At 42.1% G+C, this 51561-nt stretch overlaps 1 protein-coding gene across 2 annotated transcripts; it reads left to right on the top strand.

Annotated features, from left to right (window-relative positions):
- The first annotated feature begins 7899 nt into the window (after positions 1 to 7899).
- Stxbp3 (syntaxin binding protein 3) lies at positions 7900 to 51286 on the top strand. 2 transcript variants are annotated; one of them, XR_004945178.1, is made up of 19 exons: positions 7900 to 8077; positions 16808 to 16857; positions 17312 to 17393; positions 18973 to 19049; positions 23551 to 23629; positions 24212 to 24312; positions 27374 to 27528; positions 30371 to 30461; positions 33517 to 33641; positions 37761 to 37856; positions 37978 to 38035; positions 41804 to 41869; positions 42973 to 43053; positions 44381 to 44519; positions 45055 to 45161; positions 46198 to 46290; positions 48188 to 48273; positions 48673 to 48817; positions 49633 to 49695. XR_004945178.1 is itself a non-coding variant. In XM_036189698.1 (19 exons), exons 1-19 carry the CDS (start codon positions 8029 to 8031, stop codon positions 50686 to 50688), a joined length of 1782 nt encoding a protein of 593 aa, XP_036045591.1. In that variant the 5' UTR covers positions 7900 to 8028; the 3' UTR covers positions 50689 to 51286. The 2 variants fall into 2 exon arrangements, 1 of the variants encoding a protein (XP_036045591.1); XM_036189698.1 differs by lacking the exon at positions 48673 to 48817 and adding an exon at positions 50594 to 51286 and having other exon boundaries at positions 49633 to 49784.
- Positions 51287 to 51561: the final 275 nt, after the last annotated feature.

Genomic DNA, 51561 nt, shown 5'->3' with positions numbered 1-51561 from the left:
GTTTTGTAGACCATCAGAGTGAACTACCATGCTGAGAAATGCAGCAAGCATCAATGGAGGCCTCCCTTGGTAAGTCATCATAATTTTCTGTGGCATTTGGTCCTGTTAGAATCCAGATCTGGAAGGGTCTGATACCCTGCCCACCTGAGGTTCTAGGTCTGGTTTTGTGTCCTGTTTGTCATGTCTTTATTCGTCTCGACTTTGGCCACATTTTACTGTCTCTCTTTTGTACTTTCTGTGTTCTGTGTTAATTGGGTTATCTGAGAGTTGGAGTGACTGAACAGATGGGCAGTATGGGTAATAACTAGCAAGCCCAACAGCCCTCTAGTCTGTGTTCTAAAGAACGACAAATGTCTCACACACACACATACACACACACACACACACACACACACACACACACACACACACACACGTAGTCAAGGAGGATTATGATTATCCGGTCACTGTGAATTGCCTCCAAACATTCTGTGAAACTGAATGGCCCACATTTGGGGTTAACTGGCCCCTCAGGGGTACTTTTGATTCTCAGACAGCCTGGGAGGTGGTGAATGTTACCCTCAGTAAGCCTGGCCACCCAGATCAGATTGGATACGTGTTGCCCAGGCCCTCAGTGGAAATTTGGGCCCCACATTGGGCATCATTTGTAGTTGGAACTTTCTTTGGGCCACCAACCAGCTCCCAAATAAAGACACAGAGTCTTGTTATTGATTACGAATGCTTAGCTTTAATTTACACTTGTCCCGCTAGCTCTTTTAACTGAATTTAACCTGTTTCTATTCATCTACATTCTGCCTCGGGCTTTTTGCCTTTCTTTCATTCTGTATGTCCTACTTTCCTGCGTCCTCTGTGTCTGGCAGGCTGGTCCCTGGCACCTCTTTTTCTTTCCTCTTTCTTCAAGAAGAAGAAGAAGCAGAAGCGGCAGAAGAAAGAGGAGGAGGAAGAGGAGGATCAGGAGGAGGAGGAGGATCAGGAGGAGAAGGAGGAGGAGGATCAGGAGGAGAAGGAGGAGGAGGATGAAACCAGCAGCCTGGAAACCCACTAATCTATCAAGGCAGCAAATGTGAAACAGGGCCCAGATAAATAGCCTTCAGCTTTCCTGGAACGCCTCCTGGACACCTATTGCTTATACACCTCTATAAACTCAGAGGATCTGACAAATTTCAAGGTGGTTAACCTGGTCCTTGTTATTCAGTTGGCTCTGATATAGCAAGACACAAAAGATGAACATACATAGAAGATATAAAAGATTTTTCAGGAAAGAACAGGTCAGTGTAGCATGAATTTATAAAACACACACACACACACACACACACACACACACACACCAAAACAGTACCAGATACTGGGGTAAATGCTGAAGATCAGAGAGACAAAGGAACAAGCCACTGCCACGTCTCACCTCACCAACTGCATGAATCCTCTGACTGAAATCCTCTGAGTCCTCACCTGAAAGGCTCCAGCTGAAAAAGCCTCTAGCTGAAAGGGATGCTTCTGCTGAAAAGCCTTTAGTTCCTGTCTCCTCATACCTTATATAAAACTTTCTCTGCCCAGCCATCACTTCCTGGGTTAAAGGCGTGTGTGCTTCCCAGTACTGGGATTAAAGGTGTGTGCCACCACTGCCTGGCTCTGTTTTCTCTCCTAGACTGAGTCAATCTTATGTAGTCCAGGGTGGTTTTGAACACACAGAGATCCATATGGATCTCTGTCTCCCAAGTGCTAGGATTAAAGGTGTGTGTCACCACTACCTGGCATCTATGTTTAATCTAGTGGCTTGTTCTGTTCCCTGATCTTCAGGCAAAGTTTATTAGCATACACAACATATCACCACAGGTGAGAACTATCAGAAGTAGCCTAGAAGGTGTTTGACAGCAGAGACAGCAGAGAAGATCTTGGAAAAGATTTTGGCAAAGAAGATGGGGTGGGCCACCGTGGCTACACTATAAGTTCCAGTTACTTTCAACACTGCCCATGACCTCCGTGATAAAAAAGAAAAAGGAAACGTTTACAAAAGGAGCACTGTGCCTACAGGTCATTGGAAGAACGACTGTCCATGATGAAGACAGGTAGGCCCCCAAACCCAAGCCAATCCTGTCTGTGGAGGATCAGCAAGGCCAAGGTTCTTTTGAGCTAGGCTTCCAGGAGCCGATAGTAATCCTAATCATCAGGGGCCAACCTGTAAATTTTCTGGTGGACATGGGGGCTAACCATTTGGTATTATGGTAACCCCAGGACCCCTTAACAACCAAATAATGAAAATGCAGGGGGGCAACAGGGGATATTAAAGAATATAAATGAACCAATGACCAGACTGTTACCCATGTGACTCATTCTTTTTTTTGTTTTGTTTTGTTTTTTTTTTGTTGTTGTTGTTTTTGTTTTTCGAGACAGGGTCTCTCTGTAGCTTTGGAGCCTGTCCTGGACTAGCTCTGTAGACCAGGCTGGCCTCGAACTCACAGAGATCCACCTGCCTCTGCCTCCCGAGTGCTGGGATTACAGGCGTGCGCCACCGCCGCCCGGCCATGACTCATTCTTTTATCTTCATTTCTGAATGTCCCTACCCTTTACTAGGACCTCTTGAACAAGCTCCAGGCAACATTATTATTCTCAGGAGACACTCCTAAGTTGCAATTGGGAGGCCCTGCTAAGGCCTGTCCAATCAGTGAGGAATATCTACTCCTTCACAATCCAACCCTTTTTCTGGATGGGGAGGGGATGGAAAAATTTGTCAATCCAGGAAATTCCTACAGTTTGGGCAGAGGATGGTCCTCCTGGCTTGACCAAATAGGTGCCATCCATCACAGTGCAACTAACACCTGGGGCAGTCCCCATTTGAGTCAAGCAATACCCCATCAGCTCAGAAGCCAGTGAAGGCATTAAGGTCTGCACCATGTTCCTTCTTGAAATAGGCATACTTACAGTTGTCAATCAGTCTGGAATATCCCCCTGTTTCCTGTCCAAAAGCTTGGAACTCAAGACTGTAGACCACCACAAGACTTGAGGGACGTGAAGAAATAAGTAGAAATCATTCACACGACTGCTACAGATCCCTACAGCTTGCTCAGAGAGTAAAGTTTGCACTGTATTGGCCTTAAAAGATGCATTCTCCTGCACCCTCCTGTCATTAAGTCAGCCCATCTTCACATCTGAAGAGGCCGACCCTGAACTAGGGATATTGGGACAGATAACCTGGACCACACTGCCTCAAGGGTTCAAAAGCTCTCCCACCACCTGCGATGAAGAACTTGACCATGATAAGTCTCTCCCATAGTAAGTATCCTGAGTTAACCTTGCTTCACTATGTGGACGATTTGTTATTGGCTGATGAAGATGAGGAGGGCTGTTCAAGAGCTACCTGAGACCTTTTGGAAACTCTAGCCCAACCAGGCTGTAGAGTTTCTAAAAAGAAAGTCCAGGTTTGCTCGCTTCAGGTTACCCACCTGATATGAACTGAGAGAAGGGAAAGACTGCACTCCCAGGCCCCTCTAGCAGCCATACTGCAAATCCAGCTCCAACTACCCAGAAACATGGTAGAGAGTTTCTGGGAGCTATTGCTGTCTTTGGGTACCTGGGTTTGCTGAAATTGCCAGACCCTTGGACTCTGCTACAGCCAGGGGCAACACCCCTTTGGCATAGACAGAGAAACACGAACAGGCCTTTAAGAAGTTAAAAGAAGACCTTGTACTCTTTAACTCTCCGGATGTCTCCAAGTCCGTGCATCTTTATGTCCATGAAAGAAAGGTCATTGCCAAAGGAGTACTGACCAAGACCCTGGGTCTAAAAGGCCAGTAGCTTGCATCTCAAAGAGACCAGATCACGTAGCCTCTGGATGCCCCCCAAACCCCCATATAAGAGCCATCGCAGCCACCATAATTTTTATAAAAGAAGCTGACAAGCTCACAGTGGGACAGATTCTAACTGTAACAGCTCCACACACTGTGGAAACCCTGCTGAGGGATGCCGCCAATCTGTAGATGTCAAATGCCTGTCTGACTCAGTACCAATCCCTTCTTTTAGATAAGGACAGACTGATCTTTGATAAATCCTTGTCCATCAATCTTACCACCCTGCTGCCGGACCACAGACAACCCTGAGGAGCCCACCCACAACTCACTGGAAATGCTAGACATCATCCAAGGTATGCCACCTGACCTGACAGACATTCTTCTAATCACCAGAGATGTGATCTCTACACAGATGGCTGCAACTTCGTTCAAGAAGGAACCAGGTATTTGGGGGCAGCAGTGATCATAGGCCAGAAGGAGGTCATTTGGGCACAAACTTTGCCCAGGGGCACATCATCCCAGAAAGCAGAAATAATTTCTCTGACACAGGCTTTAAAATAGGCTGAAGGGGTTTGGAGAGATGGCTCAGAGGTTAAGAGCACTGGCTACTCTTCCAGAGGTCCTGAGTTCAATTCCTAGTAACTACATGGTGGCTCACAACCATCTGTAATGAGATCTGGCGCCCTCTTCTGGCCTGCAGTCAGAACACTGCATACATAATAAATAAATAAATCTTAAAGAAAAAAAAAAAAGATGGTCTGAAGGAAAAAAGGCGAACAGCTACACAGACAGCCAGTTTACCCCAGCTCATGTTCATGGACAGATGCATAAACAGAGGGGCTTACTCACCTCAAAGGGAACGACTATTCAAAGTCAACATATAATTGTTCAGTTGCATCTGGCTGCTAACTGAACTGTTGACCATGAATACACTGTCCAGGACATCTAAAAGGCAACGCCACCCCCCCTCCCCAATTCAAGGTAACAACCATGCAAATCAAGTCACCAAAAAGGCTGCTCTTGGAGAACCCAAACCCCAGACCACCCTAGAACTATCTGCTGTTCCTGAGCCCCCACTCTGCCTCGATGAAGATGTTTCTGAGCATGATCTAGAAGAGATCAAGTCATATTCTGACTTGGGGGCTCCAGAGAGCCACCTGACAGAAAAATCTGCACGTCAAAAGTACTGGGCCCAAACTGGCTAGCTGTCTTGCATCACACCAGGATGCAAGGGTCAGGACTCATCTTCCCTCATGTCTGGCTGCCTGGACACTGGGAAAAACTTCAGAGCATTTCAGATTGATGCCTGACCTGTGCACAGGTACATGCAGAGAAATACCTGTTTTCCCCAGGACAACAGAGTCAAGGCACTGTACCCAGTGAATTTTGGGAATTGGACTTTACTGAAACCAAGCCAGAACTATAAAGCTACAAATATCTGCTAGTCTTTGCTGACACCATTGTGGGCTAGATAGAGACCTTTCCATTCCTAATGGAAAGAGCCAAGGTGATAGCTAAGAAATTTTTGTTTTCTTTATTTGGTTTTTTGAGACAAGGTTTCTCTGTGTAGCCCTGGTCGTCCTGGAACTTGCTCTGTAGACCAGGCTAGTCCCAAACTCACAGAGATCTGCCTGCCCCTGTCTCCCAAGTGCTGGGATTAAAGACATGTACCACCACCACCTGGTTAAGAAGTTAATAATGGAATTGTTCCCCCAGATTTGGCCTCTCCATATCTCTGGAGTCCAACAATGGCCTGGCCTTCACAGCCAAGATGTGTTATCTCAGTTGCTCTCTAAGGCTCTTAACATAAATTGGGAACTTCATTGTATATATTGTCCTCAGAGCTCAGGAAAGGTAGAAAGGATGAAAAGAGCTTTAAAGGGAATTTTAACTAAACACACTCTTCAGATTGGTGGTAACTGGGTTGACCTCCTATGCCCTTCTCAGAGTCCTCTGTATCCTGTATCGAGAAAAGTTCATGCCCATAGTCTATGGGTTAGACTTGGGATAGGAGCCCAACCCCCAGAGGTGGAAAGTGATTGAAAAGGGACCATTAAAAATCAAACTTTCTAAGTTTGACCATCTAATATAACTTTAAACATTGTGTTCTTGCTGTTGGAATCTACACCATGATTGTCCTATGACTAACAGTTTCACTGTCTTATTTTCAAGCTATGCAAACAGAATCTAAATGCATCTTGACAGGGGAAATAAAAGTCACCCCACCATAGGAACCACCTCGATACTGTCTTGCCATGCAAAAGATTGTTTTTATCCATCATGGATGGAGGGTACTTGGGATGGACAGATCTAAAGGACCAATCCCAGTGTAATGATACAGACTTCGGCATAATCAAATATTCTTTAAAAGGTTCTGATAGTGGGAGTTACAGATGTGCTAAAATAAGAAGGGGTAGATTCATTAATCACTTCAACTGAACTTAGCATACCCAGAGTAACCCTGTCTGTAACAGTGTAGGTCATAACCTCTGGCTCCATCTAGCACCAGGAAGCCAACAGGAAAACTGTGTCAGAGGAGATCCCTCTAATGACTACTTGCTACCTATACATAATTTTGGATGTCAGCAATTTACTGGAATCTGCTCTGTTAATACTATTGATAGAGATGGTCTTACATCAAGAAATAAGACAAAATCTCTCAAACAAATTTTGACTGGCCCACCTAGCTAAGATAGTTCTCCTCCTTCATTGACCCTCTAATATTATTTCTACTGGCTATCATAATTGGGCCCTGTGCCCTCAATGTGTCAACAATTTCATCACCCATCAAATAAACAATGCCACCTGATAACATTATAAGACAGTCCCCTCTCAAGGATTTGACAAGGACACAAAAGTCAAGGGAAGAATGAGGAACCTGCCTGACTCCATTTTGAAGGCAGGAGCCATTTTGTGTTCTTAAAAATAAATTTCCATGTACTATACGAGCTGAGTTTCTGTTTTTAAGCTGCTGTTTCCTGAACTTGACTTGCTCTAACCCATGACCTTGACTTGTTTTTAGGAACACCCTGACCCTCCCTAACCAATGACCATATATATATGATGATGGGGGGGGGGGGTTGTTTGTTTTTTCTTTTTGAGATTTTTCTGTATTTTCCAATTGCTCCATTGTCTCGCTTCTGTAAACTTGCTTTTATTCCTGAGAAGGACCCTGAGAGCCAGCCAGTAGTGGTGCACGCTTTTAATCCCAGCACCTGGGAGCCAGAGCCAGGCAGATCTCTGTGAGTTCAAGGCCAGCCTGGTCTACAGAGTAAGTTCCAGGAAAGACACAAAGTTACACAGAGAAACCCTGTCTTGAAAAACCAAAACCAAAACAAAGAAAGAAAGAAAGAAAGAAAGAAAGAAAGAAAGAAAGAAAAGACCCTGAGAAACAGACTCAGCACTTCCCTCTCTAACCCAACTTAGGAAGCAGGTGCACCTGTATACAATAAAGCTTGTTAAAAATTGTGATTAGTGGCCTTTTTCTTGCCTGGTGGGATTAGCAATGCTAGGAACCGTGCTCTATAATTTAAATTGTGTAATTCTTCAGAAGAAGAGGGTCTCTTGTTTCTTTGATTTTTCTGAAAGTCCAGCACAGTTCTGGGCATACTGCTGGTTACTTACAGGTTAACATAACCAGTGATCTTGAAAAATGAGTAAAATGAAGTTGGCATGGGTACAGAGCAGACTTTCCATTTGGTAGTTGAGCTGGCTTCTGAATAGTCTATTATGAATCGCTTGGTTAAATGAACATTTATTTTGTAAAGCAAAAAGTCTCCATATTTGGGCCGACAAGAGGGATCTTGAGCCTGACAACTTAAGTTTGATCCCAAGACCCACACCCTGAAAGAAGAGATCTTCTGACGTGCAAACACGTGTGCATACGTACATACACACAAATAAATATAATTTTAAAATACAAAAAGAAAAGACCCTGGATATATAAATTCATAAATGCATGAAGAGTGTTAGTTTGCTGATGCCTAACTGGACACTGAATTTTGGTTTCCGCCAGGGGGCGCCAGACGGCTCATAGAATTCCGCCCACTCTACGCAGCCTCAGTCCAGGCGCAGGCTGGACGCGCCCTTGTTGACGCGTGTGACGTCACCAGAGGGCGCGGTCCGCGGAGAGGGCGGAGCCTCCCTCGCCTGGAGGGGAAGGGCCCTCCCCCGAGCGCAGGTTTCAGGGCTGAAGTAGGTTGCGAGTGGCAGGCGGTGGCTGCGGCTCCACGGCTTGGGGAAGATGGCGCCACCAGTGACGGAGCGGGGGCTGAAGAGCGTCGTGTGGCGGAGTGAGTGCGGAGGGGTCAGGGCTGAGACGGGAAAGGCCGCGGGTCTGACGCACCGGGTCTTGTCTTTCCGCTGCACCGGCAACTTGTTGCTTTGGGACCGAGTCCCTGGTAGGACTCTTTCCGGCTTGCCCAGCGAGTCGGATTTCGTGCCAGCGCCAGGGATGGGCGGGGTGACCAGACGCGGCCTTCTCCCCGGCCTCGGCTACGGCTCGCCCGCCGGGGTGAGGCTCAGCGGCGAAGCCCCACCCTCGGCGATCTCGGCCGGCTTTCCTTCCCGGGTCCCTGCGCTGTCCCGGGACAGTGCTTCCCACTCCCCACTCGCCCCACCAGGCAGCGACGTCTCTGCACCCGACACAATCTGAGCTCTGTGTTTCTCAATGCCACCCTCGTCCTTGTGTTTTCAGAGGCCCCTTAGTGTCCGCATTCATGGGTATTACTACCACGCATTTCAGTGTCTTGTCCTTTAAAAAGTGCAGGCTTTGTTGCTCAAGAGATCCTTCTGCCACTGTTCCTAGAGAAGACGACTTCCTAAACAAACAAACAAACAAACAAACAAACCATCGGACTGCTCAAGTCTATCTAGCGTCAGCACCCTGCATAGTCTGCTCATACACTGTTATAACTGGTCTACTTGTTGGTTACTGGTGTTCTGCCGTATCAACCACATTTACTAAAATGACACCAAACCTAGGCCTGCCAGGTTAGAGGAGCAATGAAAGCCTCAAGCCGGAAGGGCCTTTCTTGTTTGGCATCTCTGGGTTCAAAGTAATTATAGTCCAGTAGTGGGAAGGAGTAACGTCTTATTAGTGTTTCTTACTCCAGCTTGGTGAACAAGGAACAGAATAGAAATTAGTTAACAGAATTCTGTCTTATAGACTCTCAAGCAAAAATGGGTGGCAAATTGTGTTGTATAAATTATTTCTGAGTTATAATGATACATTATAATAGGGTTTATGAGAGAAAGATACTATATAATAGCTAGTAATGTGTCAGTATCAGTAGTGTGAGACTAGGCAGAGGGAAGAGCATAAAGACAGTAGAATTTCCCTCTTAGTGTTAACTTAGGGTAACACCAGACTACCAGATGGACAGTAAAATACAGACAGGCTGAATGGGGGAGGTGTAAGGCTGTAAAGTATTCTTTTAAACTTGTGTAACTAGAAATACTACCCAAAGGTTGTAACAACCCAGTGTCTATTGCACAAAGCATGTATATATATTGAGGGACTGGAAAAATGGCTTAGCTAGAAAATGAAGATAGCTCACATTCCCACAGGCTGATGCATGGATGAGTAATGCATGCATAAATGGATACATATCTTTTTTTTAATGTAAGTAAAGTGCTGATATATTTTATGCTATTGCATCTTGGAAACATGCTAAGTAAAAAAGCCAGTCACAAAGGACCACATGGTATGACACCATTCATGTGAAAAATGTCCAGGACAAGCAAATCTAGAGAGACAGGAAGGAGACTAATGTCACAGTCTGGAGAGATGACATTAAAGGGATGGGGTTCTGTTTAGGCTTTTGTTATAGTTACTGTTGTTTGAAACAGGTTTTCACTGTGTGTCCCTGGCTGTCCTGGAGTTCACTGTGTGGTCTGGGCTGGCCTTGAACTCATAGAGCTCCACCTGCCTCTGCATTCTGAGCACAAAGGCATGTGCCATTACACAGGACTTGGGTTTTGTTTTTGAAACAGAGTCTCGTGTGCCCTAGAATGGCCTCATACTCAGCTCTGTAGCTAAGGATGACCTTGAACTTGTGATTTTCCTGCCCTCACCTTCTGAGTGCTAGGATTATGGGTGAATTCCACCATTCCTGGTTTTAGTCGGTACTGGAGATTGAACTCAAGGCCCTTTGCATACTAGGTCAGTAGTCTACCAACTGAGCCACATCCATCCCCACCCCAAGGAATGAGGTTTCTTTTTAGTGGTGTAAATGTCCTCCAGACAGTTGTAGTAAAGTAGTAGTGGGTGCATGACTGCTGAAAGCCATTAGAACGCACAGCTTTTGAGTGAGTGAATGCTGTACTTTGCAGTTTTTGTCTTGATAATGCTGCTAAAACGAGCCCTGACAAGAGCTATTAAATCTAGGCCTAAGAGTACTGGCACATGCCTATAACCCCGACACTTAGAGGTGGAGGTAGACACATCAGTTCAGCTGTATATATAGCGAGTTTGAAGCCAGTCTGAACTTTGAGACCTTGTCTCAAATAAATAAGTAAAATCTACACCTAAGATTCACACCCAGGTCTTTTGTGTTAATGTCTGGCACACGTGTGGCTTCTGTAAGACCCTTAGTCTTACAGGGTCTTATTTAAGCACAGTCTATTACATGAGCCTCCTAAGTAAACTCCAGAGTTCTTGTCTTTCTTTCTTTCCAGTCCATCCAGCAAATAGCTGCCAGAATAATTTCATTTAATACTGCTGGCTTGAAGACCTGCAGAGGCACCCTATTGCCTGGTGTTCGTTCCAGCCTACAATTGACTGTTTGCCTAGCTCCAATCTCCCTAGTTTTGTAAGACTGATTTTCCCCACGCCCATCCTGTTTATTCTCATTGCATTATTTATCTTCCTGTCTTATCTTGGTGGTCCATTCCTCTGCCTTTTGACCCCTTTCCCTAATTCTTTACCTACTCACATTTTAGCCTTCAAGTCTTAGTTCAGATGGCTTTTTAGTTTCCCCCACCTTCCTTTGTGTTAGCATTTAGTCTCCCCTTCTCACTGCTGCCTCAGGAGAGCCCCTTAAGCTGTGCTTTGCTTTTTTGTCTGTTTCCTTTTGTTTTATTTCCTGACAGGTCTCTCTCTCTGTAGCCCAGGCTGGCCTGGAATTTGCAATAGCCCTTCTGCCTTCTGAATGCTGAGGTTTCACGCATGAGCCACCATTTACAGTCAGGAGTCTCTTGAAAAGCTTCAGAGGGTTCACTTTTCTGTCTTACAGTCCTTTAAGTTTGTGTGTGTGTGTGTGCACATGTGCAAATTCCATTGCCCATGTACATGCTTGCAGAGGCCAGAGGTCAATGTCAGATGTCTCGTCTAATGCTCTCTGCCTCAGGAGACAAAGTCTCACTGAATCTGGAGCTCCCTTGGCTAGGCTGGCTGGTTAGCTCTGAGAATCCCATTTCTGCCTCTCCAGAACTGAGGTTACACCTGTGCTCCACCATGCCTGACTTCTGTGTGTGTTTGGTGGGTCCAAACTCAGGTCCTCACGCTTTGGGTCGGCACTTGACCAGCTGAGCCCTCTCACCAGCCTCCTAGGGCTGTAAGGTTTTAACAGTCCCCAGCAGAATGGGATAGGTAGTGTGTATTTTTGTTACTGTGTTTAATAAATGACTCAGTGTCTTAAATTTTCCCATTCCTACCTCAAAGAGCCCATTAATACATCATTGAATTCCTATGGGAAAGCTACCAGTGCTCTTAAAGCTTTTGTTCAAGTAGGGACTGATAGGACATAAAGAAGAAAACCCAGGGTAAACATGATTGACATCAGTTTATGATACACAGGGAGCGAGGCTACACAAATAGCTACATCAGGAAAAGTTTATCTGACTAGGTGACATTTCTCAGTCCTAAAATACAAGAAGGAATCAGCCGTAAACTACCATGAAACTCCTTTTAAAAAATGAGAGGATGAGGTGATGGTCCAGCTGATAGGAGCCTGCCTTGCAAGCATGAGGCACTAAATCCAGCACTCACATAAAAGTCAGGCATGGCAGTGTAGTCAGCTAGTCTAGTCATATTAATGAGCGCGTTCAGTGAGAGATCCTGTGTCAGACAATGAGGCTGAGAGTGATGGATGAAGATGCAGTGACCTCTAGTCTCCTTGCATATGTGCACACACCCACACGAATTCCTTTTTTTTTTTTTTTTTTTTTTAAGATTTATTTATTATGTATACAGTATTCTGCCTGCATGTGTCCCTGCAGGCCAGAAGATCTCATTACAGATGGTTGTGAGCCACCATGTGGTTGCTGGGAATTGAACTCAGGACCTCTGGAAGAGCAGTCAGTGCTCTTAACTGCTGAGCTATCTCTCCGGCCCCCACATGAGTTCTCAGATACACCACACATAATGCAAGGTATTTGTTACAAAGGATGGGGGCGTGTAGCCCAAAAGGTAGATTGGAGCCAGTTGTTAAATGGTTTAGGCATTCTCTGGGAAATGGAGACTCATTAAAGATGACTTTTCCCTTTCTTTTCAAATAGCAGACACCGGCATTTTTGCAGTCTGTTAATGCCAAAAGGAAGTCATTTCTTGTTCCTATTTTGAAGGGAAATGACCTTTAAAATTCAATTAAGTGTAATAAGTTATACTAATGTTAAGTGAACAACTAGGTGATATTTTTGCTTATGTAACTACCACCCAAATCAGTCTGTAGAAGGTTTCTAAGCATTTCCGCTTTCCCAGTGTAACCCCCTTATCCCCAGAGAGAACCCCATTCTGACTTGTGTTATCATCCCGTAATTTACAATAGTGTTCTTTCATCTTCACACTCAGGTTTGAGGAGAATCCTTCAAATTCTTCATTAGATTTTCACATGCATGCATGAACAACTCTTTCGCTTTTCTATCTGCCGTGTGCGTGTGTGTGTGTGTGTGTGTGTGTGTGTGTGTGTGTGTGCGTGTGCAAGGGCTCTGCCCCGGGCTGCGTCCTGGCCCTGCCTTTCTATCTACTCTTGCAGTAGTCCTTAGTTCCCACAGGTTCTAGTTTCATATACTTCTTGAACTAAATATATAAGACTGAAGAAAATATGAGCCAGGCTTAGTGTATAGAGAATGCCTACAAACTGATTAATAAAATAATGGCCCAATAGAAAAATGAGCAGAGGAAATAAAGACGCAGCCTACAGATGGTGTAGTCTGGTTTTGATCTGGAGAAATGCAAAGACCAGATACCCCCCTTAACCTATCACGTTGACAGAGTCAGGTGATGTCATGTAGCAGTTGGAAAGCTTGCTGTGGAGCTGATTAGTTATAGCCTGTTGAAAACTGCTAGTCCATTTAATGAGACAGGGGACAGCACTGGGTGATTCTAGCAGTCCCACCGTGGGCCACTCCATAAGTAAAAGTGACAAAAATACACACGCATACTTAAAATTTCTTTTCTCAAAGGGCTTTCAAATTAGATTGTTAAAATGTATTTCCTGTGCACGCACATCTGCCTGTGCATACACTGTGGCAGTGTAGAGGTCAGAAGACAGCCTACAGTACTTGCTGGTCCCCGGGATTATACTCAGGTCAGCAGGTATGACAGCAGGCACCTTTACCCACCTGAACTTAAAGTTGTTTTTTTTCCAACATTTAGTTTTAAGTATGTGTATTTTGCCTGCATACATGTAAGTGCACTGCATGTTTGCCCGGTGCCTGTGTAGGTGAGAAGAGAGTGCCGGGTTCCCTGGAACAGGAGTTAGAGATGGGTGTAAACCTCCATGTGGGCTCTGGGAACTGAACATGGGTCCTCTCGGGGAGCAGTAAGCGTTCTTAGTGCCGAGCCATTTCACTAGCCCTGTTTAAAGATCCCAGTGCAATAGCATAGTAGCAAAAATTGGAAACAAAATAGCAGCCTGGTGCATGAGAATATAGTCTGTTGAATAAACACAGTCTGTCAGTATTCTTTTAGTTACTTAAAAAGTTACTAACATTACTAAAAGAATAAGTTATCTCTGTTCATACTTTATATGGCAGCTATCCATGGTGCATCTTTAACAGAGAGTGTAGTGACAATAATATGTATATGCTGAACCTTTTTATGATAATTCGATTATTAAATCCAGGACAAAGTCACAAAAGACACATGCTGTCTTCTGCCATTGAGTCCCACCCCAGCCCTCTCTTTTGTGTTAGTTCCTATCTTACTGAGCTTTGTTCAAGTGATTTTTTTTTAAGCCAGATTTACTCTGTGGCCTAGGAAGACCTGGAACTCACAGCAGCCCTCCTGCTCAGCCTCCTATGTGCCAGAATTTTACAAGTTTGAACCCCCGTGCCTGGCTACCACCAGCTCTGTTTCAAGGGCTGCATGGTCAGCCGTGGCTTGTTCCCGTCATCTAGGGCGGTCAAGTATGAGGTAGACCAGTGGCATGACTGCTCCAGCAGCATTCATTTCTCCGAGAAGAACAGAGTAACTGTGGGAACATGCAGTGTCTTCAGCTTTCAGCTCGCAGTACGTGCAGTGAAGCTGGCCCCGAAAGGAAGTAGTCTCTCAGTGTCTGAGCTCTGCCTTCACGTGGCCTTCATGTTTGCCTGTCATGCGGGAGAAGAAGCCTTTGCTTTCTGGTTATTTCACCTATAAAATATTCTATCTAGTAAGCAATATATAATTCCTTTACTGACTTCTTGCTTTCTAACAATTTTTATTTTTTTGGGGGGGGTGCACCTGTGTGGTGAAAGAGCCCCGAGGTTGACATTGGGTGTCCTCCTCCGTAGCTCTCCCCCTTAGTTTTTGAGACAGGTTCTCTCACTGAACCAACCTGGAGCTTATCGTGCATCTAGGCTGGCTGGCCAGTGAGCTCCAGGCTCCTCCTCTGTCCATTCCCCACCCCATTGCCAGCACTTGGGTGCAGACATTCCCCCACAGCTGACTTTGTACATGAATGCTCGGAATCTGAATCAGTTCCTTGTGCTTGCTCAACATGCACCCTCCTCAGCCTCCATTGTTTTGTTTTGCTTTGTTTAGGTTGGTTCGAGATAGGATTTCGTGTAGCCCAGGCGGCCTCCAACTCTGTAGCTGATGATAATCTTGGATTCTTCTGCCATCGTCATCCTATCCGGGGATTTGGGTACCATGCTTCCACACTCAACTTCTAACTGATGTTTCTTAACACTTCAAAAATCTTCCTGATTACAAAATCAGTTCCCAAGTTTTAAAATTCCATCCAGGGTGTGTATGTGTGTGTGTGTAAGACAGTGCAGGCATGCACAGCCACAGTGTGCCAGTGGAGGTCAGAGGACAATTTAAGGGAGTTGGTTCTCTCCTGTCGTGGAACCTGGGGATCAAGCTCACAAGGTCAGGCTTGGTGGACAAGCACTCTGACCCACTAAGCCATCTCGCCAGCCCCAGAGCACAACTTTTTAATACTCCTTTTTCTTGGAACACTTCTAACAGCACATATTATTTTTCCTTCTTCCTAACCCGCTCTCCAACTCTTCACGTGCTGGTGGGCTGTCCTGCAGTTCAGTTCAGTTCTGATACTACTTAGGGCCAGCGTTGGCAGGGTTAAGGATTCAGACCTTTAAGACTGCCCCCAGTTCCGATGATGGTAGTGAGGTGCTTCCCACACTTCCCTGGTCCCATCAGGACTTCCCATACTCTGCCTTCCCTTTCAGACTCTGTAATCTGTGCTTACAAACAAACTCTAGTAAACTACATCCTGTCACCAGGGTTTTTGTTGTTTGATTGTTGTTGTTGTTATTTCTCTAAAGCATGCCAATCATCAGCCAGTTGAAGTCGTAGGTGAGCTCCAGAAGGGGCGTCCCTCCCGATGGAGCTGGCTGTGTTACCATTGCTACACATGGCTGCATTCAGTGACTCAGGAAGTGGGTGGGTTGTGAAGTTTCATTGTGTAGGCCTTACTGATGAAGTCATTGGCCACTGGTAATTGAGCACACTCTCTAGTCCCTGTTGCCTCCTTAAAAGTCATAGCTTGGTCCTTCTGGTGACCAGTTGCGTGCTGAAGCCAAAAGGGTCATGTCACCAGCATACCGTAGAGTCTCTGTCACATAAGAGAGTTCAAGGATTTTTAGATTTATTCCAGGAACTAGAAACAAAGATCAGATTTTTTTTTGAAGGATGTGTTTTTACTTTTGATTATGTATATGCTTGTATGGGTATGTAGACAAAAGCATAGCTGTCTGTGGAGGCCAGAGGAGGGTTCAAGTTACAGTGGATGTGAGCCACCCAGTGTGATGCTGAGGGCTAAGCTCTAGTCCTCCACAAGAGCAGCACTTGCTCTTAACTGCTAAGCCATTCCCCCCCCCCAGATATTTTTTTTTATTATGCCACAGTAACATTAATTAGTTCATTAGAATTGCCTTTTTTTTAAAACACAGTGTCAAAAACTTGGTGGTAAACTTCCTAAAAGTGTTTACTGAAGACATACTAATTTAAAAATAAAAAACGTTTAAACACTTAGAGTCAGGCATGATGGTGCATGACATTTGGGAGGTAGAGGCAGGAGGGGAACTGGTTCAAGGTCATCCTTGAAAGATGTCAGAAGCCTGAAACTGAAGTTACAGGTGACTGTGAGCTGCCTGATATGGGTGCTCACAACCCAACCCAGGTCCTTTGCAAGAGCACCAAGTGTTCTTAGCCACCGAGCCATCTTCCAGGCCCAGCTACATGCATTCTTTAACAGGAGAGTAAATAAATGAGCATGAAAGTGTTTATGCCAACTTGCTTGTCAGATGTAATTTAGCCATGAGCCAGGCAAGGATCTTCCTATCGGTTATTTTTTCTTAAGATTTAAGAAAGAAGAAAAACCTAAGTCAGATAATAGTTTCAGAAATATTTTCTGGACATGTTCATACACTTACATTTGAGAATATATTACAGTTTAAACATATAGGTTATGTATTGTATAGGTTTGTATATTTACTTAGAGCTTAATATATAGCATTTATAGAGTTCCTCTATACATTCCAAGTTGCAGTTTTTCTCAGCCATTTTGAACCTTTTACATAGTCTTACATTTCTAACTGTTGCTTTAGATTGCTAAACTTTTTTTTCTTAACAGAGATAAAAACAACGGTGTTTGATGACTGCCGGAAAGAAGGCGAATGGAAGGTAGAAGCTGAGTAATTTGTTCTGCTGGGGGGCTTCCGGATATTGTACTTAGGGTGTTTCCATGAGGCCATAGGCCTAGGATATCGTTTTCAGACCTTACTTTCCTCTAAGCTGTGGTACCTTGAGCAAGTCACCTACCATTTCCCTGTTCCCTTGTCTAGTGGATGGGGATGGTGGTACATCATATGATTCTTGCAATACCAAATGTTTGAACAGTGCTTTATGGCAATAACATTTTTTGGAAAATTTGTCATTAAATATTAGATATATTTAAAATGTACAAACTCTGCTTCAGAATAGAAATAGATCTATTTCTTTACTTGTGTGTATATTTACATGTCTGTATTGAGAAAGTAAGCCACCACATCATGCAGTCGAGGAGGAATTAGAAATCCTGCTTCTCAGTGTTTGTAGTTCTGACAGGCGGCTCTGATGCTCTCTTCTGTGTTTGAAGATAATGCTGTTGGACGAGTTCACCACGAAGCTTCTGTCCTCATGCTGCAAAATGACAGACCTCCTAGAAGAGGGCATAACTGGTAAGTGTCCCACTGCTCGCTGGCGAGAGCCTTGCCGCCTGACTGGCAGTGCTGAGTATGATGGCTGTTTAGCTAGTAATTATGCTTCCAAGGGTGCTATGTGTTCTTTTTTAGAGCTCCAGCCATAACAGATTGGTCACGTCACTCCTCAGTTGTGAGAAGTGGGAGTAAATCCAGAATTCTCCAGAAAGCCTGACCATATAATGCTTATGTTTTGATATTTGTGAATAAAGTGATTTGTCACCTATTGCATATTCAATTTGCATTTGCTATTATAATAGCATGTTTTTAAAAATATAAATTTTTATTTTAAAATTTTATCACATTTTTATTGAGTGTGCATGCGTGCGTGCATGCGTTCTTCAGGAGTCCGTTCCTTCTGTCTGCTGTGAAGTCCTAGGGACTGAACTTAGGACATGGACTTGGCAGTGGGGCCTTTGCTTGCTGAGTCACCTCACTGGCCCCAGGAATTACTAATTAAGCCGTGTAACTTGTATAAATTTCTAGAGGCTGTTCTGATGGAAACTAGAGTGAGGACCATTTGATACACATGGGAGAGTACTATGGAACTGCAGAGTATTACGTACTGTGGGAGGCTTTGATCTTTAATAGACCATTGTTTCTTACTCTGGATCCAATGTTAATAGGGGTGTGTGTGTGGTGGGGGGGTGACAAGACAACCTGCTGGTGTTAGTTCTTCCTTTCTACTGTGGGGGATCCCAAACTTAGGACATCAGGCTTAGCAGTAGGTTCTTTACTCCTGAGCCATCTCACGGAGCCCAAGAATTATTTTACTTTTTGACGCATGTCTTGTTTCTTCTGGCACAGTGACTGCTTGTGCTGTACTCTGGTGCCCACCTGTAAAAGGTCTGCTCGTCTCTCCATGCCGACACAATCCCATGTAGAGTCTCAAAGAAGATACTTCTTAAAAAATTTTCTTTCCTTTTTTTTTCTAGGATTTATTCATTTAGTAAATGAAAAAAGATATATATATATATATATATATGTTTTTTAACTATTATTATAAAAATGGAAAATACAATGAAGTTTATTTAAAAACTTTTTTAAATTTTTCTTTCCTTTTTAATTATTGACTATATATTTGTATATAGTTACTGTACTTATTGTATATAGTTTTTCCATGTTTGTTAAAACCCTCGCTTTTTACTTAGATTTAAAAAAAGGGGAAATGATGCATGATATTTTGTGTTCTGACAAACAAAGCTTGCTTGGAGTCAGAAGGCAGAGCTAGCCACGAGTTAACCATAGAGTTCTAGAGGTCTGTACAGAGAGGAGACAGGAAGTGATAAGGTGGGGTGGTCAGAGACAGGATCTCTGCCTTTTTGGTCTGAGGAACCATAGAGATAGGAAGCGGCTGTGGCTGCTCCTCTGCTTCTGTGATCTTTCAGGTTTCTACCCCGATATCTGACTCCTGACTTTTATTGAGAAGATTAATTAGATTTACATGTCAGTTTATAAATGTGTTTCTTTATTATTATTATAAATGGAAAATACAATGGAGTTTATTTAAAAATATTTTAAACTTTGGTTCCATCAAATGACTTTTTGTTGTTGTCAGTTGTAGAGAATATTTATAAGAATCGTGAACCTGTCAGACAGATGAAAGCTCTTTATTTTATCTCTCCAACATCAAAAGTAAGTATTTCCCATCTTGAGAGTGAGTTTTGGGGCCGGGGTATAGCTCGGTGGTAGAGTGTGTATTTTCACGTGTGCAAGACTCATCAAACCTTGATCTTATGGTCTTCTTAATTGCTTTCTATTTTTGTTTGTGCACACACGTGTGCAGGTACCCACAGAGGCCAGAAGAGGGTATGGACCCCTGTAACTGGAGTTACAGGCCAGTGTGAGCTGCCCAGTGTAGGCACCTGGACAGTGAACCCAGGTCCTCTGCAAGAGCAGCAGTGCTTCTAACTGCTGAGCCATCTCTCCAGCCCCTCAGCCTTGATATTGAACACACAAACAATAGCCAGTGTCTTCACTAAGTATAAATAGGCCTTATTAGAAGATTATTTCTACTGACTGCTGTATTTATGAAAGTTTTTATGTATTAGGTTTTATTTGTACTCTTCCATAAGAATGTGAAGGAAAAATTTCCTTTCTCCTGTCATAATGAAAGCAGGGAACATGATATAAAATGATAGTTGCTTTACACCACTTGAGATTCACATAGCTCCTGTTGACCCTTAATTTTGGAAGAGATGGAAATGTAGAAAAATAAGATTTAAAAAATCTTTTTAAAAAGATATATTTATTTATATTTTATGTGTATGAGTGTTTTGCCTACATGGTGCCCATGAAAGCCAGAAAAGGGCATCAGGTCCCTGGAACTGGAGTTACAGGCCATTCATTGTAAGCCCCTCCCCTCCCCAAAGGGTGCTGGGTCCTCAGGAAGAACTGTAAGCACTCTTAAACTCTGAGCCGCCTCTCCAGCCCTGAGCAATAAGTATTTATCTTAGTCACTTTCCTGTAGTATACATGTTTATGTATAGATTATGTGTGTATGTATGTAGTTTTATGTCAAAGAAATTGCTTTTTTTTCTGACAAGTTTGATTTGACTTGCTTTTTGAGCCAAACTTTTAGTATTGGATTCATTTTTTTCTGTGTAATATCTTCTTGCTTGTTTGTTTGTTTGTTTTGTTTTGGTTTGGTTTTGGGGTTTTTTTTGTTTTTTTGAGACAAGTTCTCACTATGTGTCCTAGGCTGGTCTTGAAGCCACTATTTATAGTGACTTCAGTCAGGCTGGTTTTGAATGCATAGACTGCTGGTTTAGCCTCCTGAATGCTGGGATTACAGACATAAACCAGCTCTTTGTGATGTCTGAGAAGGCATTTCCAACACTTTTTTTCACTCCCACTTCTAACTCTGTTAGATATCAGGGAAACAAGCAAACAGAAAAACACTGCACAAAAAATACCTCTGCATGTTGACTGCTAGGAACATAGTGTTTGTTTTTTTAAAGATTTATTTATTATGTATACACACACCAGAAGAGGATGCCAGATCCCATTAGAGATGGTTGGGAGCCACCATGTGGTTGCTGGGAATTGAACTCAGGATATCTGGAAGAGCAGTCAGTGCTCTTAACCTCTGAGCCATCTCCCCAGCCCAACATAGTAGTTTTTTAATGATATTTTATAATTTATCCATGATACAAGACTATAAGAAAAAAATTCATGACTTGGAAAAATGCAACCTAAAAACACCATGTTTAGCTGAATGTGTGGCTCATGCCTTTAACTCCAGCTCTTAGAAGGCAGGAGGAGGTGGATCTCTGAGTTTGAGGCCTACCTGGTCTACATAGCAAGTTCTAGGCCAGCCAGGGTTACACAGTGTGACCCTGTCTTAGAAAAGAAAAGAAAAAGAAAAACATACTATTTTTCACCTAGTATTCAAATTGTCAAAAGGGTTTTGTGTGTGTGTGTGTGTGTGTGTGTGCGTGTGTGTGTGTATGTGTGCATGTGAGTGTGTGTGTGCATGTGTGTGTGCGTGTGTGTGCACGTGTGTGTGAGTGTGTGTGTATGTGTGCGTGTGAGTGTGTGTGTGCGCGCGTGTGTGTGCATGTGTGCATGTGAGTGTGTGTGTGCATGTGTGTGTGCGCGTGTGAGAGTGTGTGTACATGCACACACACGCACTCTTAGTTATTCTAGCCATCCATGGTTAATGAGGCAAAGCTTGGCATATACTCTTACACTGATAGTAAGAAATGGATGCACCATTTTCAAGAAGCTTTTTAAAATATTCTATTTGGAGTTAAGGAATAAATGGTTAAATTAAGATGATAGGAATAAATTGATTAAATTCTGAGAATTGATAAAAGATAGTATAAAAGACACGTGGCCATTAAAAATAAGGTTTGTACCAGCCTGGTCTACAGAGTGAGATCCAGAACAGGCACCAAAACTACACGGAGAAACCCTGTCTCAAAAAACCAATAAATAAATAATAAATAAATAAGGTTTATATAGATTGGATGACTTATGAATTCATTTTTAATGTTCATGACAAAAGAATGCACAATTACATGTTCAGTAAAGTAGCAGACAGTTTAGAGAAGGCAGTACGTGATGTGTCCCTCATACCTACTCACAACCAGCTCAGCATCTCTTCTCACCTTGAATCAGTTGTCTGTAGGCCCCAGAGGCCTCTGTGCAGGTGAGTGAGGCCTGGAGGTCTCTGGGAACACTGTGAAGACTGTGAAGATTGTGAGATTTGCTTCCCCATAGGCTGGCAGAGCCCGACACCAGCACCAGGGTTCCCAGATGAGAATCATGGACAGACTTCAGGAGGTTGGCTGGAGGAGATCTGAAGAGCCCAAGGGGAGGTCAGCAGCTTCCAGAAGGGAGGGCCTTAGTGATCTGTGTACTTCACTTTGGTGTTGCCCTTGGGAGGAAAACGTTGCCTTCCTGCTCCTGTGGAAGTGGCTGTATTTAGGGTGATCCCACAGTTGACTGATTCCCATGTGTGGTAAAGAAAAGCATCCAGCTGCACACCTAAGGAGGTCCAGCTGCTAGAGAGAGTAAAACATCTAGCTAGGGAAAAGGCCACTTGAAGACTTTGCTGTCCTCAACAGAAAAGTAGCACAGCATGGAGAGTCCCATATAGCTTCTGAAATGCTTCCTGCAGCCCAGGGTTCGACTGCTAGTTGAAACAGCTGTGGAAGGGAAAGGAACTCTCCAGAAATGTGAATCAGTAGTCTGTGAGATCAAAACGGTGTATCTCTAAGGCAAAAAGACAAACGAATGGTCAGAGACTTACCGATAGATCTCTGTAGTAGTATTGCAAGAGAAGCCGCATCGGAGGGAAGAGAGAGCGTTAACTTCCTGTTTTCATTTTCCCATCCACATCAGTATCTTTTTTTAAAGAATTTAATGATATAAACAAAGCTCCTGTTTATTATTTTCAAGGAGCAGATAGACAAGTCTAACAGTGGGAGCAGGGCCATCTTTGACTCTTCTGCTGACTTCATACTGGGTCACCATGCCCAGCCTTAATACAAGGGGAGGTGCTTAGTCTTACTGCAACTTGATATGCCGTGTTTTGTTGATATCTGTGGGAGGCCTGCCCTTTCCTTAACAGAAACAAAGGAGAAGTGGATTAGGGTGGGGCAGAAGGAAGGTGGCAGGGAGGGATGGGAAATTACGTTTGGGATATAAAATAAATAAAATTTTTTTTAAAGATTTATTTTTATTTTACACGCATGTGCGTTTTGCCTGCATGTTGGTCTATGTACCACATGTGTTCATGGTACCTGCAGATCCAGAAAAGGTATCAAATCCCCTGACACTGGGGATAAGGACAGTGATGAGCACCATGTATGTGCTGGGAGCTGAACCCAGGTGCTCCGTAGGAGTGGTCTCTCCAGCCTGGTACTCTCTTTTTAGTGGAGCACATGAAGGCACATACATACTGCACATGAAGGCACATACATACTGCACATGAAGGCACATACATACTGCACATGAAGGCACATACATACTGCACATGAAGGCACATACATACTGCACATGAAGGCACACACTGCCAGCCGTGTTCCTGGTGTCCTCCTCCCGAGGAGCTACTAGACCTCCTTTTTAGTGGAGCACATGAAGGCACATACATCCTGCACATGAAGGCACATACATCCTGCACATGAAGGCACATACATACTGCACATGAAGGCACATACATACTGCACATGAAGGCACACACTGCCAGCTGTGTTCCTGGTGTCCTCCCCCCGAGGAGCTACTAGACCTCCTTTTATTGTAATGTTAGCAGTTGTCGCTCCTTCCTTACTGACACTTCTCCGTGATCAGTCTTGGTGATTTCTTTTTCATGGGATACCGCCAGCACCTTGGCCTCCCAGTTCCTGATCCGTTGTCATCCAGTAATCTTGTCATCTGTTGTTTGTGTCCTGGACCTCCTCATTGCCAGGAGTACCATCTGTGCACTCCTAGTGCCTTCTTGCTGGTTCCCTGAGTCCGTTGCCTTAATAGCTGACACTGGCTGGAGAAATGGTATCCTTAAAAATCAGCCGGGCAAGTTCAACTTTTAGCCAGCCAGAGCTTATTTTATTGAAATAAAATAAACTTCAAAGCCAGCATATTTAAATGAATATTTAATAAAATATGTGTTAACATCTCACTTCTTTTTAAGTCTGTAGATTGTTTCTTGCGAGATTTTGGAAGTAAATCTGAGAACAAATACAAAGCTGCATATATATACTTCACGGACTGTAAGTGCCTTTGTAAAGGTTATTACCTCACTGTTTAACATGCTGGTACTTTTAGTGTCTGCTTTTTAGTTTATGTCCATGAGCATTTTAGAATCTTAATCAAAATTCCAATTACCAGAAAGAAGCCTATGGGAAAGTACCAAAGAAAATAGCCTTTTTGTTTGGCATATTTTATGGGAGAAAAAAAATCTATCATATTTTCCCCATTGTATCATTTACATGGAAAGCAGAGGAGAGGAAAGAAGTCCTGAGACATTTATGTTTATGCTTTGTTACATAACTATATTTCAATAAGAAGTCTGAAACCAGACGGTGGTGGCACACACCTTTAATCCCAGCACTCGGGAGGCAGAGGCAGGCGATCTCTGTGAGTTTGAGCACAGCCTGGGCTCGAGAGACCTTGTCTGGGAAAACAGCAGCAACAGAAGCCTGTTATCCTGTGTTTCATGCTTTGTACTGACCGTCTGTCTGCGGGATGGTCTGCTTTATAAAATGCAGCTGCTGTGCATAAAAACAGTACTGCACGTTAGGGAATGTATTCAGAAGGAGTAAAGACTTACGGACGTGTGCTTTCCTCCTCAGTTTGCCCGGACAGCCTCTTTAACAAGATTAAGGCATCTTGCTCCAAGTCAATAAGAAGATGTAAAGAAATAAACATTTCCTTTATTCCACATGAGTCTCAGGTACTGGTCATTTTCATTTTTTAATTTTTGCTTATAATGGATTTTCACAATTAGTTTTATAAGCTTGTTCCTAAAGCATGGTCTTAGGATGTTTTATGTATTTATTGGTAAATGTTGTGCCTAATCTCCAAGGAAATATTCCCATAATAAATAGAGAAACATGAACAAAGATTGGAATACAACATGAATGATGAAAAGAGGAGCTTACATTGCATATCTGGCCCCAAATCCCATGTCTGTGAAGTCTCGTCACCATTCATTAGATTACGAAATTCAAAGATTCTTTTTTAGCTTTTGTAACTCTTTGTGATATTTAAACAAAAGTTTTAAATAAGTATTTGATACCATATACCTGGGCACTGACTGTCCATTTGACACAGTTGATGAGTCTTTGAGTAGTGATAGTGGTGATGGGAATAACCACCAGTAGAGTGCTGCTCTGGCAGATAGTTCTCTTGGTCGCTTTACATAAATTTAGAGATTTCAGCTTTCCACTAGTCCGTGGATACTTCTATTCCCATGGTTTTGTTGTTGTTGTTAGTTTTTTTGTTTTTAAGACAAGGTCTCACTGTGTAGCCCTGACTGTCCTAGAACTCACTCTGTAGACCAGGCTGACCTGGAACTATAGAGTCACCTCAGCCTCCTGAGTGTTGGGATTAAAGGCGTGCACCGCCGTGCCTGGCTTGTGCACCCATTTTAAAGGCTGGAAATTTAAGAGGTTAAACAACAAATCCCAAGTTACATACCAGTGAATAGATAGGCTTATTATACTCAGTTCTCTGTTTAGATTTTAGATTATACAAAGGAATAGTTGGAGGTTTTTTTGAACTACCAGGTCAATATTTGGGAATAGAAAGATCCTAGATACAGCATTCCTCTTTTAAGCTTTGCTATCTGTGACAAAGACTATAATTCAAATTGGAAGATTTTAAGATTCAAAATACTTAAGTTTTCTTAAAATTCATCCTTTAATACAATATATAAGTTTAGTGTAGGATGAAAATAGGCTATCTAAAAGCATGTGTAAACAGTGAATTTAAGCAGTAGTGTAGTAAATGCTGTGGACATTTCACTTCACAACAGATACTAGTTTCAGCCCCAGAATTCATTCAGAGCCTATATTTGCTGTGTTTTCAGGCAGGAATTCCATAGCACTGTGACTTAAGTTGATGCTTTATGGCAGAAAATATCTATGTATATAAAGAAGTCCCTTGAGAAAGGTTACTGCCAGTCTGTGAAATATGATTATTTAAGGTCCTCTTGCTGTGTTTTTTCCTACATTTTTCTCTCCTAATTTACTTCCTTGATATACATCTTATGAAAATTTTCTTACAAAAATTATTTTGAGGTAGTGTCTGATTATACTAATAAGTACTAGGATTACAACTGTCTAATACCATGCCTGACTTTACCTAATAAGTTTAATTGATGTGGAAAAATTATGATGATAATAAAAACATATTAGAAATACATGTGACATACTACTAAATTTAAACTTTGAGCTAGGAGCAGAGGCTGATCTGACATGCTATCATAATATTATTTCAGGGCAGGGTGTGATAGAGCATGCCTAAAATAGCAGCCCTGGGGAGGCAAAGGCGATAGGTTGGCAGGAACAAGGCGGCCTGGTCCACAGAGACTGGAGACCGCTGGATTTAGGGTCCACATAGACTAGAGACCGCTGGATTTAGGGTCCACAGAGACTAAAGACCACTGGATTTAGGGTGTCCCCTGTGAGATGATGAGCAGAAGAGCCATCTGTTCTCGTTCGATGAAAGAGATACAGATACAAAGTATTCCAAAGTCGATCAGTTAGGATTAGGTTCAACTGAGCAGAGCAGGAAAATCTAAACTTCAGTGGCTTAAACAGTGTGAAAATGTACTTCTTCCTGCATAAAAAGTCAGGAAATGGGCTTTATAAACCTTACATAGTATAGTAGCTCTACAAATGTCAGGAGCCTGTTCTCTTAGGCATTCCCTTCATGAGCCAGATGATTATAGAATTATTATACTCCTAATTGAGGCAGCAGGATAAGAAGATAAATAGCAAGTAGAGAGACAGAGTGAAATAAGAACCTTCATTTGTACTGTATTCGCTAAAATGTAGTCCCACAACAACCCTAAGCACATGGGAGATTGAAAATGTCTTCTTAGATGGGCGTGTGTAGCTGTGCTTCCTGGTGACCTGGAGTTGTCACTGTAAAGTAAGGTGTGTTTGTTGAGGACACCTGGCACAGTCAGCCACAAAAGGAATATTTACTAGGAGATTGGGGATTCATTTGTAAAATGAATAGAATTTTTCATGGTAGCAATTAAGAGGTCCAGTCTAAGGGGTAAGAATAACCTGAATGCAAAAACAGAAGCAGAAAGATATGGGGACAGTGGGAATATGGGTCACAAGGAGTGTTGGTAGAATAGATAGGTCTTACCATAAGCTGGCTGAGACTGTAACTACAGGAGGCTCCAGCTTCCTCAAGATAATAGCGACAGGTGAGCTGGTACAGCAAACTTTGGACTGATCCTCAAGTCTTAGAAGTCACTATGCCCTTGTAATGCCCCGTTCTTTGTTAGCTGAGCGAGTGAGTGTATCTGAGATTTCTTTGTATTCATGTTAAGTCTTTGGTCTTTCACAGTGACTTCTGATTGGGGAAGAAAATCTTTAAGGATGTGATTCTAAGCTAGACAATTAAAGAGGTGTATATCCAGCCTTGGGAAGTACTAGGTTGTGATTTTTACAGTTTTCTTTCTGCCAGGCATTGGATGTTTTCAGTTTGGGACTTCCGACTTCGGACTCCTTTCTCTGTTGCACAGGTTGTAAAGCAGTCAGTACACTCTGTATTTGAGCAAGACTTGAAGGAGGGAGGCAGACTACACAGGAGAAGACTGAGTCAGATGAAGGGTAAAGCTGAGCAATGAGAGCTGAGTAAGATACAGACAACTGTGTCAGGAGACAGGCCGCAAGCACGGGTCCTCTGATGCTCAAACACAGCTGATTTTTCCTACTAGATGTTTACAATGGAGTCTCCAGATTGACAGTGTAACTTTCCTTGACCTAACTTAGGTTTATACTCTGGACGTCCCGGACGCATTCTATTACTGTTACAGTCCAGACCCTAGTAACGGCAGCAGGAAAGAAGCAGTCATGGAGGCAATGGCTGAGCAGATTGTGACGGTGTGTGCCACTCTGGATGAGAACCCTGGAGTGAGGTATAAGAGGTAAGGCACCGCGGTGTGCTCATTGTGATAAGGTATGGCTTTGCAGAGTAGAGTTCCCCTGCACGGTTGCCAGGCTCTGCAGGAAGAAGATGGAGAGTGTAGGCTTCAGAGTAACCACGGCCTCTGTTACTAAGTTCCAGAACTAAATTCGGTTTTGTTTATTGATAGAGAGTTTTGTTTGTTTTATCGGCTTATGCTTCGAGAGCTCTTTTATTGGCTATAATCTTGGCATTTAATAATTTATCATTGCATTTCCACCAAATTTAAATGGCTTTATTATCTGGACACTTGTTACAATGTCTAAACATTTCTAGTATTTGATCCCAGTGGGCATTTTAAATACATTTTAGAATCTTACATACCTTTATTTACTTTTTCTTTACAAAAACAAAGTTCACTGTAAAGTACATTCATTTTATGTATAAGGTTTGTTAGGTTAGTTCATTCCAATATGAACAGTAGCCACTTGACCCTCCTGTGAAAAACAGCATCCAAAGTACCACACCACCCACCTGATTCCTCCTGGCCACCTTCCCTTTTCCTCCCCAGAGCAAACTGCTGCTCACCTTTGACATGTGGCTCAGTTTTGTCTGATTTTGAACTGCTCTAGATGAGGTCATAGGATTTTGTTTCACAGTTTTTGTTCAGTGTTACTTTGTAAGGACTATGTGTTGTCAGTCACTTCGGGCTTTAATCCTGGCTCTGCTGCCGGCTGTGTTTACTCTACTCTTAGAATTTATAATTAGAAAACCAGCGGTGATGATAGCTCTCTCCCGGGGTGGTTAGAATGAAGGGCGTTCACCTGTACATCACTAAGAGATGGCAACACACACACTGCTGCTACATGCAGTGAGTGCACATTGCCTGTTCCTTGAGCACGTTCGTTAGCTAGATATTGGCATTTGTGCAGTTGATTGTGAACCATTTCATTGCAAGTTTATGTACTACTGTACACTCCATCACTCTTAATGTGGGCATTTTAAAGTCCGCTATTGGGAGCTGGCAGGATGGCTCAGCAGGTGAAGGAGCCTGCTCCCCAGGGTCTGGTACCCTGAGCTTGAGCCACAGGACCAACATGGTGGAAGAAGAGAATCACTTATCATAAGCTGTCCTCTGACCTCTGTACCTGCACTACTCCATGCTAGTATCCACAAATAAATAAATAAATGTAGAAAATAGTAACATCTGCTGTTAATTATTAAAGCAATATCATCTCTAGCTCAGACATCACCAAACACGCTTTTTACCTTGGGAATTAGAACTTGTAAAAAATATGCTAGTTATGATCTGGCTTAGTGGAGCTGAGCTAAGTGGTTTGCCTCTTACTAGATAGAGTTTAGTTGCCTTTAAGCTTCTACTATTGATAGTTGGTTATGCTCAGAAAAGTGAGTAAGCATAAACCATTTTATAATCTAATAGTTTGCATACAGACATTTATTTATTAAAAAATGAAACAGCAGCCATAGCTTTGGCTCCATTGGTAAAATACTTGCCTTGCAAGCATAAGGAACTGAGTTCAGATCCCCAGCAGTCACAAAAGCCCATGTACATGTGTCTGCCACACCAGCACTCAGGAAGTAGCCAGCCAGTCTAGCTGGAAGGGTAAGCTCAGTTTCAGTGGAGACCCTGCCCCAAACAAACAAGGTGAAGGGTGACAAGAAAACCCCAATGTTAACCTCCAGCCTCCACAGACACACAGATGGGCTCACCCATACACACACACATATCACTACATCGTAAATACACAAATTCTACCTGTTCTCTAACAGAATTTTCCTTTATGGTGTATAAACTGTTAAGGTAAATTCTAAAATAAAATTACCTCTTTTTCACTTTTTGATAATTTTTTTTTTAAATTACTCTTTGTAGGTATGCCTTTATTTTTAAAATATAAAACCAAAAGATTCTTAAACACTTTAAAAGCCTCATATGAGGACCCCCCTTCCCCATTTTTGAGGTTAGTGTGCTAGTGGAAGAGCATTTTCCCCCATTTTTCTTGTAGGCTTAGAAAATAATACTGATACCCCTGATCATGAAGTTACAACTTAAAGTATGATGCTCCCACTCTTACTGTTCATTATTAAATACTTACTTACTTTATTTATGTTTGTGTGTTTGTGCCTGAATGAACTTATGTGCACCACATGTTGCCCCAGAGGCCGGAAGAAGGACTGGAGTTACAGGCAGTTAGCTGCCTCATGTGGGTTCTAGGAACCAAACCCAGGTCCCCCACAAGAACAGTGAGCACTTGAAACCACTGAGCCTCTCTGCCAGTGCTGCCATTTTATAAGACAGAGCATATAAGGTTTCAGTCAGTAGCTATACTGCAAAACTGAGCAAAGGAGAGAGTGTGAGGAAATACCACACTGCTTCTAAGGGCATAATTGTCACTTCATTGGGAAAGCAAAGTTGAGCGTGCAAATACCCTCTGACCCAGGGTTCATCCCTCCATATTCAGTGTACCTAGAGAAATGCATACATGCAGAAATGTGCCAAGCATATTTTTCCATGTTGTTTTTAATAGTATGAAATTGAGAATGGTTTCAGTGTCCATCTACTTTCAGGGGTGAATATATATAATCTGGTGTAGTGATGGAGGGAGGGGGTATGGGAATGGCAACTTAATATGTAATATTTTATTCCTTCATATTAAAATATCTGAAGCACATGCTGAAGCTATGGCAGTTATGTGATATGTTTAATATCTGAAGTTTTCCATATTTGTAAATTTTTGCATTTTATAAACATAAAGTTGCAAAGTCTTATTTTAGAATTTAACTTTTACAGTATTGTAAAGTGTGTCCTGAAAGATAATTGTTAAAACATTTTTTTCTATTTCTAGTAAACCTCTAGATAATGCCAGTAAGCTTGCACAACTGGTTGAAAAAAAACTTGAAGACTACTACAAAATGGATGAAAATGGCCTAATAAAGGTAATTTATAAGTGGCAAGTAATGACTACACGAAGTCTGTACTTCTTTTGTAAATCCGAGCAGCCTGTGTTCATTCATTTTCTAGTATGGATTTGGAGATCATAAGGTGGTCTACAGTTCTGATCTGAGAGTCCTTAAGCAGAAACCGTAGTAGATTGTGTGGTTTGACGGTGTACTCTAGGAGGAGGCTGGAGGCTTTGAAGTCATTTAGTGAATAATCATGTTAATTAAGGCATCTTCTTTGAACTACATTTTTGTCTCTAGAAAGTGGAAATGATAATGCCTACTTTTAAGCTAATGAAAGGATTAAATGAGTTAATATGTATGGAGTCTTCAGAATAATGGCTTCCACTAAGTTAATATTTAATAAATGCTGGGATTCCCACTATTAATAGCTCTGCAACCTTGAGTTGTTTCTCATCTCTGAAATGAATGAGATAATGTGTACCTTGCTTGATCGATATGAGAATTAGATGAGGTAACATCTAAGTATCTTGTACATGTAAGAGTAATAAATAGCAACCTTTGTTATTGTCTTCTAAAAATTATGTAATGTAATCAAAGAGTAAGGTTAGGACCTGGGGAATGCCAGCATATAAGTGTGGCTGGAGAAGGAAGAGCTGAGGGAGGAGATGGACAAGTGGTGTTGGAAGCTGAGAGGCTGTGTCACAATAGCTGGAGCATAAAGGCAGGAACTGCCTTAGTTCAGAAGCGGAGATGGCCAAGGAAACCACTGATTAGCAGTGCTGTGCCGTTAGCGGCTTGAGAGGAATACACAGAACACAATGGCAACACAGGCTGGGACTTATCTTACTCCAAACCAGTCTTAGAAGGCATCCTGCAGGAAGAGGCCTTGAGCTTCAAGAATGACTATAGCATGAGAAAGATGATAATAATATAATTATCTCATATTGCAAGAGTAACAGTTCTTTGGGTAGAGACAAAAAAACGGTAAAATTCAGTGTTAAACAACGTGAATGGAAGATGTCAGTTTAGAAGTTCTGCTGGTTACTTGAAAAGTTAGTGACTTTTGGCTTGGAGGTCTAGTGAAAGCTGTTGTTCTGTTACAAAGATAGAGTGGCTTAATAACCATAGTGGGCAGTGAATAAAAATATTTATTAAACCAAAGACTTTTAGTAAATATCTCTTTAGTACTGTATGGTTTCAGTGGAAAAAGGGCAAAATGCCCACTCGCTCTCTCCCTCTCCTTTTCTTCTTTCTCCTGGGAAATGACATGTCAGTACATCAATTGATTGATACCTTTCTTATTCAAGCACCCTTTTTTCGAAGCCTTTCCTGACTCTTCAAGCCAAGTGCTACTACCATGGTCTTTCATATCCCAAGCTTTTCTGTGAATGCCCAGGACTGCCTTTTACTTTGTGTTTCTGCAGACTCAGCTCATGGATGTTGTGTTTCATGGTAATGCATTTAACCTTCACAACAGTCTCACAAGGGAGAGGGTCTGTCATTTTATATCATTTTTGCCAAGCAAATACTAATGTAAGAAAGGTTGAAAAACTTAGCTGAGATCATGCAACAAGAAACCGACCATGACTGAACTTAAACCTAGATTTGATTCCAAAGTCTTTATCACTGTACCTTCCTGCTTCACCTTTATTAGGAGAGGAGGTAATTCAGATGTGTTTTAAAAGTCTAGCTTATGTGATTTACCTCTGTCTGCTAAGTGTAAAGTTATTGGAAATGCTGTCTGAATTATAGTTAGTTACTTCTTATTTCTTCGACTAATAAGCTAAAGAGTTAGCTATGTTTAAGAGTGAATTGTGAACCAGGATTGGCACCACAGGCCTGTAATCCTAGTTTACTTTGAGGGCTGAGGAAGGAAAATCACAAGTTCAGGGCCTGCCTGGGGTACAAAGTGAGCTCAAGACTAGCCTATCAAAATCAAAAGTGAATAATAGCTTACTGGTAGAGCATCTGCCGGGTGTGATTCCCACTGCCACCACCCTCTTCACCCCTCAGAAGAACTAATTCAAACATTAGCAGTAGAATTTTCCAAACACTGCTACTCAGCCACTGTTTAGTGGTTGGTGTTGGGTTTGAGTTAATGTTAACAGGGTTTTTATTATGATTTATAGTCTTAGTTGTCATTAATATAATCTGTTTTTTGTTTGTTTGTTTGTTTGTTTGTTTGGTTGGTTGGTTGGTTGGTTGGTTTTTTTGAGACAGGGTTTCTCTGTGTAATAGCCCTGGCTGTCCTTAAACTTACTCTGTAGACCATACTGGCTTTGAACTTAGAGAGATCCACCTGCCTCTGCCTACTGAGTGCTGGGATTAAAAGCGTGCACTACCACTGCTTGGCTAATATAATCTCTACTCTTAAAATAGCATAGTAGTCAAAGTACAAGCATTGGATAGAGCTGACGTAATGCTAAGCTGTGATGGCCTCATTGTCATTGGGTATGATAATGTCTGTCTCAAGGGTTGCTGTAAGAACTGGGAGGTAGTACCGCTGTGAAACAAGTATGTCTTTGTTGTCTAGCAAATGTCTAACACAGAACTCAAGCAGTAGCTACTAGTCATCATTTATGTCAGCCCTACTTTTGTGGAACTGAATGGACAAGAAGACAGCTTTGGCCAGGAGGAGGAAGAGTGTGTGTCTGTAGGCCCAGCACGTGAGAAACTGAGGAAGGATGGCGAGGAGACCAAAGCCAGCCTGGGTTAGCTACATAGTGAGATCCCGTCCTGGAGCAAGAAGAAAAGAAAAAAAGACTATTTAGGGAAAGCTAGATGTTACTTCTTCAAAGAAAATTAGGGAATATTATATTGATGTATATAGCCTCTTAATCTAATTATGAAAATGTTAGTTGTGTAGTCTTGTTTTTCCCGACTGTGACACTCATGTTCTGTTTGTTTTAATATAATTTCACATCTTAAAGCAGTTAACCATTTGTTTTATTGTGTGTTTTTGTTGAGGGAAAGGATTAAACTTACTTTTATTAAATATTAAAATTATTATTAAAAATTTAAAATATTAAAAATGTGTTCACATAAAGATACTGAAATTTCTTAAGATAATTTTATCTTGTTATTCTAGGGTAAAACTCATTCCCAGCTCTTAATAATTGATCGTGGCTTTGATCCTGTGTCCACTGTCCTGCATGAACTGACCTTTCAGGCAATGGCATATGATCTACTACCAATTGAGAATGATACATACAAGCAAGTATAAATTGAAGGGCTGTAGAGGGCTTGTAGACAGACTCTCTAATGACTCACGATGACAGCAGAAATCTGAAAGACCTGTGACCTGCTTGTTCAGAGAGCGCTCGCTCTTGCCCTCTCCCTCTCCCTCTCCCTATCCCTCTCCCTCCCCCCTCCCTCTCCCTCTCCCTCTCCCTCTCCCTCCCCCCTCTCTCCTGTAACTGTAACCCTGACAAAATCTTCACTCTGTAAGCTAATGGGCAGCTTCTTTAGAGCTTTTAAGTACATTTACCTCGTTAACTACTCCACAAGAGAGATGCATTTAAACAAGTGGAATTAGGACTTTTCACTTACATTCAGAGCTAATGTCAGGCCCAGTATTATATTTCTTTTTTATTTGTTTATTTTTGTTTTATGTGCATTGATGTTTTGCCTTCATGTATGTCTGTGTGAGGGTGTCGGATCCCCTGGATCTGGAGTTACAGACAGTTGTGAGCTGCCATGTGAGTGCTGGGAATTGAATGCAGGTCCTCTGGGAGAGCAACCAGTGCTTTTAATCACTGAGCCATCTTTCCAGTTCCCCATTATTATATTTCATATATATTATAGTCGAAATGATTTGGCTGTGCTTATTCTAAATCATATACCCCAAAGTGTCTTGTCAATGTAATTTACAGTAGCTACTGAGAATAGGCACAGTTTTACTGTTTTCATAGTTATTGATGTAATATTTAAGTAAGGATATTACTTTTCAAGTAAGGGCAAGTAAGTGAAGTGAGATAGCTTGTCTTGAGAAGCCATTTTACTTACCATCATTTAATTTACACACATACACACATACTCATTGTGCTTTTTGACATCATGATCTCTAAATTCCAGATAGTCATTTTTCAGCCAAATTTGAAGCCAGGCACACAGCACACCTCCGTGACTCCAGCATTTGGGAACATTTAGCAGAAGAATCATGACTTTGATGCCAGCCTGGACTACATGGCAGGATTCAAGCCAGATTTACCACTTGAACACAGTAGTAAAAATGAGCATTTGTTTTAGGAAATTTTGTGTATATTGATTTAGTAGAGTTGGGTCAAGTGATTCAGACCTATAATTCCAGATGCTTGGGAGGCTTAGGGAGGCTTAGGCAGGAGCATCACAAGTTCAAGGCCAGTCTGGGCAATATAGTAAGACCCTAACTCAAAAAAAATTTTTAACATTTAAATAAATGAATAAAAAAAGGACTTAGTTGTAGCACACTTGCCTAATATGTATGAAGCCCTACGTTAAATCCATTTTACCACAAAAATAACCTAGTTAAGTAACAGTAGTTTATTAAATAAATGCAACTTTTGACAATTATGATACTTTGCAATTTTTCTTAAATTGTGTATTTTCCATTGTGTTTTTTAAACCTTGATTTTTTTTTTTTTTTTTTTTTTTTTTTAGTTCTTCTGTATTGTTTGTATCAATATTAGCCAGGAAATCAATAGAGCCATTTTTCTATTGTAAAAATTGTTTTCAGTTTGGAATTTTCAGAAGTATTATCTACACCCCTGTTACCCTCTAGGTCTCCAATCTGCATTGTTCAGTAGGTTTTGAAAAGAATCTGGTGTCAGACAATAAAGAATTTGGTTTTAGACTTGCCAGAAGTTTTAGACAGCACTTACCTAGTATTAAAATGTGTTCTCTCCAGGTTTAATTGCTCAAGAATAAGGAAGGTGGTTAATTTTTTAAAAGACAGCAATACCCTCTTTGACCAAGTCACAGAAGTTCAGAGAGAAGACCGATACAGGAGTCTAAACTCCCTGTGTTCATGAGTTCTGTTTTCACATAGGACATGACTCCCATTAACAGTAGTGTTGTGGTATTTTTGCCGTGTGTGTGTGTGTGTGTGTGTGTGTGTGTGTGTGTGTGCCTTGCCATGCATTGGAGTTCTGAGGACCGTTATGCAGAGTGGGTTCCCTCCTTCCTCCGTGAGTCCCAGTGGTCGAACCCAAAACTCCAGCCTGTCAGCCTTCTATTGTGTGTGCTTTCATCCACCAAGCCAGCCAGAAAGTCTACCTCTGTCACTAAATCCAAAGTCTGGTCTTACTGGTTCCGAGGGTTGGAATGTTGTTCTAGTGTTCAGTCTGGGGACTCTGTTTATAGACTTTCAGAAGCACGCTTAGTGTCCAGGCTTGTCTGCCCTTGGCTCACTGAGCCTTAACTTCAGATTCCTATCAGCCCCCAGTGACCATCTTTATTTGAAGTGTCTGGTGAGCATCTTCTCCACGTGTGTCCACCGGAGTTGCTGGGGCCCCTCAAAGCATACCATGCTCCCCTAGTAAATGCAGCTCCTATCTCGTCGTTATTTACTCAGTTATGGCCTCAAGTTCAGAACCACTCAAGTTCAGTAGTACATCTTTAGGACTACATTTTAAAGGCCTAATTTTCTAGCTGGTTTGTGTCAGCAGACGAAGCCTCAAGCTCATGAAGTTGCCCACACTCACTGTCTTCTGTCTGTGGGTCCCGCCCACTTCAGTTTTTCCCCAACTCAGGAGAAAGAAAATCTTAGTCAGATCCAGGTCAATGCATATCACTTCACTCAGAACCTTTAAATGACTTCCCATTTTCCTCAGAGAAAAAGGAAAGTCGGTACAATCGTCCCCAAGCCTCACATCACCTGTGTCCCCCCAATGGAGTCTGATTTGATGTCCTGCTATTCACCCCTGTGTTCCACACACTGTAGTGGGGCTCGCCTCCCTGCTAATCTCTATCACATATATCCTCCCAGGGCCTCACTATGGAGCCTGGCTGGTCTGGATTTCACTGTGTAGAGCAGGCTGGCCTTGAACTCACAGAGGTCCCCCTGCCTTTGCCTCCCCAGTGCTGGAATTAAAGGCGTGCCACCCTGCCTGGCCTCCATCACAAGTTTTGCTGGAAAGAGGAGTTTCTGCTTATTCAGACTGTACTTCTATCGTGGGGACCTCTAGATTTACTCTAATGGGCTGTTGTTATCTTGGAGGAGTGTTGCCCTCATGCTCCTGGTTTGCTTATAATCCACTCAGCTGGCAAAGGTATTACGTAAGCACACACTGGTATTCTGCATGACAGAGGGCTTCCATGCTTAGGTCAGCCTTGTCATTAAACACAGCCATTTTATCTTTACGTATCTTAGACCATGCAGGAAGATTGTTTTGTCAATGAAGCCTATAATTTGGGGTTATAGAAATTACTGCATTCATAGAACAGAAATGGACATGTATTGTCCATAGTTCAGAACTAAGAAAATGCTGTGTAGTCCCTAATCTGCCTCAGGAAATTGACATTCCCAAGGACAGTGGAGTCTTTTCTACCTGCACAAATAGAAGAAGGGTATTTGCACTAAAAAAAGAAATGGCATTGTAGAGACCAGTTAAAAGCCCATTTCATGGGTTCCGTGAACCTCGAATTGCTGCTTACTCTGGGAGAGCTTGGTAAAGCTGTCCAGTGTTTCCACAGCCATATTACCTTTTCTCATTTCTTCTGTTCTTTAAAGGAGGTGTGATTATAGGGTTGGTTAGGGTAAAGCCTCAGATGATGGGCTGTGAACTTGTACCAAACACTCCCAGCAGGCTAACAGGGGCCATAGCTCCTAGCAGATGTAAGCAGTTAAAGACACAGCTGCTTGTATATTCAGCCTTGTTGTCGCTTGACTAATCTTTGTATTTGAGACAGGGTCTCCTGGAACCCTGAACACTGTTATCAGGGTGACCTTGACTCCGGTCCTTCTAACCTCTGCCTTCCAGGTGACGCTGCACCTAGCTACTTTTACTCTTTTTTTTTTTTTGAGCCGAAGATTGAACCCAGGGCCTTGCGCTTGCTAAGCAAACGCTCTACCACTGAGCTAAATCCCCACCCCCACTGTTTTATTCTTAAAGCTCACTGTGGGCTGTTGAATTTTTGCTTTGTAAGATGACATTCTGCCAAGACTAAACCTAGCATCTGAGAGGGAGAAGATGTTTTCCTAAATTAAGGGTTCTGACCTGCTTTGGGTTTTGACCCACTCACATAGCAGACTGAGTCTGTACTCTTCAGTTTGTTTTTCAAAATTGTTGTTTAGAATGTTTCTTCTGCTTTCTGAGGAAGAGAATCCCAAACTATTCTCCTTGATCTGTTTAGATACAGAACAGATGGAAAGGACAAGGAAGCCATTCTCGAAGAAGACGATGACCTGTGGGTCCGGGTGCGGCACCGGCACATCGCGGTTGTCTTGGAGTATGTGAGCCTGTTCTAATTTACTCTGTAGTTTAGGTGCTAAGTTATTAAAGGATATTGGATAACTTTAACATAGTTTTGTAGAGAATTAACTTAGAAATTTTTCTCACATATCTGACAGGGAAATTCCAAAACTTATGAAAGAAATTTCATCAACAAAGAAAGCTACAGAGGGGAAGGTAAGAGTCTTTCAGAGTGATAGCAGAGGTACATTTTTACTGTTAGAGACAAAGTCTCGTGAGGATGACCCTGAACACGAGTTCCTGCCTCCGTCACTCAGGTTCTAGGATTGCAGCTGTGTTCTGCACAGGTCATTTAGTAATCATAGGGTGTGTGTCTGTATGTGTGTGTGCATGACTCTGTGTGTATGACTCTGTGTGTGTGCATGACTGTGTGTGTCTCGGTGTGATGTGTGTGTAATGCCTGTGTGTGTGTGCGTGCACGCGCGCATGACTCTGTGTGTGTATGACTCTGTGTGTGTGCATGACTGTGTGTATGTATGACTGTGAGTGCATGACTGTGTGTGTCTCAGTGTGATGTGTGTATGTGGTGTGTGTAATGCCTCTGTGTGTGTGTGTGTCGTGTGCGCGCGCACGCACATGATTCTGTGTGTGTGTATGACTCTGTGTGTGTGCGTGACTGTGTGTATGTATGACTGTGAGTGCATGACTGTGTGTGTGTGCATGACTGTGTGTGTCTCAGTGTGATGTGTGTGGTGTGTGTAATGCCTGTGTGTGTGTGTCGTGTGTGCGCGCACGCGCATGACTCTATGTGTGTGTGTATGACTGTGTGTGTGCGTGACTGTGTGTATGTATGACTGTGAGTGCATGACTGTGTGTGTGTGCATGACTGTGTGTGTCTCAGTGTGATGTGTGTGGTGTGTGTAATGCCTGTGTGTGTGTGTCGTGTGTGCGCGCACGCGCATGACTCTTATGTGTGTGTGTATGACTCTGTGTGTGTGCATGACTGTGTGTGTATGACTGTGTGTGTCTCAGTGTGATGTGTGTGTGTGTGTGTGGTGTGTGTGATGCGTGTGTGCGTGTGTATGGTGTGTGTGCGCACTCATCACTCTGTGTCTGTGTGTGTGTGTGTGTATGACTATGTGTGCATGACTCTGCATGACTCTGTGTGTCTCAGTGTGATGTGTGTATGGAGCATGTGATGCGTGTGTGGTGTGTATGTGCATGACTGTGTATCTCTATGTGCATGGCTGTGTGTATGCATGACTGTGTGTGTGTGTCTGATGTGTGTGTGGTTTGTGTGATACGTGTGGTGTGTGTGTGTGATGTGGCGGTCAGAGGACAACTTTTGGCGGTTGGTTTCTCTCTTACCTTACATGGGTTCCAGGGCTAAGCTCAGGCTATCAGGCTTGCACAACAAGTGCCTTTACCCACTCTGCCACCTTGTTGGCCCTGCAGAGGCAAATTGTAAACAGTTGAAAATGAAAACAATGAAAATTACTGTTAGCTTTCCATTTGGGGACCATTCTAGCACAGAGAGAAACAGAGAGACTCCTGTGTACCCATTATGTCATCTTTGAAAATTAGCAGCGTTTTTCCCTGTGTTACTACCATTACAGTGTAGGTTTTACAGGCCATTAGTCAGTTTCATCAGTGCAGAGATGAGGGTTGGTGGGGTTTTGTAAGAATCTCACTGTGTCACCTTTGCTGGCTTATAAACAGGGCTGGCCATGAACTCAGCTCAGTCTGCTACCAAGTGCTGAGATTAAAGTCCTGTGCCACCTTGCCAGCCCAGATAGGTGAGGCTTTTAGTATTGAAGTACAATCCGTAAGCTTAGTGCACAAACCTTACTGTGTACCAGTAGTTTTCCTTACATGTACACATTTCCATGTTGTTTTCAGTCTAATGCTAGTGCACATTTTCTTTTTGCTGTTATTATAAATAGCATTAGTTTCAAAATTCTACTTTGTTAGCATATAAAATTTAGCTGATTTTGTAAATTTTTACTATGGATCTCATGATCCTAATCAACTTATTTTTTTAATACTAATACTTACTTTAAAGGTTTATTTATTTATTTATTTTTATTTTTATTTTTTTTTGAGATAGGGTTTCTCAGAATAGCCCTGGCTATCCTGTCGTTCAATCTGTACACCAGGCTGGCCTTGAACTCACAGAGATCCACCTGCCTCTGCCTCCCAAGTGCTGGGACTAAAAGCGTGCGCCACTGTGGCCGGCTTCTTTCTCCATTAATCAGTTCATGTGATGAATCACAGTCACTGTTTGTCTAGCGCTAACCAGCTGTCTCTCTGAAATGAACCTTGGTCATGATGCTGGATCCTGAGTACTCATGGGTTCCAGTACTGCGCACGTGTTTCCTGTCTATGGGAATACTTCCTGTAACATGATTCTTTGTGACGTTCTTATCTAATTGTCATATAAAAATTAAGTTAATCTTATAAAATGAGTTATGATTCTCTCATTTTATCCTGAAAGTATTTGTGTAACTTATTGTTCTATTGTGATTTGAATTCACCATTGAGATAGAGTATCCTTCCCAAAGGTCTTTAGTTATAATTCATGTAAGTTCTTTAGCATAAATATATATATATTCATACCATATGAATATATATATATATATATATATATATATATATATATACATATAGCATATACATGCTGCATGTGTGTGCCTTTACCAAATTTTTATTTCTTGTGTCAGTTTTGAGAAACTATATTTTTCAAGAATTTGTCTCCTATGCTTAACTTTTGAACTATTTTCTTGGCCTTTCAGTGTGAATAGAATGTATCCTAATGTCCTCTTTATGAATCTTGATATTGTTAATTTGTTTTTCTCATGATTTTTAATGCTCCTACATTGAATATTTTGACTATTTCAAAGAGCCATGGCTATAGCTTAGTGGTTGAATGCCTGTCTAACATGATGATTGCCTGGATTCAAGCCCCAGTACTGCTTTTGGCTTGGTTGATTTTTCTCTACTGTAAGTTCGTTTTGTCTATCAATTATTGTGTGTATGGTGCATGTGTGGTGCCTGAGTGCCGTGGTGCACATGGAGAGGGCAGAAGACAGCTTAGTAAAGTCACTTCTCTCCTGTCTTTGTGTGGGTTCTGGGACAGTTCAGATCATCAAGCCTCCATGGCCAGCAGTTTACCTGCTGAGCCATCTTGCTGGCTCTGTTATAGGCTAGTTTTAGATTTAGTTTATTTGTACAGTCTTAATGTCCTTCAGTTTTGTTTGATTGAATTTTTTGTAGGTCCTTGAATTGAACATTTAGAGTCTTAATTTTTAACTTCTCTCTTATTGTGTCTATTTAGAGTTATTTCCTTCTCAACATTAGCTAAATCACAGGGGATTTGGAATGGCTTTTTTCCTCTTTCTTTTGGTTTGAGTTTTGGTTATTTAAGATGTGATCTGGATGTTTGGAGTGTTTGCTTAAATCTTTTTGTTTTGTCTGAATCAGAGAATGCTACCATGTCCTTAGCACTGAGACTCTTCTGAAATCTCTATCCACTGAACTACATAGTTAGTGTTTTCCTCCAAGCCTGTGAGCACAGGGTCAGGACAGCCACTGCGCTCGTGTTTAATCGTGTTTATCTTGTGTTCTGGCTGGTTCCTCTCTCTGTGACTCTCAGCTCCTGAACCCTACCTCGGCAACCCTGGCATAAACGTCCCAGGGGACAGGCAGGCTGAGCTCAGTGACCACCTGCCCTGCTTCCCCCATCTCCCTCCATTGCCCAGAAGGTACTTTTCATCTGTCCCCAGAGAAGAGTAGCCCAATATCAGCTGCTTTACTGTGATCGAGTCAGAAGCCCCCTAAAGTGCTTTTCAAACTTAGCTCAGTTACTAAATTAGCCGAGTCTATTAAGATTTAAGAGTTCTGGATTGGAAGCTGTAATGTGAAATAACTGAATCCTGGGTTTGCTTAAGTTTTTTGTTGTGTGTGTGTGTGTGTGTTTGTTTCTAGACGTCACTTAGTGCTCTTACCCAGCTGATGAAGAAAATGCCCCACTTCCGAAAACAGATGACGAAGGTAAGCAATGGCCTGCGTGAGATGCTCTGCCTTTGACGTGGTCAGGCACAGCAGTGTCCCTGGAATACTTAGTTGCTGGTTGTTGTCCTCCCAACCTTTACTGTAGAAATGTCCAAACTAACCAAACTACCACTGGCTTTTCTGACAATGTCATTTGCATTGTTTAAACCTTTTTTTAAAAATTTTGTCTTAAACAGCTGAACAGAATAATTTTAGTATTTCTCAGCCTCATAGAAAGATTCAGTGAAAGATTATCTAGTGGCTGTTCTGTTTGTTTCCAGTGCTGGACACCAACCCATCCACTTAAAATAATAATTACAGATTAGATTCAAAATCATTTACATCTTTCTATTCTTTTCCCTCCATCCCTCCCTCTCTCCTTCCGTCCATCTGTCCATTTATCCATCAGTCCATCCATCTTTGGTAGGCTGAGATGAGTCTCATTTTAGCTGCACCGGAACTCACTCTAACCCAGGCTTGTATCAGAGTTGTGGCAGTCCTCTGACCTCATCCCTGAGATTGCTGTACTGTAGGTGTGAGCCACCATGCCTAGCCCAGCCTGTGCTAGCGCCCGCTGACTCTTCCCATTTCATAATGCCGTAGCCCGTTAGGAAGCAGTAATAGAACAGAAAGCTTTTGTTGTTGGCTTTAGGAGTTGACTCTTCTTTTCCCTCTCCAGTTTTCAGTGCTCTTCAGACCCCACACAGACTCAGCACTGAGTTCTGTTCTCGGTGTCTGCTGACGGTGGCTCTCACTTCCTTCCTTGAGCTGTCTGTCTTTCTGCATTTAAACCCAGACCATCTTAAAACTTTAATTTGGGGCTGGAGAGAAGGCTCAGCAGTTAAGAGCTCTGGCTGCTCTGCCAGAGGGCCCAGGTTCAGATCCATCCCAGTGCCCACCTGGTAGCTCACAGTCATTTGTCACTCCAGTTCCACAGGATCTGATGCCCTCTTCTGGCCTCTGGGCACCAGCTCACACACAGCTGGCGCATAGACATGCAGGCAAAACACCCATAGACATAATTTTTTTTAAAAGTTTAATATCATCGGTTACACAAAAAGTAATTAAAATGTTATAAATAATCACTTTCCTCTGTTTTTCAGCAAGTTGTCCATCTTAACTTAGCTGAAGATTGCATGAATAAGTTTAAGCTGAATATTGAGAAACTCTGCAAAACTGAGCAGGTGTGTACAGAGCCAGAAACACCCACTTGTGCAGTGCATTTCCAGAGCGACTCTGTAAGCTGGCATGTAACTGTTGGCTCAGTACAGTGGTTCGGCTCCACAGACTCTTTGAAGGGGACTAACCCGGGTGGGATTGGCTGCCTGGTCCCTGCTTCCTTCTCACACACACCTGACCCAGAGACTTCTAGTGAGAAAAGGCTTGTTTGGGCTCACGGTTGTGTTGGGTTGTGTTTGGTTTTGGTGCTGGGGCACACTTGGTTGAGAATACTTGAGATTTACAGTTTCCTGATCAGTTAGCTTCACTGCTTTTAGGCATGTGGCACATCACAGCAGGGGTATCCCTAGAGGGCAGCCAAGAGACAAGCAGGAAAGGACAGCAGCCCACTGTCCCGACAGAGGCACAACCCCAAGACCTGAAGACTTCCTTTAGCTCTACTGGGACAAAACCTTATCACATGGCCTTTTGGGGTCATTCCAGATCCAAACTATAGACCCACCAACATCAACAACTCGGCCCTCCTGCTCTGTGGTCTTGCAGTTTGGGTTGTGGAGTGCTTTGAATTATTGAAGCACCTTTTCAAGGCTTTCTCAGGGGGTACAGTGTAAGAGCACTAGCCTGCAGGACTATGCACAGCATGTTTTTGTTTGGAGATTTATATATATGATTCCTAAGCTGTTTAGAGTATCACATTAGCAGACGTTGAATGAAAGTTGCATGTACTATTAACTATTCTGGTAGCCACATTACAAAGATGAGAGGTGCAACTAATTATTGTTTCAACCTTTAATTAATATAAAAGAGTTAGGCTGGAGAGATGGCTCAGAGGTTAAGAGCACTGGCTCTTCTTCCAGACGTCCCGAGTTCAATTCCCAGCAACCACATGGTGGCTCACAACCATCTCTCATGAGATCTGGCACCCTCTTCTGGCCTGCAGGCATACATGCAGGCAGAACACTGTATACATAATAAATTAATAAATATATCTTTTTAAAAAAAACTGTTAATGGGATATTTTCTGTTTTTCACAAGTATTCAGAAATCCATTGTTTTGCACCCAGAGCACACCCTGACTCAGATCGAGCACATCAGAAGTGCACGTACCCTCATCTGTAGTGGCTATCACAGTGGCTAGCCAGGTTTTGTGATTTTCCTTCCCCTCAGACTTGCTTTATGACCTTGTATTTGTGCAATGAATAGTTCCAGCTACCGTTCACGTTTCCTGTGAAATACCATCAGTGTTCCACCAGGGTTTGACAATTTACTAGTGGGCACTTTTTAAGAGAAAGTGGGGTTGTAGAGCACTGTCTGCATCTCCCTGTCGCTAAGGACCTGGCCCTGGGGACGGATGCAGAAGGGCAGCGGGTGAAGGACTCCATGCTGGTGCTCCTCCCAGTGCTGCTCAACAAGAACCACGACAACTGTGACAAAATCCGAGCCGTCCTGCTCTACATCTTCGGGATTAATGGTACGGGAGCCTCCCCGTGTCTGTGAGTGTAGTGAGTGGGAACCCTAAAATCACCAGGGTCCTTGTACAGTGAGTTGTTATATGTTGTTTATGTGTGTGGTGGGGACCCTACATGTCACGGCCTGTGACTGGAGGTCATTTGATAGCGAGGCTTTGGCTCTCGCCAACATTGACCAGTACCCACACAGTAGCTACTCTGTGGTCTTGCACCTTGGGTGCATTGTGAGGTTCTTTGCCCTTCCACCGTGTGGGTTCCAGGGACCCAGGTTGTCATCTTAGCAGCAAGCACCTCTACCCACTGAGCCGTCTCCCTGCCCCCAAGTCACATTTTAATAAACAGCTTGGCACTCACCACGGGAGTCTTAGACAAGCCAAAAGTAGATGCAGGGTAAGGTGAGTGGAGGAAAATAGGAAGCAGAGAGATGACAGGGGAGATAAGTTTGCTTTTTTAACCTTAGTCCTTGTATTGTTACTTCAAACCTAGAATCAGAGTAGCAGTCATGTGACCGTGCACTCCTGCTTTTACTTCCTTAAGGAACGACTGAAGAAAATTTGGACAGACTGATCCACAATGTAAAGATAGAAGATGATAGTGATATGATTCGTAACTGGAGTCACCTTGGAGTTCCCATTGTTCCCCCAGTAAGGAGTGTGTGTCTGTGTGTGTGTGTGTGTGTCTGTGTGTGTGTGTCTGTGTCTGTGTGTGTCTGTGTCTGTGTGTCTCTGTGTCTGTGTGTCTCTGTGTCTGTGTGTGTCCGTCCGTCTGTGGTATATGCATGCTTTAACTACTTCTGGAGTCAGACACACTGCCATTGCACGCTGAGGTTCTTGAATTAATTACTTTTGTTTATGGGAATCTTATAGACATTCTTGACTTCATCTTACAGAATTTGATTATTAAGTAAGCAATTGGGGTTTTTGTTTTCATTTTCTGAAACAAGGTCTCATGGAGTCCAGGATAGCCTCAAACTTACTCTGTAGCCAAGGCTAGCCTTAAACTCCTGTCTCTACCTTTCAAGTGATGGGTTAAGTTCTGCGCTCCACACCCAGTGTGTGTGCTGCTGGGAATTACTAGGCAAGCTCTCTTACCACCTCAGCTACATACCCACCCTGATGTTCTGTTTTCATAGGTAATCTGAATTAATATTTTCTAGTGAATTGGTATTTTCAGCTTCTATTATAATTTGCTACTTATACTTTTCTCTTTATTGATTCATTTGTACCAGTGGTCGAATTTTACATCCAGCCATTTATACAGCACAGAAAGAAATTACATTCTCTGAAAATAATTTAGACTCAGATTGGGCATAAAACTTGATGTTATAGCACTCCCTAGTATGTTTGAGGTCCTTGGTTCAATCCCTAGTATATATAAATAAATAATAATCAAATAAAAGTAAGGCTCAGAGTTAAATTCGAAAGAACTCTATTTAGAACCCTATTCTTTCCCAAGTTATATAATACTTTTATGTAAATTTACACCTTATGACACTCTTACAAATTTACTGCCAAAGTACAAACATTCAGTAACCCAGCATGTGCCAACCTGCTCTGATTTCTTTTGCTTTTTCTTTTTTTCTGTTGAAGTTAAATGCAATGCAGATTTGCTGGTAATGAAATCTTTGTTAGGAAATGTAAGTTATATTAATAAAATGATTTGTCCCTTTCATTCTGTTAGTCCCAACAAGCCAAGCCGGTGAGAAAAGACCGCTCTGCAGAAGAGACCTTCCAGCTCTCCCGGTGGACACCCTTTATCAAAGACATCATGGAGGTAAAACGCCAGCCTTCCACTGACCCTGAGCTCCGTCTAGGGCTACTCCTTCCTCTTTGTCGCCTGTCATTGTAAGCAGAACTCACATGCAGGAGTTTCTGGAGTGCTTGGAGGGGTCACAAAAAGAAAGCTTTATCTAGGGAGATGTTATAGGCAAAGAAGCTTTCGAAGTCTTAAGGACCTCAGAAAAATTCACCAAATAAATAAATAAAAATGAGCACATACACGCTTCATGGAAAACATTTCTATTCTTTTAAACAACTATGTAGCATAAATTAATTTAAATGACAGTTGAACACAATGACATAAATGTCTTAGTAAAAAGCCAGGCAGTAGAGGCACACGCCTTTAATCCCAGCACTCAGGAGGCAGAGGCAGAAGGATCTCTGAGTTCGAGGTCAGCCTGGTCTACAGAGTGAGTTCCAGGACAGCCAGGGCTGCACAGAGAAACCCTGTCTCAAAAAAAACAAAAACAAAAACAAAAAACTGAAAGTATGTGATTAAACTGTACACCCCACTATAGTTTATTGTTAAAGTAATCAGGTGAGTATGCTTTAAGTACTGTTTGCTCTTAGAAAATAATATTAATTATAGGAGTTATAAACTTATTTTAAAATTGCCTGAGGAGCTCAATAAAAACACTTTTCCAGCTTTCCTTTGACTAATTGTAGCTCTGATTTCTACTTCCCTTTCAGTGCTAATCTTTTACTATCACTCTGCTTTTCAAAACTAATTTCCATCATTTGTAAATGCATGAACACAGCCGAGAAATATAAAGAGCTTAGACTTTGTCTCCTACAACGTAAGTTGCCTCCCACCCCAACAATGATTATGCAGAAGTAGTTTTTCTTAACTGGTTATTTTTTAAATGACAACAAACTAGTTCAACTCTTTAAGAAGGTTTTGCATGCTAAATCCAGAAACTGCACACTGGATCTGTGGCTGCCTTAAGTTAAGATTCCTCCTAACGTAAAACATCATTTCTTCCTCTTGAATTGCTTTGCCCTCCTGTGTCCACTTTTCAGTATCTTTGTGCATCATCTATAAAGCAAATTGCATTGACTAATAAAAATGTAACCATAATAAATTTTAAAATATGAGCATGAACTTATTGGTTGACCAAATATACATTATTGTATTGATAAACATTCATAATCTGTTTATATAATATAAGCATATACATGAGTATGTCATAAAATGTAGCACTGAGAAAGGGGGAGTTTTTTTGTTTTGTTTTGTTTTTTTTTAGCTGAGGACCAAACCCAGGGCCTTGTGCTTGCTAGGCAAGTGCTCTACCACTAAGCTAAATCCCCAACTCTAAGGGGGAGTTTTTTAAAACTCCAGTGAACAGGAAGACACTGCACAGTCATTGGACTGTCTTCAGTATCTCAAGGTTAGATGTGCCTTCTCTTTCAGAGGCACTGCTGTGGAGGACAGTGGCCTGGGTGCCATTTACAAACCTTGAGCATCCTGAGAGCTGAAAGAGTCTCATACCATTGCAGAACCCTCCAGGAAGGCAGTTCTGAAATACATGTGTTTAGTATGTGAATACATTAGCATATTAATGTTTTATTTTAATTATGTGTGTACATGTGTGGATATGTGCACACGAGTGCAGGTGTCCATGGAAGGCAGAGGCATTGGACCCCCTGGAGCTAGAGTTACAGGCAGTATAAGCTGTCTGGTGTGGGTGCTGGGAACTGGATCTCGGTCCTCCAGGAGAGCAGTAAGTGCCCTTGAGCACCGAGCCATCGCTCCAGCCCTCGTATGTTGGTTTTTACTGCAAGTAAGATGTATGGGGTAAAGAAAGGCTCTGCATCTTTAATGTTCATAGAGCTGTACAAAGCAATTTCTGATACTACATCTTGTTGATGGTGTTAATGGTTCTCTTCCCTAGGATGCCATCGATAATAGATTAGATTCCAAAGAATGGCCATATTGTTCTCGGTGCCCAGCAGTGTGGAACGGCTCTGGAGCTGTGAGGTAAACCATAAACAAAAGTCACAAAAACATTTGTGCTAGGATACTACAGACCAGTAATTGAAAATGCTGCACAGTGTTCTCTTTGAAGCATATAGTAACATAAAAGGTAGTTTTTCTTCAGCTATAACCTAATTAAATGAAGTCAGGAAAGCCTAGCTTATAATACAGAATCCTTTCATAAATCTGTCACCTCCCCACACATCTGTGTCCTTATATAGCATAGTTCCCTTCCTGCCTTCCTTCCGTTTGTGCTCTGGTTTATTCTGTTTTTCTGATCTGAGTTTAATCGTCTACCCATATGTCTGTACTTTTTCCTAACTATATTTCTGCTCTATGTCGTGTACTGAACTGTGCTTTGTAGGGTTGCGTTTGTTTTTAATTCTGTGTGTGGATGTACAGATGACACAGCACATGCACAGAGATCAGAAGACAGCTCCACCCTTTGATCACACTGAGGACCAAGGAATACCCTCTAACACGCCAGCTCTCAGGCTCACTCTTTTCCTCCCCATCTTTTCCCAGATGGTCTGGAGTCTCCCTGCATGTAAGTAGTTGACAGTTAGCCTACAGAGCCTACAGAGCATACCCCTGGGTTGGGTTGGGTTTTAGTCCTTACTTCCTGGCCGTTCGTGTTCAGATTCTGACAGATGTGATGGACATTGCAGGTGTCCTTCCTCAGGCCCAGACAGTTTTGGCTGTCATCCTGCTGTGGAGACCCAGCAGTGGTTGACCCAGTCAGCCCCTCTTCTCTTCCCTTCTTGTCTTTAGATCTCACTCTTGCAAGACTACATCCCTGATTTCCTAACAATTTCAGAGATAATAGGTCTTCATATAAAATAGAAGAGGGGCTGGGAGAATGGCTCAGAGGTTAAGAGCACTGGCTGATCTTCCAGAGGATCCAGGTTCAATTCCCAGCACCCACATGGCAGCTCACAACTGTCTGTAACTCCAGTTCCATAGGCACTGCATACACATGGTACACAGACTTACATGTACACAAAACACTGTACACACAAAATGAAAATTAAAAATATTTTAAACATTTTTAAATGAGTGGTTTTTATTTTAGTTCTTAGAAATAAGGTTTTTTTTTTAATATATATCCATGCATTCATCTCCGAGGCTAGCCTTGAATTCTTGTCCTCTGTCTCATCCTTCCAAATAAAACTGTAAGTGACTTATTCAAAGTGAAATCTGAAGTGGGCTGTGCTGCCTTTCTCTAACTGGTAAAATTGTACCGTGATTACATCCTTCATTAAGACCAAAACAGTTGGTTCCAAAGGGGAGTTTGATTGAGTCTACATACAGTGTGACTTTAGGAATATTTACAACATATTTGCTTTATTTTTTACTTTCTAGTGCTCGCCAGAAACCCAGAACTAACTATTTAGAGCTGGACCGGAAAAATGGGTCAAGGCTAATTATCTTTGTAATTGGAGGGATTACATACTCTGAGATGCGTTGTGCTTATGAAGTTTCTCAGGCACATAAATCCTGTGAGGTTATTATTGGTAAGACTTTCATCTTTTCTGTTTCTTAAATGTTTAAGGCAAAATTATACATGGGAAAAAGACTATATTACAGTGTGTAGAAAAAGAATTAATCATGATAAACATGTTTTGTAAAATTGCTTTTTTTTCCTAGTTAGTATTTTGATAATTTTATTTTAAAATATTCTGATTTTTGGAGGCTTGAACTTGCTCCTTTAAAACTACATCTTCTGATAATATTTGCTGTAATCATTAAATGCTTTTGTGACATTAATACATTTTATTCAGAAGTATTTCTTTTCATGTATATGGGTCTAATATTGCTGAGGCCTGTGTGGAACTGAGTTTTAAAATACCAGCCGGGCTAGCAAGATGGCTCAGTGGGTAAAAAAAATGCTTGCCAAACAAATCTGACACCTCCAGGCCCAAAGGCCATGGTGGCAGGAGAGAACACACTCCCTGCGGACGCATGTGCCTGCGTGTGTGCATGCGTATGTGTACACACTAATAGTAAAGTAGATTAGAATTTTCTCCAGTGAGGCCACCGACAGGTAAAGTCCCCTAACCCAGAGAGCTGAAGAGCTGCGGGCCAGCTTTGTGCCATCACTGCTCAGAGCTGTGCTGGTACCTGCTGCAGTTCCCCGTTTCTTTCCAGACAAACACTAGCCGAGGGCAGTTACGTGAGCATGCTTACTGACAGGGGTTGATGTGGCTGCGATAAAATGCTGTGGAAGTGGTGTTCAAAGGCACCAAACATCGGGGCATGTGAAAGATGAGATTGTAAGCCAAGAAATTTTTTAATTCTGAAAATTTATAATTTCTTCCGCCAGGTTCTACACATATTTTAACACCCAGAAAGCTGCTGGATGACATAAAAATGCTGAATAAATCCAAGGATAAAGTTTCCTTTCTTAAGGAAGAGTAGCTTTTTTATTTTTGTTTAGAGGTTTTTGTTAATATGTTCAGCTAAAACAGAAGATGTTGTGTCATAATTTAAACAATGTAAATATTTTATGGAGTAGTATGCTTTTCAAGTATACTTTTTAAGGGACTTTATGTATTACTGGATTTGCCATTTCTAATAATTTAAATACTGTTGCTGCTTTGTACAAAATATGACGTTAAAATGCTTTCTAATCGGGAAGTTTTCACCTTTGGAGCAGAATCTGTTGGAGTTATGGGTGGTCTTAAGAGCCACCTGTATACATACTAATTACTACTGGATACTTATGCTGAAATATAGTGTTTGGGGGCAAAATAATTTTGAGTGAAGAGATTATAAAAGTAAAAACTGTAAATGTATGTATGATAGAATTATTATAAGTGTAGTTTCTTAAAACTGAAATTCATAATTTTTATGTATAAAATAATTCTAGTTATTAATATGATTTCACTGTGTATATTACCTGCAAAATGCTTCTAAAGAACATGGTTTTATATGTTTGAGATCATGTCTGCTTAAGTTAGAAACCAAAAATAATCATGAACATTCTAAGAAAATAAATCTATAGTTATCAAATTTTTCTGAGTTTTTATTTCTTTTTTGACTCTGAATTGGAGCCAGAAAGAAGAAAAAGAAGAGCCTATAATACCACATCAGTTCAGTACCTCATGATTTTCAAAAACAATCTAGGGTCTGTGTGAGGCTTGGCGATATAGATAGGTCTGCAGGTGTGTGTGTTACCTAAGGGAGCATCATTTCAGAGCTCTGCTTGACCATGGAGCATTCGAACTTTGAATTGCTCCTGTTCAGACTTGTTTTTACAAGTAGAGCTGCACTATCTGGTTGCGAACCTCT

This window comes from Onychomys torridus, chromosome 6 (genome assembly GCF_903995425.1).
Source record: "Onychomys torridus chromosome 6, mOncTor1.1, whole genome shotgun sequence".
NCBI lineage: Eukaryota > Metazoa > Chordata > Mammalia > Rodentia > Cricetidae > Onychomys > Onychomys torridus.
The sequence above is the reverse complement of the archived record's forward strand: the minus strand, read 5'-3'. Positions and strand labels throughout refer to the sequence as shown.

What these genes read in the sequence shown, in the direction of transcription:
- Stxbp3 (XM_036189698.1), top strand. Translation starts at nt 8,029, where the DNA reads ATGGCGCCACCAGTGACGGAGCGGGGGCTGAAGAGCGTCGTGTGGCGG. An exon ending in CCTAGAAGAGGGCATAACTG is followed by an intron (nt 17,394 to 18,972) that starts GTAAGTGTCCCA and finishes TGTTGTTGTCAG; the next exon opens with TTGTAGAGAATATTTATAAG. An exon ending in TTATCAAAGACATCATGGAG is followed by an intron (nt 46,291 to 48,187) that starts GTAAAACGCCAG and finishes TCTCTTCCCTAG; the next exon opens with GATGCCATCGATAATAGATT.